At 35.6% G+C, this 72,089-nt stretch overlaps 1 protein-coding gene across 1 annotated transcript; it reads right to left on the bottom strand.

Annotated features, from left to right (window-relative positions):
• Positions 1-44,063: 44,063 nt before the first annotated feature.
• Positions 44,064-63,938, bottom strand: LOC120342916 (uncharacterized). Its single transcript, XM_078110470.1, has 24 exons — positions 63,909-63,938; positions 61,110-61,162; positions 60,870-60,898; positions 60,568-60,596; positions 59,845-59,879; positions 59,602-59,645; positions 59,286-59,314; positions 58,554-58,588; positions 58,311-58,354; positions 57,995-58,023; positions 57,196-57,225; positions 56,351-56,387; positions 55,775-55,800; positions 54,879-54,907; positions 54,301-54,422; positions 52,602-52,624; positions 52,052-52,083; positions 51,749-51,819; positions 50,976-50,998; positions 50,404-50,435; positions 49,824-49,894; positions 49,194-49,266; positions 45,195-45,361; positions 44,064-44,895 (listed from the first exon to the last, which is right to left on the bottom strand). Exons 1-24 carry the CDS (start codon positions 63,936-63,938, stop codon positions 44,765-44,767), a joined length of 1,224 nt encoding a protein of 407 aa, XP_077966596.1. The 3' UTR covers positions 44,064-44,764.
• Between the last annotated feature and the right edge of the window lie 8,151 nt (positions 63,939-72,089).

Genomic DNA, 72,089 nt, shown 5'->3' with positions numbered 1-72,089 from the left:
GAAGATTTAATATTTTTAAAATCAATGTTCAACTGAAATAGTTCAGATATTTAGACAAAAAATTTCGCAAACAAATTTGATTATTTCCTTCCTCGAATCTAAATCTGGAATTATTATTGATTCTCGAATATATTCCATATTGGGCCATGGGTTGAAAGAAACCATAATATTACACAAAATATATCGCATCTCTAGGTCTCTAAGCACTTATTGTATCGAACACTGTCGAATTGTGCCCTGTAGGGCATGTCCCACTGAACCCAGGTCCATTGTTCCCAAAGGAAACAAATATTTTCAGACCATCCCACGGCGAAATTCGGAAGGCACATCCACTCGTCAACGTTATGAATATTTTACAATGCACTATAGCTGAAAAATATCTGACGGTGGTTTGTCATGTTGGAAAGGCTAAAGTAAAAAAAAGAAAAAACTGGGATGATGAAATTTTAGTTTCAACCTGCCAAAACCACTTTCACCCCATAGCTTGCGCCGCTCTACCAGTACGTTGTCCGTTCGCGGGAACGTTGTAACTCACCGAAGGGCGGATTGAAACATCGAACCGTGGACAGGATTGCGGATATAGTATCAGTGTGAAAGCTGATTATCCACTGTGCCCCATGTCCCAACGTGCCCCACCTTCCCCTGCGCAATTTTTACGTTGAGGTAAGTGGGGAAGGTTAAGACACTTTTTTCATTTGCATTTTTTGAGCTGTTTATTTTGCACATTCATTACGAGGATTAATGCAAGGCAAGGAAGTTTTTATTCAGCGACTAAAAAATTCTCTTGCGACACACATCTTACCACCAAAATGCTTTGAAAACCGTATGTCAAGTGTCCCACTGTACCCCACTTGTGGGGTATATTCGGACAGACCCTGTAGCACAATAGGTCGTTCTGTTTAATTCAACGAAATATGCCCTTAAAAAAAAGCAAACAATATTCATCGAGAGTACGACAGACTTCAAATTTCGAAATTTAATATTTTTGAAGTCAATGTTTAATCAAAATATTTCAGATATTTCCCAAAAATACTCCGTAAACAATTTAAATTACTTTCATTTTCGAATCTGAAACGGAAAATATTATTAGAAAAAAGCTGGAAAGGTGTACTTTTAGTTTCAACCCCCAAAAACAATTCACGTCGTAGCTTGTGTTGCTCTACACAGTCGTTGTCTGTTTGCGGGACTTTGTAACACATCTAATTGGGGATTCAAACATCGAACCACAGGCTGGATATAGTACGAGTGTGAGTGCTGATTTTTCACTGTGCCCAATATCCCACTTTCTTCACAGCCTACAGCGTTATGCAAAACGATGTGGCGTCGCATGAACACCATATACGTAAATGTCGTAATCGGACTTTGCATTGTTTTGCAAACTTGGCGTCAAAATCATTTACATTGTTTTTTGTTCATAAGCCGCTGAAATCGCGAACATATATTCTGCAATGAAATATGTTATAACTTATACGTAAGGTAGGAAAGACGCTCGCACATATCTGGGAGATGTTTTTGTACAACCATCAAAATTATGCGACGTAACAAATAGGAAACTATTCAATTAAATCGTGCAACAACGTGTAACGTGCAACAACAATGTAAGAACATTGGGAATTACAATATATTGTTTGCTTATTTGTTGCTTTTTATTTGAGGCTTACTGCACTAAAGCACGTTTGATTTTACTGGAGAAAGACACACAGATGGGCCTAACTGTCCATATAGAACAATATCATCCATGGTTTTTCAGTCCACAGTTGTTTTAACAATAACAATATTACTCTTAACTCAGTTCACTGAAGTTTGCACTGGAGTCAAAAACACTATTGCTGGTTAAATCTACATTGAACAAATTAATTACTAATTACCATCGAAGATTTGTTAATTAGCCATCGAGATACTCATCGTGACTGAGATTGGGAGATACGGTAGGTAAACAACACAATAGTTGTATATGTTAACATCTCTGCTGCAAGGTTAACTTATATTGTAGCATAAGTGTCAGCATGTTGTTTTAATGCTGCTTTTAGTTAAGTGCTATAGACCTTATCGTGATTGAACTGGAATAAAAATAAATAGGCTCATGAGTACATGATTGGAAAAAAGTTGGATGGAAAGTACCATTGATCCAAGGCAGATCTTATCAGAAGTGATTGGAATGCAAATGGCATAAGCGTTTGCTGTGATTTGAGCTAGAAGCATCAATCATTTTTATCATTGCAACTAGCAACTTGAGCCGCCTAAATTCGAATTCCTAGCTAAAAAAGCAACGAGTAACACTCATACAAGCTCACTCTTTCAATTTCTTCCCTGCTCTGCGGGTTTTGAATGAAGTCAGCAATAGAGTCTTGTGTATTTTGTTTTTGGGTTTCCATCATAAAAGTAAAAAAATATAGAAAATATGTTTTAGATGTTGATGAATACGCAGTGCCACTGCATTTTGGAAATGCACAAGATTTAGCACAGCTCTCAATAAAAATGATACACTGATTAATTTAATAGATTATGGTCGACAACAAGTCGATGACCTGTCTGGAGTGGTCAATAGCATACGATCTTGGGGCAGATAATTTGTAGTATGGACAGATCACGGCAAAAATGTGGCCGACGATGCCTGAACCTGTCCCCGAGCATCGACTTCCTTGTTTACTTCGTGACATTGGCCAATTAGCAAGATGCAAAAAGTGACGTAACAATGCTCCTTTTTCGCATCTGCTCAGACACTTTTCTCACTCAGACAGATTTTCAAGCGTGGTCGTAAACATTACCTCGTTTTCGTGTTTTTGAACTCTATTCGTTAGTTTTCAGTTGTGTTTCGGAAACTTAAATATAAATCAGATAATTCAATGATCCCTCTGTCTTCCTAGGAGTTTTAATTTAATTGCAGTAATAAAAAATTATTGTAGAAATAGCTATGATAGACTATAGAAAAGACTAAAATTCTCAACCGGTACTTTTAAAAAACAGATTGTTGTATGCGATGAATCATATTGATGGTTTGAAACACATACCCCATTTTACAGGCGTCAACCCGCAAAAGCACTCTTAAAATAGAACGGAAAATTTTGCATTGGTAAAGCATTGGAAGAATTTTTCGGGGGTCAAAGGTTCATTGCCTTTAATCATCATCAAACAGATCAAGAATCAAATTAAATCACAAAAACAAACAGGAAAACAAAAGTATATAACACACATTCGAATCCTATCACACATTCCCTCCCTTAAAATTTCATGATCTCCTGGTCATACTGTACACGCAAAGTATCAAAACTGGAGGTATACTAAAGTAACACTATCACAAAAATGAATCTCAAAACGAAAAAATTGCTGGTAACCATATTTTGTATAAACGCCTCGAAATGTCTTCTGCAGTCTGACTTTATTAGCCAATACTGTAAGTATTCCAAAAAGAGTCAGTTACCACTAATAAGTAACTATTGTCGGAGCTCGCCACGGGTAAAGCACATACTACTTTAATCCAAATATTTTGCAGAAGCCGCTCGCTAGATGTAAGTGAAGGAGCTCTTGGATTTGTAGACGGAATTTTAGCTGATTCACAAACTTTACCACAATTATTATCAATACCCAAACGTTCGCCTTCGTGACAATTATCATGCGTCAAACGCACAATTTTATTTATCATTGATTCAGAAACCATCAACTGTAAATAAAACAAATCCAAAATTTCAGAATCACCCACTCTTCCATACATAACGCGATTTTTAACAACTAGGTTAATTTACCAAATTGGCCCAGCAAATGTTTTAAAGTTGGAATCGTATGATTAACCGTTTCAGAAGAAAGCCATTAACATGAAACAATCCAATGAAATACCACTGACAAATTTGGGTCAGTTTTTTGCATTGCACTCAGATTGCAAATCTGCTCAACCCAACTCTCGACAAAAATCTATGGAGTTTCTCGTTCCCCCTCGTATGTCAAAATCTATCCTCCACGGAATGTCCAAACGAGCACACGTTTCACAAGATGTCTTCGGAGGGGCTTGTTCAGGACAGTGATCATTTAGAACTATCCCACGCCAGACCCCTTGAGATGCCAGCGTTTTCTATTGATAATTTAAGATTTGATGTTGCCTAATTCTCTGGTTTGCCAGTTTGCTGGTTGAAATGCGTTTACCTTGAACTGAAAAACTGACAGCGATGACCCAATCCAATGAAACACACAGAACACAAGTTGTAGAAACGAAAACCAATGCAGCAATGTAATTTTCTTTGTAAAGATTGAAGATGGCAAACGGCAATGCAAAATTTAGATATCAGTAATTATAGCAAACGATTAACAACGTTCAGCGTACATAGAACAACAAAATCTGCAACAATATAAAGTCATACAACTATAAAGTTTGTCTAATGAAACCCATATAAGCCAGAAACCCACAAAGTTTAGCATTACTAACCCTAAACTGAGATAAGCGCACTTCACATCGAAAATCCTAGAAAGCAGCTGAGCAAAGCCCCGGATGTAGGACCATAATTCCAAGACCAAAATCAGTAGGCCATAAAAAAAGCGATATTAGGCTAGCGTGAACAGGGCTTTCGACTGGTTGCGACTGCATTTCCATGCTTCACAAAGCGGTGGTTGCTGTCTAAACATTTATTATTTGAAGTACTTCGAATTTTGCACATTGACGAACTTCACTGGGTCAGAGGCACTTCTAACGGCAACCGCCGCTCTTTCTTTCCCCTACAAGACAAAGTCTGCAATTTTTGTGCCGTGGAAAATTGTTCAATCGCGATTCAAAATATTTTCGCGGTTACACCTACCGAAACTATCTCCCATTCTATTGCAACACGGTCAATCTCTTTCAAAATGTCTAACATTAATTTCTCGATAAATTCATCGGCAGTTATGTATTGAATCGTTGGATCCCCGGGGCTCTCAAGTGCTTTTTTGCTTTGATCCAACCTCTCAAACCTCATTTTTATTTCATGACGCATGTGCATAATTTCGTTTAAAATGAAATATCTCTCCTCATTTAATTCGCAACTAGACTTTGCTGTTTTTGATACATGGATATAATTAATCGCAATCTCATCATTCGGATCACTGTCTCCGGTTGCCATAGATAGTCATATTCTAACGGCTTCATGAAAATCCATGCGCTTTCTTTTGCAGTTGTTTTCTGTATTATGTGAACAGTTGCCCTATTAGAAAATCTTCTCATTAAATAAGGTACAAAATCTGGTTTTCGATATCACTATAGCAATTAACCCCCAAATGTACCCCATTTCATGTTGAAATCATCAAAACAAAGTTAATTTTTCCCAAAATTTGAACAAAGACTTTCGTAGGAATCAAATTACACCAGTTTTAAGAACATAACATGTTCCACCCAGTCATTATCAAATTAGAATTTATATTCTCAAGAGCTTTGGCACTGATGGAAATAATTATATCCAAGTTCCCATCCATACGATGTATATAATTACCCTTATTGAGATAATAGGAGTTTCTGTTTATAACGTGAATCACGAGCTCGCGTTTTACAGTTTTTAATTAGATTTATGATCAACGTATAAATACGACTCGATATCTTTCATGTTAAGCTAGTCAGGATAAATGTTTTAAGATTTGTATTCTGTGTGTTGTGGAAATCTACGAATAAAAACATATAGAGATTTTTAACGCATCTTCATTCACGTGGGCATTGGAGCTGAATGGTGTACGGGCGACTTGCAAGTCAGAGACAATCTACGAAATAGCAATATACGGTGACATCATATCCATTTACCAATCATACATGCTATAAATGGAATCATATATGCTATATCATGATCGGACAGATTAAGATAAGCCAATATCTCTGATTCGGTTAATCAAAATATACTCTTGGCTGCTTTCATTCTCCTTCTGGATCTTATTAAACAGTTCGTGCCTCGACTTATGAAAACACGATGTCCCAGATGCACTCGACCTCAAATCTAAACAAATAATCTTCATATGCTTTCTCGACTCTGGTGACGCATCCACACCAGCGCAATAAGAATCGAATCCCCTCTTAAATTGCTCAAAATCTTCTTCTTAGTAACATTACACTAAGCGCATATCTCACGCCGTAGTGATATTTTTCAGCTCTTAAGCCGCGAAAATATTTAATTGCTATTGTAGAAAAATACTAAAGCTCATCTTTGTATGTCAGCTTTATTTCCTAGTGGAAGCTTTTCCTCCAAATTATGAAACTGTGTGAAACTCCCTGCGCGAACACTCCACTCGTGAATTTTGGGTCACAACATTGAAGCACAGAAATTTGCGTATTACATTTACCCTCGAAATTTGCCTGACTATGAGCACAAAATATGCAGTGATTACCTTGCATGAAATTATGGCAAGCAAAAGAAAATACATATTTCTGAAAAGGAATGGCGATATATATATCACGGTACGCGCACCGTTTGATCTGATGTGCCAGACAATGGGTATTTCTCTTGTTTTCAATGCATAGGAAGAAACGGAATCGGAAACAATTTTTAAACCTAGCGGATTAGGCCTTTTTTGACATTATATGCCGTTTAAGGCGAACACCACACTCGTTTTTAAACTGGTATTTAAAGACCGGCTAACATTATGCCGAACGTTCAAAAGTATCCGTTTTACATTGTTTATCTATGGAGCTGATGAAATAATTGACTTTCTCGCAAAAGTTTTGCTTTCTCTAGCTATAGGTTTGAACAGTTGCTACAAAAACATAGGATTTAAATGTTTTCTTGCCTAGTACTTTGTGAGGCTTCGTGAAATGTATCAAAACGTACGAGCACACATAAATAAAATATCGACCACTCGCCGTGTCCACTTGTTATGTTGTCTTCATATTGTAATTGTAGTGCATTCTGCGCATAAGGGTGCTAATAACTTTTCACTATTTGTGAGCAGGACATTTCTCTTGTTTTACGTGGGAAAATGTATATTTACCAGTTAAATATTCTAGCGTCACCACCATATCGTTGACAAAACTTGATTGTAATTTTGATAGTATCTAAGTAAGATTCACCTTGATCTTTTGGTGCAACCTCGTAAGCATGCGGATGTCATATTTTAAGTGCATGCAATTCTTTAACGATCCATTGCCGCTCTTATTTTTTAGATATTTTTATCTATCGTGCATGATTGCCAACAGATATATTCATGTCGAAGATAAATAAAACACAACCGGTGTATAGCAAAACGACATAATTTGCCGACTTTTCGACTTTCTATTCAGAAAAACTTCATCAAGGCATGATATGGAAAGCACAGTATCGTAAATATATATATATAGGACAGAAAAAAAAGGCCGGACTCGTGAAGTAAACTACAAATGTCGTGTTTTACAACATAGGGATAAAATGCGGGTCTTTCTCGACTGCTGACAGGTCGATTTTATCTGATTTTCTTCAAAACTGGATCAAAATAAAAACCTTTAGTATGTTTAGGACGGTTGAAATGAACGTTTAGAGCAGGGGTCGGCAACCTTTTGTCGCTCGCGGGCCAAAATTAGGGTTGCAAGTCATTGGCGGGCCGCACATATTTTTAGAAAGTTGATACATCTGTCGAATAGAATATAGATTTATTTCCTCATTACATCTCATAAAATCCCATTTGAATATTTTCAGCGCCATTAAACCATTTGCACTTAGCATCAACTTTTCTGCGTTTTGTTGCCATTTGCTTAGTTATAACTAAATTATATGCTCATTAAAAGAGTAATTGTGAATTATATAATTGTTAGGTTATAATATAATTTAGTCTAAAGAATATATTCGTTTAAACGGATGTTTTGTTACTATAATTTATTGAAGCGTCGAGGGCCGGGTTATAGTGCTCCGCGGGCCGTAGGTTGCTGACCCCTGGTTTAGAGTTTTACCACTGCACAAGCTATATATATTAGTAAACTTGCTACACTTCAAAGATCATTTCGTCTTGTCAGTATTATGTTTGATTTTATAGTTTATAAAATTCAGACAATGAAAGACTTGGGATTAAAAGATTAAAGACCACTGGTTCACCAAATTGTAGACTGCGAATCAAAGAGTGCAGTTAAATAATCAACCCAAAAGATTAGAATTGATTTATTCGGTCAAATCCAAGGAGGGAAGGTTTTAGAAATCGCATCCAAGCGAAATAAAGTATAACGTATTGTATTGATTTCATATCAGTGGGTACTACATAAATACTTGCAGTACACTGAGTTTTTCACTTTAATATTATTTGTTTTATTATTAATTTATGTTACAAATTCAATGAAAGTTCAGATGATGCTAACTGAGAAAACTGATATTATCACATATAAATTGGTAAACGTATATATATTGAGACTCCTTTAGAGGACCTAATCCCTAAAGCAACAAAATACAAATACGTAGTTGAATTTAATGTATATTTAATAAGATTTAGTAAGATAGACAGTTTTTAGTGGAGTAAGCAGTTTTCAATGCCATTCGTTGTATTCTGTTCCGTCTAACAACCCAATACCACGAAGTTGTAAGTTGTAAAATAATTTTTGCAAGTATATATATATATATACGTGACAAAATAATATTGCGAAAATCATAGTAAAACTGATTTGGGTTGAAGAAGTCAGTTCAGATTAATAATACACAATATATTTTCAAATTGGCTTTAATTATGGGAGATATTTGTATGTTAAATTAAAGTAACCACGACGTCATCAAATAGATGATAAATGACGTCATCACATTAGATATACAGATCATAACACACTCCCTTGATAAATTCGACTCCCATATTGATGTAGATATACCAAGTCTGAGGGTGAACTCGGATAAATCGACAAGTGATTGGTTTTGGGAACATGTTGATTACCTTGGTGTCTACGTCAGAATTTCCTGCAAATATCTGAAGAAAACATAGAGGTGAACTGGTTTCATAATATGAAATGTATTTATTAAAATGGTTTGCTCCTAGCATAAAAGGCTTAATCGACCTATTTGCACATTCTACGTTTCTTCATCGGGTCTCATATTGTTTCATTATGCCAGTGAAAGGACAAAACGCTAAATATCAATATTCATTTTGGAGAAAATTTAAATATATTTTTAATGACTCCACAGAAGACGAACAAAATCTGCGTGCAATACAAGCAGTTAAGAAAAAAATAATTGAATTAATAAATTTATCTCAGCTTCCAGTTTCTACAAACTGTCGTCTACCTTTCATATATTTTTGAAATACATTTTCGTGCGCTTCGGGTCAAAAAACAATTATCACATTTTCCCCAAAACGTTCGCAAAAATCACATCCTGGACGACGCAGGAACAAGGGTACAGCTACCTAACTTACCAGTACCGGTAGACTACCCTAGCTTTTCCAGGCCCAGTGGCGGTGATGATTTATGCATCTATTCTCATCGTGAACCGAAATATCGAATGATTCGAGTCACACTTGCAGTATCAAATCTTTTACAGTATCTGTAGCCTTGCGTACCTTATTATCTTACCGTCTACCTTCAGCTTATCCAAAGCTCTCGTTTTCGCTGACCAGGGGTTCGGTGACATACGATCGCGGAAATGCCACAAGTAAATTTTGATGACGTCACCATAATTTTTTTTTAAGTGAAAAACGAATCCCATAGAGCTCAAAGAAATTTATGAAATGAATGAAAGCAATAGCTTTCTAGCGATAACAACAATCTTTTACCGCAAAGAATTTTAAATTGGTCCGGTAGTTGAAGAGAAAAGCGATTTTTCACGACTACTTGAAAAATAATGCCAACAACAATATCATAATAACAAAACGATCAACCGTGTCCAATGAAAAGAACCACCGCAATAATGAGAATGTGAGGTGTCTTTAAAGTACCTTTTCTACCCCACTCTCTTGGATGGTAGCCAGAGAACTAGTGCTGAGACCACAAGATACTGTGAAAGACGCCACCCATTGTGCAACGGCATCTCTTCCTTGTGTAATGATTCCACCAACTAGTTCCGATCTTCCTTGAAGCCATTCGCCCTTTTGATCTGGCGGTAGAAATTCAAAAATGTACGTGATTTATTACATTCATATAAAGTTTATTTATTGTTTTATTTTCTATTACTAAAACTAACTTTTTTTGGCGACCATCTTCCAAAATCTTCTGTTTTAGCTCTGTTATCAAGCCTTCCATGATACGCCTGATGATATTCGTCGTATATTGATGAAACTGTAATAGCTGAGTCCGGTATATCTCTGCTCCTCATTCCCATATAACAGTATGTGTAGTGAATGTTAAATAATAACAAAAAATTAAAGTTCGAACACATATAAACTTAAAATGTCAATGGAAGATAAAATTCGACATTATCGATATTTAGACCATGCTTCTGTAACAGAGCGAAAATAACATAATGCAACAATTTTATATGATTGTATGTTTTATATGATTGTATTTTGAATAAAGTTCAATGAAAAAGAAATTTCCCAAATAATTCAAAAGACAAATGGCATTGGAATACTTACTTCTTGGCAAAGCGTCAATGATCTGATTTGTCTTTGTAAGTGAATCTTGAAAAAGTATGAATTCGTGACAGTCATAGATAGAATAGAATCAATAGATTATTATTTTTAAGCAAACCATTCGTTGTCGCTGGGTGATGCGCGTGAGCATGGGTCGGTTACGGAAAGCCATGCATTTGGAACAAGTAACTTGGTATAATTTCTTATTGGAGCAAAGATAATAAATAGATATATAATATAAGTCTATGTATGACCATGATAAGCCTTCACCTTCAAGTTCTCTAATTCTTTCTTCCAGATTCTCAGCAGTTCCCTGTTCGCCCTTTTGGCCCTTCGCCCCTGTCGGTCCTATTTCACCAGGACTGCCTTGACATTGGCTCGAATCACAAATCAGCTGACCTGCGTCTCCATTTGCCACAACATGCGAGCAGAATTCATACACTGTTGGCATGTGACAGCTGGCTAAGTGTAGGAAAATGAAAACGCAAAAAGCTAAAGTAATCTTCATATTCGCTTCGGAAAAAATTAAATGAAACGAATCGAATGTATTTCAAATATCAGCATTAGATATTAAAACTTTATACCAATAACGATTTATATACGCGGTGTGAGATTTATATCCAAGCTCCATAATTAGTCCTTTGTGAAAAAATGACTTCAAAAGAATTCTGCTAAGTTAATCCCACAATTGAACGAACGGACATGCGAACGTGAGCTGCTTTCGTAACTGCGCTAAACAAGACCCATAGATTCGAAAACTTCTCTAACACTCGGCCTATTAGTGATTTTTGTAAACTGCTTGTCAGAAGAAGTCTGATTTTGATCAGACGAAACGTTACAGAAATATATTTGTGTTAGTGTGCAGCAGGACTCTTGAATTGCACATTATGGCATTTTTATTCCTGCTACAGCAACCTTGCATTATACGCATACGGATCCACTGGCGCAAAGACATTGACAAAGATTTGGAGTTGGTCTCGCGCAACCTCTACTGATGGTTGTAATAAAAGGGTTGTGATATTAACATCTGGTTCCGTTATCTTTGTATCCGCGTACATGTGTACTAGTAAACTGCACCCAGGAATTTGCGTATGCATACTTTTCAACCCACGGACATTTGTGCGTAAAATAATTTGTACCTGTATGCCAGGTTTCATAAGGTCATAAGGCAAGGGTCGGGAACCCATGGCTCGCGAGCCATATATGATTACGGCATATGGCTCCCAGAAAAATCTGATATTCCAAGGCTAAAATTACAATTGTTACTACAAGTTTCAAACTATATAGTTATAGCCAAATTTGGGAGAACATTTGCCAATACGCTTGAGGACACGCGCTCAGCCCTTTTCTATGTTATGGTAAGAGAAGTGCCAGACAGGCATTGTGACAAAACTAGGGGATTCTGGAACATATTTTGTGATATCACGAAACGATAAAGTTGCGAAGCATAAAAGAAAAGCCTTCCGTCCGTTTGTACTGCTTATTTGTAATATTTGGATTATTTCAGGAACTAATGATTTGGTTTCTGCGAGACTAACTAGTAACTACTTATCCTTCTTCTACCCTTTTGTGCCGGCGGATCCGTTTGACTATCTCCATCTCGGCTAAAAAGGTTCTCGACCCCTGTCATAAGGTATAAGTGCCAGCTGGCCAAGTCAGCTGACCTGCGTCTCCATTTGCCAACATGTGAGCAGAATTCATACACTGTTGGCATGTGACAGCTGGCTAAGTGTAGGAAAATGAAATATTCGGAAAAACATAAAATGAAACAAATCGATTGTATTTCAAATATCAGTATTTGATATTTGAAAATTCTATACCAATACCGTTTCATAGACGAGGTGTGAGATTCATATCCAAGTTCCTCCTCCTTTGTAAAAAAAATGACTTCAACAAGATTCTACTAAGTTAATCCCCCAAGTGAACGAACGGACATGCTAACGTGAACTGCTTTCATTATCGCACTGAACAAGACCTAACACTGTGCCTTGCGACGAAAATACATTGCGATTTCATTTATGTACAATGGGTTTAGTATTAAGTCCAGTTAGTACTTCTGACATAAGCATTCATTTATACAATAACACCAGATGTGTCCGTGTTACTTCGTTTGTTTTTACTTACTCGAAACCTGTCAAAAAACGTTAATTCCATCATAAGCGTGTTTGCAAATTTCTGGCAATTAAGATAATTTGTTTAAAAGTACATGACGCCACACAACTCATGTTCGTGCCGATTGAGTTTAGTGACATATCAACAAATGTGAACATATATATAACCGTAGCATGTGTGCACCAAATAGTAGGCCTACAGCTACAGCTATTTGTCCAGCTTAATAAATGAAGTATCGGCAGTAAAACATTTTGATCTCCTAAAATTTGAGCGCGTCTTCAACAAGTTATTGGCATTGCCCCCAACAAAGAGGTATGTGTACCATCGCAGTCACAAGGTAATAAAATCGTTTCTAATACTGACTTCAATAAAATATTCTCAAATGTTGCCACAGCTGAAATTTTATTTCAGTACAAATATAGGTTTTATACCAGTCAGGTGGTGTCGGACTAATGCACGGACTTTTAATATACAATGTCCACAGTGGTGGGATTCAAATTTTTTTGTCAGCCGGTTCCATCCATACAAAAGTCATATTTTTCAGCCGGTTCTGTTACAAAAGTCATATCTTTTTCAGTAATGCTAACCGGTACGCTGATCTCATATAATTCCATAAGACGGTTCTATAGAACCGGCTGAATCCCACTACTGAATGTACATGATTATTGTTAAAAATGTCTTGGTTATATGTTAAGTTCTATACCCAAGCTATTATAGAATAAGGGTTCAACTGAATACGCTTACACTTCTTTACTACACCAGCATAACACACAACATGAGATGCTTACAGCAACAGAACAAACTAGGGAGTGATGCAACTGCGACACGTTAGACAGACTAGACTAGAACATCATTCGAAATCAGAGGGTTATCATTGTCATTGGCAACCGGAAGGTTGTTCGGCTTATAGTCAGACAAGAATGGAATATTTGGTTCCGATTTTTCGATACTACAACTTTCATCGAGACGGATATGAACTCGATTTCGTCTATATGTAACACTAGGGATGTAAGTTTCAGAATTTCGAATCGAAGCGATTCGAATCAACATCAATTCGAAGCAATTTGAGAAAAAACGGCTTAATTCTATTTAAAAAAAATATTAATTTATATAACACGAGGCGGTTGCACGACGCAGCAGCGTTGTCTCATCATCGAACAAAAACCCTACGCTTACAGAGTTCCCAAGTCGTAACACTCCGGGGGTTGTTATATTTCATATGGGTCACTGCCTCAGAGGAAGCAATGGTTTCGTTAAATTGTTTTTAGACTATTCAAAATGTTAGGAAGTTCTACAAATATGTTTTTATATGAATAGGTCTTTAAATTACTTAAGTTATATAATGTCATTATATCAACAACAATATTCCGCAATAAAACATAGGTCTGCGATGCTTTCCTCGTTATCATTTGCTTTTTTTACAATCACGACGCAAGCGGTGCTAACGCATATTTCACTGACGTTTATCATTAGGATGAATTTTAGAAGAAACCATCACTATACATCCGGTATTGTTTGCGAACATAAATTACTGTAATAAGTAAATATAACTGAGTGCAACTCTATATACATATTCTCTAATATATTATGTAGTTGAAGCATCAATTTAATGTTTTCTGCAAACTTTACTCATTCCTCAAATTCATTATTGTTATTTAATCACTCTTTATGCTATAGTTCTTTCAAATCTAAGAAGAGTTAACGATAATATGATGTTATACTAATCAGATTTGAAAATATTCGAATCGGAACATTCCGATTCGGAATTCGATTCGAAAATAAAATATTCGAAACTTACATCCCATAGTAACACCATTCTTCGATTTGACAATGTAAGATCCTGTAGCAATTCGTTTCACAGTAGTTTCTCTATTCCATCCCTTCCGTTCTGGATGTTGAAAATATACAGCTTCGCCCAAATTAAGTTCTGGCCTTGGTCTTGTAGATCTGTCATAACTCTTCTTCACGTTGTGCTTTCGGCGTAACGAATCATAATTTTTGTTTGGTTTCGTAATTGTAGGTATAATCGATCTGGTTGATCGACCAAACATAAGCTTTGAAGGACTGCTGGTCAAGTCTTGACGCGGCGTATTTCTTATTTCTAGAAGAGCTAGAAATTGATTGAGCGAATTTCAGATACCGCCGCCACCATGTTAATAATGTCTTGGTTATATGTTAAGTCCTATATCCAAGCTATTATAGAATTAGGGTTCAACTGAATACGCTTACATTTCTTTATTACACCAGCATAACACAGAACATAAGGTGCTTACAGCAACAGAACAAACGAGAATATCGGTCGGAGACCGAAGACTTATCGATCGAAACTGCGGTTTCGATTCATGACTTTATAGTGACACCAGGTGTCCCATCACTAATTAGTTAATAACTTGCTAATCATTCGACATAATTCATTCAAAATCAATAGGCTTCTGGTCCGAGATATGATGAATTCACATGCAAAATTTGGAGCAGATTTAACCACTTTCGTGAGATATCGCGTGCATCTAACAGACAGACAAACAGACAAATATCTATCAACATACTTATCGATCTTTAGCGAGTGACGCAACTGCGACACGTTTGCACTAGACAGATAGCACAATCAATCATTAGGGACGTTACTTGACAATGCATTATAAGCCATCACCAACAATTATTTTTATTTGTTTTTTTTTGTATATTTCATGTCTGTTGTCCTACTATAACGCAGCAGTCCTAAACTGCAGTTATACTTGTTGGGGTACATGTCGCACATTCGTGTCTTAGGCCTGTAAGGTCTTGGACATGTATCCCGTCTCTGTTATACCGTTTATTTATTATGCAGATACTGTTACATTTTTGTTCTGTCATATATGTGTATGTATGTGTATTGTACAAGAGTTTTATTTGTATATTTCACGTCTGTTGTTCTACTATAACGCAGCAGTCCTAAACTGCAGTTATACTTGTTGGGGTGCATGTCGCACATCCGTGTCTTAGGCCAGTAAGGTCTTGAACAAGTATCCCGTCTCTGTTATACCGTTTAATTATCATGCAGATACTGTTACATTTTTGTTCTGTCATATATGAATGGGGCGAAGATTTATGCTACATTTTAGTGACGATTGTAAACTTTCTTTTATTTAATCAATATTTATATAAGAACCATAAAATTCTTCTCATCGTTAATACTGGGAAAGCGACTTTGTTTGACTAGAACGGAAGATTACGCTGCACATTTCCTATTTATAAAATAGAATCTTTTGTAAACTTTATATTGGTAATATTGAAGGTCCTTTTTTTTCTGTATTTCTAGAAACCAATGTAGATCACAGGACAATAGGAGATTTTATCTGACAATTATTTTTAATTTAGCATTTCCTGAATTTGAAATAAATACTACTAAAGTAATATGATATTTCCTGTTGAAAAACAGGTTTGTATTGATTATAACGAATATGTGTGGTTTGGCATAGACCATTTTGGGGCATTTTCCTAGCTTTACTCATTCAATTAATTCCTGAACATGGTGATAGGAATTGACACGGTTTCGTAGTTTTGTGTTCTACTTGTTAGTCTTTTATATACTTGTATATATATGGAATCATATATGGAATTCAGGTGTAAATGAAATTACACAGCTGTCTTCGGAGTTTAATCTTAGCTGCAATCAATAGGATCGGTAACGTGCGAAACATATACAGCCAAAAACATGCAAATACCTCAATATACATATAGAGCCATCAGGTGATTATTACAAACATGGCCATTTCACATATACGTGCTCTATTTATATGTTGTATGCCATTGCCTCGACATATGATATGCACAGCCATACGTTTTGAAACGCGCAATTTAAGAAGTCACCAACATCAAATGATCGCTCATATATTGAGTGCGTTAAAAATACGCTTACACAAACTCTATAAAACGGCTATTCATTTAAATAGGAGAAAGGGTTTATAACAAGTGTAATAAATTGCTACGATATAAGCATCATATAGGCTAGTGTGTCCCAAACTTCTTTCTGCCAGCGCCCCCCTGGATGACGTTTTAACTAGTAAGCGCCCCCCTGACAAAAAGTCAAAGCAACTTTATTCTCCATTTATCTTTAGTATAATGTGAAGGTTGAGCCTGGTGAAATGCCACTAGTTTGATATATGGCTTCATTTCAGTCAAAAACAGTCTTGAGTCTCCTCGTCTGACACTGTCGAGGGAATCTCTCTTGATATGTAAAAGTGCGGTCACTGCACTAAATACACGCTCTACCAAGAATAAGCTGGCAAAAGCAATAAAAAAATATTTAATCCGATCTCACGCGTGAAGATATTTCAATTTGATTGCGTTTCCAAAAAGATGAAACACTGAAAGACTGGACATGGGTTTGGAAGTATAAACCCAATGGTAGTGGTGCATGTCCGCTTCTGAAAATTCGGGGTTATCTAGAAAATGGAAACCAAAAATTTCTTAACTAGCTTCAAAAAAATTATTTATTTGCGCTTGAACTTCTGTTTGCGTATGATATTCTCAGAAATTTCGCAAAATTTTCAACCACTCAGTTTTCTGCTGAAGCGCAGGGCATGGAAACGAAAGGGTTCAAACGGTGAATACAGAACATTACGTAGTTGTGCTAAGAAAAATCTGGACATCACTTGAGTAATCGATAGAGGACTCCCCCTACATGAAATCAGACGCTTGCTTTCTTGAGAGAAAAGTCAGAGCAATGACATCCAGTGGGCACCTCAATTGTCGGATTGAAACCTTTTGATATTTAGGGTGTTCGAGGGACCTTTGTATCGGGATATGGCCGAGAAAGAATTAGAGAACTGGAAAGTAAATAATTATCATAATCATCAATTACGTTTCATTGTTTTGTATATCTTCTATTGACTACACAAAAATACTATTTCAGTAACACCGCTCTACTTGTTGTTTTGATCGCGAATGTTTTTTTAATTTTCATATATATACATATCACAAATTTAACAGTAAATCCATTATCTACAAAGAACAAAAATCATCTAAGACTACCTTTTCTGTCCCATGTTCTTGTATAGTGGTATTCAGACCACAGGATATTGTGAATGGAGTAACCCATTGATAAACATTCTCTTTCCCTAGTTTAATCATTCCACTAACTAGTTCCGGTCTTCCGGAGTCAACTTGAAGTCATTCGGCCTTTTGATCTGTCGGCAGGCAAGTAAAGTTTAATATTATAAAACAAAAACTAGAGAGTGAATACTTTTATCAATTTATCAAAAATCAAGATTGTTTGAACTGTTACACCTTCTTTGCTACGTGTTTTATATGGTGACCGTACATTTGAACCCACGTACATTTGAACCCGTGCGTATATCCGCGGGTTCAATCTATATGCGGTGGCTAAAACCCATGGGTTAGGGTGAGTATGGGTTCAATTATCCGTAAAACAAAAAAATTTCCATATGTGCAATAGTATGCAGGTGCAATTGTCATGGGTTCAAATGTCCGTGGGTTCAAATGTAATGGAACCGTTATATATGTATGTATATGTTATTACGAACTATGTCTGGCAGCTCACATCCCCAATCTCCCCTTTTAGATCAATTATCAAGCATCCCGTCATACGCATTATGATTTACGTCGTATATCGATACAGCTTTATTAGCTGAGTCTGGTATCTCTACTTCTCATTCCCATTTAACAGTATAAGCCTATGCTTCAAATATGAACAAAGAAATATCCTTAAAATGTAGGAAAGGGTGGGCAGAATAATCTGCGTGTTTCTTCTCCGGTACTATTTAACATACTTTAGCGGAGTGAACCCCAGCTGACTTCTTCATAGGTCAATAAGCACACATTAGATTGTAATGCCGATGTTCGTATATTGTAAAGTCGTACGATCGATGTATAAATAGCAGATGAGGGAACACACGTAAATTCTTGACACGAATATATACGAGTAGTGATGGAACCAAAATTTATAACTATGCAAAAACGATAAAACAAAGACAAGCAACTCTCGGGCGAGGAAAAGTTTGTTGTTCGGACGGTTATTGTGAACCAATCACATGAGGTATTCTTCTATAGTACATCCACAGGTGTCGGTGATTTTTCCAAGCTTCTAAAGCAGTGGTTCCCAACTTTTATGACTCGTGACTCGCTTCCGGATGTTTTTAGCACTCATGACCCTCTGTTTATCATTCCAATGGAATTTATAGTATTGTTATGATTTGCAGATTCCAAATCCAATTATGTTCAAACAATTCATGCTCAACAAAATGAAAACGAGAATATTGGTCAGAGACCGAAGACTTATCGATCGAAAGTTAGGGGATCCCCAAAACAGCGCTCTTACTCCATAGTGACACCTTGTGTACCATCACTAATTGATTGATAACTCGCTAATTATACGACATAATTCGCCCAAAATCAATAGGCTTCTGGTCCGAGATAAGATTAATGCACATGCAAAATCTGGAGCAGATTCAATCTCCCTTTCGTACGATATCGCGTGCATCTAACAGACATACAGACAGACAAATACCTATCAACATACTTACCGATTAAAATCGATAAGTAACAACCTGTGAAATAACCTTATCAAGTGTAGCGTACCGGTATTCTAGGAAATAATTATCCAAGTTCAGAATATCTTCCAATATGATCTGACGTCAAGTTTCCTATCTATTTATTAATTATTAATCTTAGTACAACCAAATACTCCGATGAAAATCAACAAAACAGAAAGGGTACAACGATAAAAACAAAGATACACAACACTTGAACATCACTGACAATAACCAATTCCGTAGTACAACCTATAGCAAAACACCAAACCAACTGCAATTGCACTACACTCAAACAATAAAATCATCCTATTGACCAATATTAGAATATCCAAATTCATCATAAACAATAAAATCGAAAATAAACACCCTGGGTACCCTTCTCAAGAACTAACAATAATATAACAGACACAAGAAAAACCTAAAACACTAAAAATTCAACTAAAACAACCACAACTGCACTGCTGCAAACCACAGCATAGAAGGGTTGTCAACTCTATGTTAAACCATTCCGGGACACTCTTATGTCTAGAATTTGAAAATTGACGCAACAGAAGCTTGTGAAACACGAAAGACATCAGAGGCAACAGTGCGCGCTGGGCGTCAAAGAGAGATGATCGTGCATCGTTATTTTCACACTCACAACCTTGAGCCTGTAAATAATTTTATCATAATCAAAGAAACTTGTGAAATGTTGACTATTTGAGGCAGGAATGAAAAAAAAAACTAAAACACGGAAAATGTGCAATTTGTGCCAAAGTAGATTTAATTATTTAACAAAAACACAAAAAATCAGTCTTCATCGTGTTTGAATTTGTATTTTTCTTGTGATTTGTCGCTTCAAGAAGATCTTTGTTAGTTTTCACAAGTGAATTTTCATTTCATGTTCCTGCCAAAAGTTTATATTAAAATTCGTAATTCCTACGGGAATATAATAATCAATGAACTCTCGCTACGACAAAGAGCTGTCAGCATGACGTCCCAAAATATAAGGCTATTCGAGCCTGAAAACTGAGCGAATAATGAAAACCAACTCATAAAATGGACTCACACTAGCAATGCATTACTGCCTAAACTAAAAATAAGAAACGCAAAATATTGTTACACACCGCAACTTTAATAACTAAATTTTTCAACAAATCTCACTGGATTAAGTTTTTAAAGCATTGTCTTACTGTTCCTACTGTACTAAAAAAAGCAACATTTAAACTATTTTTAGTTTCACTTTTTTTTTAAATTAAATGAAGAGAGAGATTCCATCGTGAACAAATTTATGCAGGTGCGTCAAGAAATAAAAATGATGTTCGATAGTTTGGATCATTACAAAATATCAAATGTGAGCGCTCCGAGGATCCAACGATTCAATACTCAACTGCCGATGAATCTATCAAGAAGTTTTTTATGTAATAAGGAAGGACATTTTAAAAGAGACTGCCCGTGTTGCAATAAAATTGGAGATAGTTTCGGTAGGTGTAACCGCAAAAATATTTTGGATCGTGATGGAAACAATTTTCCACGGCACAAAAATTGTAAACTTTGTCGTGAAAAGCGGTGGGTTGCCGTTAGAAGCGCCTTCGCCCAGTAAAGCTCGTAAATGTGCAAAATTAGAAGTATTTCAAATTGTAAATGTTTAGACATCAACAACCACTTTGTGAAGCATGGAAATGCAGACGAAGTCAGTCGAAAGCCACTTCTAAGACATCTTGCGAAATGTGATGCTCGTTTGGACTTTTCATGGAAAATAGATTTTGACATATTAGCGGGAAGGGTGAACTCCATAGGATTCTGTTGAGATTTGGGGTATGCAGATGGCAATCTGAGTGCAATGCAAAAACAGACCCGAATTTGTCAGAGGTATTCCATTCGATTGTTGCAAGTTGGATTTGTTTTATTTACAATTGATGGTTCCTGACTCAATGATGAATAAAATTCTGCGTTTTACGTATGTTAATTTTCACGGAGGTGAACATTTGGGTATTGATAATACTTGTGGTAAAGATTGTGATTTAGCAAAAATGTTGTCTACAAATCCAAGTGCTCCATTAATTACATCTATATAGTGAGTTGCGGCATCTGCAATGAATTGGGATTAAAGTAGTCTGCGTTTTACGAGCACTGGCAATTGTTATTTATTAGGGGTAACTGACTCATTTCAACCCCACAAGTTGGGATGTTGCCCTATACCAGTGGTTCTTAAACTGGGGGGCGCGAGATGCTCACAGGGGGGCGCGAAAGGTCACAAGATGGAGTCGGAAATTTACATGTAACGGCTCCTGAAACGGTCTCCGCGTTCGTTAAAATACCGGCTTTTTTCGTGTTATAATAAATTTTTCTGTCTCGTAATAACTACAATAATTCAAAATGTCTCACTATTTTAATTCATTTGTGTTCAAGGTAACTCGCGGTTGCGGCGACTCACGACAAAATAGACTCATTACCTATCTAAAATACCACGCCAATCCGCGGACAAAATAAAGTGTGATCAACTGCCCGATTATATTTAGTTTTTATATATATTGCACTCATGCGAATTCGTTGTCGTCATTAGAAAGATCTGGTATAATATCCCAGAAAGTATATTTAATTTAGTACAATTAACATACATGTAAAGTATATTAGTAGATGAAAAATACATATTCATCGAAACGAAATCCCCGCGGTACGGTTTTTTGGTCAATCCTCGAGATTACGCCAGTCGTTAAAAGAGCAGACTTTTTCAACGGATATGTAATGGTTTTTCTGTGGAATGAAATGTTCAATTCATGATTGATATACTTATTTAAAATGGTTGCTTTATTCATTTAATTGTGATAAATTAAATCTGCGAATGCGTCGATAAAATAAAAGCACCAGTACTCCAAAATAACACGGTAATCCGCAACCATAAAAATGTCGTTTACATTTTGTTTTGATTTGTATTCTTGCCAATTTCACCAATATGAGCTGTCCCTGCAACTCTTACTCCGCTCTATCGCAATGCCGCTACTCGATTAGTTTCAAGATATCACCGTTACAGATATTCCTAAGTCAGCGATTCCACGGAGTAAAATTTATATCAAGTCTGTAGTTTTAGAACACTACTGGTGTGCCGCACGCACAAAAAATTTATGTGATTTTCAATGTCTAATAAAGTGTTTTTAGTCTGTCGCGGTCCATCCCAAAACAAAACTCATGGCGTTTTCCGTTTTATTTTTAGTATTTTATAATGCCACTGTTACAATAAAGAATTTTTTAGTTACGGATTCACTTCTTTATTCTATCTTTAGCATCTCGTCGCTGATGATTATAATAAAAACTAACTCGTTTCCCTCAGAGGTGTCATGGTCATGGTTCCATTCGAGAACAAAAAAAGTAATTATAATCGTCTTCGCGGCACAAGAATATGTCGAGGGAAATTTCGGATTTAGGAAAAATAAACACCGAAATCAAGATTTTTAGGGCTTAAATAACACGCCACGCTGACGTAAACAATGGAGATTTAAACAAAATGCATTAGCAAACGCCTTAGCGACAACAATTGATTGAAATTTTACGTGTCGTATGAAAATACATTAAAGCATAGGTTTATTGCTTGTTTAGTTTTGCTTAATAATTAGTTTGACTTTACCAAGTATTGGAAACTGAGCGGAAAAACGAGAATGTATGATGACCAACCACTATTTGGCTTTATACATACGACAGTGAATGGCGAAGTTGTACTCCGAAGCGTTTTATGCCTAAACAAACTGACGCTATGAGACCAACACTCAGTTATAGCGCCATCTCAATATATAGCAACCTGCCCATCACAAAAGCATTTTTTCAAAGCAAAAAGAGAGGGGGCGAGAAGTTTGTAAAATTTTTCAAAGGGGGGCGCGGCTCAAAAAGTTTAAGAACCACTGCCCTATACGAAAGATGTTTAACTGTTCATGGCAATACAGAATCGGTACATTTGGAACGAGAAAAAAATTTCGAAAGCAGAATCTCTGTCGATTTAGGTCGAAAAGGGGGATTCAATAAGACTGGCATTGCCCCATATCTTCCGGCCGGACATGGCGCGTTAAAAAATCGATCAAGGCTGTAATACGAATATTGCGAAACTACGTTAACAAAACCCCAAAACTGGGAATTTTGCGCTTCCGGTCGTTGTAGTAAAGTACAATGCCAGTGTCCGTGCTAGCACTGAGATGACTCCGCACTGTTTGTTAACTGTTAACTACTTGTGTATCCAAGTGGATCAATTGCATGATCATTCACGACGATCGAGTTTTGAGACCCTAGATCAGGGTTTTCCAACCTTTTTGGCAAAGGGCCACATTCAGTTTACGAATGATTGCGCGGGCCACTTGACATGGTTGTTATGTTCTAGCTTTCGCTACAATGACTACTGATTAATGAAAAAACAAACAAAAAACCCATCACACCAATATTATAAAAACAATGAAAATACGAAGATACAGTTAGGTCAAATTTTTTTACCACACATAGATATTTTAATGCCAAGTATGACACCGCCTTTATCCAGTAAGTTGTCAATATTCGGTGCGATGGACGATGCAGTCATGCATAGCGAATTTTTCATATGACTATCAGAAATTAGTGATCTCGCGGGGGATTTGACATGGTTCATCCGCAAAAAAACTTGCTCGTACAAATAACCGCTGTCAAATGTTAAGGTCATAAAAAATGCTTCTTCTAACTTCACAGAAAAAAAAGGAAAACAGATTGAAATACAAGGCAGACGATAAAAATAAATTCAAACATTTATTTCCAGCAATAAAGCTCACAAAGGGGCATAAATAAGAAATAAGCTTTCGATAGCTGGATGGCACTTCTCGAGCGTTTGAATGACCAGGAATAATTTTCTTATCAGAGTTTTCAATAATGGCCCATATTTGTGAAAGGCATTGTGATTCGGAGATAACCGCGCGGGCCACACGGAAACCTTCGGCGGGTCGCATGTGGCCCGCAGGCCACGGGTTGGACGACCCTGCCCTAGATGTTTATCTGCATCGCGAAATATCGTTTGTCACATCGATGGGATCGTATGAAATATAGATACCACAAAAGTTCGGTAACGCGTCAACATTGCGTTGGAGACCTAGTGCTTGTCCCCAGCTGTGCCACCCGGCGGAAACAGGAGCTTAAAATGCCATACACAAGTCTATACGTTGATATGCGCGTTTTATCTCGAGTGACGTATAGCATGTGCAGTGGTAAAACTATAAGCGTTCATTTCAAGTGTCTTTAACATACTAAAGGAAATTTTGATAGAACAACCGATGGTTGCAATGCATGCACAACCTACAGAATAGCCCAGAGCCAGAACTATTAGGATTTTATTTTGATTCGGTTTTAAAGAGAACTAGATAAAATCGTCCCGTCAGAAGTCGAGGAAGACCCGCATTTTATCCCGATGTTGTAAAGTACGATATTTGTAGTTTATTTAACTACCCGATAAGCCACAAACGTTCCGTTGTCAGCAGTCCTATAAATCGCGCCAAAATCCTAATATCAGATGAAAGAAAGCAAAAGCAAGAAATTAACAATATTAAAAAGATCTGAAGACAAAATGGATATTCAATGAAGATGTTTAGAAATCAGAGCAACTTTCAAGAAACGAATGAGAAAATGAAACCGATCGCGTCCACTACTATCACGTGTGTTAAAGGACTTGCGAGAAGATACGAAGAATCGAAGACGTCTTTCTAAGCGTTCTTGTGGTAAGACATGGTTCGCAAGGGAACTGCTTAGTCGCTGAATAAAAACTACATTTACCTCTCTCTTCATTGGTCCCGCAAAGTTAAATAAATATGAAAAAAGAACAGGTCCAATTATGCAAAGAAAAAGAAGGGTCCAAACCTTCCTCTAGTCTTGGTAATAGCTGCGTACTCTGTCGTTCGCAGATCAATTTTAGCTGTACCATGAGCTGTACCTTAGCATCAGCAGTGGTTATGAACTATATATTTAACAAATTTTGATCTAAAATACATGAAAATACTTAAAAAAAATACCTTTAATATATTGCATGCAGTAAAAATATATCTCCGCATGTTTAGGAGATTCCACCAAAAAATTAAGGCAAATCCTACTTAGATAGTATCAGAATTGCAAATAAGTTTTGTCAACTTCGTGATAGTGACGGTAGATTATTCACCTGATAAATATTTTACATTTTCCGACATAAATCAAGAAAACTGTCCTGCTTAGAAAATGTAAAGAGCTATTAGCACTCTTATGTGCGGAATATAATAACAATATGAAGATGAAATTTCGAGTGGACACGGCGACTGGTCAATATTTTAATTTATGTGTGCAGCGTACAACCTGTACGTTTTGTTAAATTTTACCAATATTCTCAGAGTGTGAGGCAAGAGAGCATTCAAATTCTATATTTTTTGTGGCCACTGTCCAAACCGCCAGCTGGAGAAAGCAAATCTTTCTCGAGAAAATCGATAATTTCATCAGCTTCATGGCATAGATAAACAGTGTGAAACAAATAATTTTAAATGTTCTGTATAATGTTTGCCGTTCTTTAAATATCAGTTTAAAAACAGGCGTGTTGTTAGTCTAAAACTGCATATAATGACTAGGGATGGCGGAATTGACTCCGGATTTTATTCCAGAATCGATTCTTTGTGGAATCGATTCCGGTGCATTGAAATCGATTCTTAGGGTTAAAACTTGGTTTGCAAACAAGTATTCATGTTCTGTGACAAGTTCTTCACAAATATGTATGTATAAACTAATCTATGGAGTTGCCACAACGCCGCAAACTTAACTATATTTTTACAATGTCCCTCTCACTCGTTTGCGCTGGTTGAGGGCACATGCCACTTTGGGCCATATTTGTATATTTCCTCTTATTTATTGCGTTCATTACTTCTATTTACTTAGAGCAAGGTGCATCAAGAAAAGTAAAAAGCTTGTTGCAGTTTATAGGAAGTTTTACACCTCGGAAAGGAAACAGTCTGCAGTCAAACAGACCGGAATAGCAAAATAACTCTTCCCTAGAAATAATGGAGCATGTATTGAAAATCTAATTAGAGATGGTATGGGTATCTCTGAAATGACTGGCGGTGACATTGGTGAATTGACCAGGGAGGTGGAGGATTGAGATGAAATATAAAAATATTTGAATGACAGAATTCTTGTCATATCTACGACCCACGAAGAATTGATGCAATGGTGGCAACAAAGCAACAACAAAAAACGTATCCAAACATCGCAGTTGCCGCCTAAAAGTACCGCTGTGTCCCAGCAACATCCGCTGCATCGGAAAAAGCATTTAGCTCAGAGTAGCTTTCCATATCCAAATTCCGATCGAGCTTACAGGAAGTCATGTGAACGAAGAACTTTTTACTATGACAGTAATTGTTTGACACAAAGTGGACATTATCGTTTTGTTATTTAGGTATTATATCTTTGTTAGAATTCATTTTTTTGTTTTTGTTATGAAAAATATCTTTTATCATTACCTACTGTACCAATTGCTGGAAAACTTTCAGTGTACATTTTTGTTTTTCAATTTGCCGCTAGAAGGCGATTACGTTTATTTATTTCAAGATTTTTTGTGGGCTCTAGGGGATTCGTTTTTTTTGTGTGCGATTTTGTCTACTGTGACGGATTGAAAACCCATACTACTTGGTTTAGGCTTTCGTGTTTGATTCGTTAGTATTGTTTAAGTAGGTATGTTTTCTTGATAAGCTACATCGAGGAATCGAGAATAGGAATCGAAAATTTAGGAATCGGATAAGAATCGAAGTACTCATACTTAGCATCCTTAATAATGACTAAAAAGTCCTAATCCGCTAGCATAAAAATTGTTTCCAATAATAAGCAAAACGGATTAAATACACTCATTGCAATGTCTTCCTATGCATATGAAACAACGAGAATAATCATTGGTTAGACTGGCACACCAGAATAGACGATGCGCGTACCGTGATATGTTTCTATCGCCATTTCTTTTCAGAATTATGTAATTACTTCCTGTTTGCCATTTTTTCATGCAATGTAATATCACTGCATATTGTGCGTTGATAGTCAGGCAAAGTTCGAGGCTAGATGTAATACGTAAATTTCTGTGCTTCAATGTTGTGGACCAAATAAGGAAACCGGCGTGGAATATACCCTTAGTTTAAGTACTGGTGCGATAGGGTTTTCCGTGTGTTTCCAGGGAGATGATCTTGAGGACTTTATGAGATATTCGATTCTCATTGCGCTTGTGTGGATGCCTCACCAGAGTTGGGGAAGCATGTGGTGATTATTTGTTGAGATAGTGAAACTAAATTGGACATCAAGGATGGTCGAGGAAATACTTACGACTTACAGCCGGGGTCAGCAATCTGTGGTTCGGATCCGGCCCGCGGAGTAATATAATTCTGCCCGCGACGCTTCACTGAATTATAGTAATAAAACGGCCGTTTTGACGATCATATTCTTTACGTAACAGAATTTATTGTGAGACACTTGTAGACTAAATTATATTATAGCCTAACTATTTAGTGAGCCACTCGTTTAATGAGCCTATAATTTAATTATGATTAGACAAATGGCAACAAAATGCAGAAAAGTTGATGATGAGTGCAAAGGGTTCAATGGCGCCCAAAATATTCAAATGGGATTTTTTGAGATGCAATGCAATGAGGAAATAAATATATTTTCTATTTGAGAGATGTATCACTGCTTGATTTTTAATATAAAAAGTATCATTCGTTCGGTTTTCAACTTCCTAAAAATATGTGCGGCCCGCCAATGACTTGCAGTTGCAACCCTTAATGTTGGCACGCGAGCGACAAAAAGTTGCCGACCCCGACCCCTGGCGACATAATCGAGCGAATACGGTCAAGCGAATCTGGGTCATTGCGTTTGCATATCAAGAACCATATTTTGTACCTACTTAAATGAGAATATTTTTTAATCGGACATCTGTTCGTATATTACTATAAACAACTGCGAAAGAAGGCGCATGATTTTTTATGAAGGCGCTAGATTAGAAGGCGCTACAATTTATAGAAACCGGGACAGTGATCCGAATGGTGAGATTGCGATCACCAATGCATCAAAAACAGGGAAGTCTAGTTGCGCATTAAATGAGGACAAATAATCTATCGTGAACAAAATTACGCAGATGCGACAAGTAATAAATATGAGGTTTGATAGGTTGAAGCATCGCGTAAGAGTACATGAGAGCGCCCCGAGGACCCAACAATGTAATAATCAAGTGCCGATGAATCGATTGAGACGCTTCTTATGTATTCATTTTAACAAAGACAGAAATAAAATGAGGAGAAGATCATACAAAATTCTCTTCCACACTCCAATTTGAACAGCACAAGTTTATATTTTGCATGCATAACATAAACACATATTTTTAAATATTAGCTTTACTAAGAATAAAAAAATCGCTTCAACTGAGTTGCGTGGTTCAAACATTGGACGAAATGATTGCTGGTATTTTGCAGTATGGAGTGCCCACTCGCCCTCAGAAGCCGCTACCTTGTAGTATATTTTAGGAAGTTCTGCTTGTGAAAAAGTCATCGTACTTTGGTTCCCCAAAATGCTTATTTCAAAATTCCCCTTTTTTTCCGCTCGCGCCATGATTCAGATTTTCCCCAAAAATACTAAAATAGCAACATGTCAACTATGAGTAAGTTTTATCGTGTCATTTGACATCAAGAGTCCGGTCCGACAAATTGTAAAAAGTGAAACCAATATTTTTTTCCCTGTTATTCCACTTCACCACGTTCATATTATATTCTATTGTGATAATTAAATTGTAAATTCAATAATTTCATTTAAGACGAAATAATCAAGTATCGGTCAGATCATCGTGGCCAAAGAAAGATTCGCAAAGCTAATTGCGCACTCACGTCGAATACTGGCTATGTTTGTCAGTACTTAAATTTGCGAGCAGTTTTTCAACTATGAAAGTTAGCAAGTCAGCCCTCCGCACACGACTAACGGTCAACATTTGTATGCTCTATTAGGACTAGCAAACCAAGGCAAAATAAGGTCAAACATCGAATCTCTTTCTCTTACGGCTGAAAAACGATGTCAAATATCCAACATACGTAAATAAATATGTTTCATGTCTCGTTTGTTCTAAGATTCAAGAGTAATTCCACTAAATACAGATTTTTCTTTTTTATGTATCAATTTTGTACTTAATTTGTTGGTTTGTGGCCCGCGTCGTCAATGAGGTTCAAAAAGTGGCCCATGACATATTTTAAGTTGGATACCCCTAGTCTAAATTATTGTTTAACCCTAAAACTGAGCAGCAAGTGCGTCACAGTAACCCTGCCTATAGGTGTACATTCATCGGATATGCATCTCGAATAATGACTTTTTAGTGATGATAAAACAGCGTACTAGTTTCTAGAATATTGCGTTTGAAACCTCATAGTAACTCTTTCCTGTTTTCCAGTAATTCCTCTTGTTATTCCCACGCTTTTTAATGACCCTAAAACTGAGCAGCAAGTGCGTCACAGTAACCCTGCATATAGGCGTACATACATCGGATATGCATCTCGAGTATTGACTTTTTAGTGGTGATAAAACAGCGTACTAGTTTCCAGAATATTGCGTTTGAAACCTCATATCAGCTCTTTCCTGTTTTCCAATAATTCCTCTTGTTATTCTCACGCTTGTAATGATATTTATCAGGGTGGTCCAAGGTTGCGAGGTTGATGGGCCGCAAAAACGCGTGAGGACGTCTCGCGGGCCGCAGTCGGAGACAACCCGGAAGTGATCAAAACATCGCAAGTTTACTCACTTTACATATATATATATATTTAGGAATAAGAGTTTATCGTTCTAATCAGTTTTTCAAGGAAACTATATAATGCCTTAGATATTTTAAAATTGCTTCTCGAGAAATACCATGGCCATTTCGGTATCATTTCTCGTGTTTGGTTTTGTAATGTCGCACAAAATTATATTCTTTCGTGACTGATATTACTTGAAAACACCTGAGACACTGTGGTTTAACGTTGGTATGGGTTAGGAAATACATTTCCTCTCAGTTTTCATCGCTCACCTTTTTTCTACACTCATTGTATGATGAATTGTTATATTTGGAGTCAGCAGGCCTAGTGCTGCCGTCAAAAAACAAGCAAGTCTGTTTTAGTTGGGACCTCGGACCCAGATATATATATATATATAAAAAAAACTTGATCGTGCGGGGCTAAGTCAGCTCTGCGGTTCGTCACTGCTGTCACATGGCCAACGCCTGAAAATAGAGGAGTGTTTGTACTAAAATAAAGGCACAAAACGCCTCTTCAAATGATGAGTTACCGTACTTGACGCGAGCTCATCCCATCGCCTTGGCCATGTCTGCACAAAACAATTTATTCTCCTTTTATCGGCCACAGGACGTTCATTCCCATATAGGCACAGTCTTGACGCTTATAGATACAACAATGAAATTCCGTGATTTTAACGAAAATCTAACCCGACATCGGGATTAGTGGAAGGACTATTTCCAGTTGGAATAGTTCAAAAATAAATCAAAATTGTTCTGTTGAAAAATACAAATATCTGCCAATGGTTTAGTAGTGTGCGGTAAAATTGCTCTGCGGGCCGCAGTTTGGACCACTTTGATATAGTCTATTCTATATGATTTTGTCATAGAAACTAAAATTAACATATGCATGTTTGTCTTTCCGTATTTCTCAAAGTATATTTACGCTTTAATACGTACATCGAACATGCACTTCGGGTAACCGATATGCTCAATTTATTTTATATCATGTCCTTTTATCGGTGATAAACTCGATTTTCTTTCAAACTGTGCTTGGCTGGTGTCTATCTAGATCAAGCTCGTGCGACTACCGGTACTTTGAACACTACATTTAAACCTCATCAAAAGTTTGCTTGTTTCAGATTAAATTGATTACCAACGTTTATCAAGTCTATTATAACAATTGTTATACCATTCTCGCTTTTTCTTAAGTGCTTACTTTTCTATTGCATAGGTGCGCTTAGCTAGTAATTTTATTGTATAGGGAGGGTGTCCCTGGCCTAGAGCCCTAATTTTTTTTTAATTGTGAGAGAATTCATCGATAAATATTGTTTTGGCCCTCACAGATGTATTAAATGAAGTAAAATACCTAAACCAGAGTGGTTCAAACCGCGGACGCATTCCGCGTGGCCCACAGAACAATTTTAGCGTGCATTAAAATCATAGGCATTTTTGAGTTATTTTTCCATCCAGCCCTTTTTCTAATCCCGATGTCGGGATTGACGTTTCCCGGAGTTTCAATGTTGTATCTGTAAACGTCAAGACAGTGCTATTATGGGAATGACGTCCTGCGATCTGTACAAGAAGAATAAATAGCCTAATTACCGCCGCGCGATCCAGTTTTTTTCAGCTGGCTCAGGAGTCTCAACTAAGACGGACTTGGCTAGCCCCAGGCCTGCTCACGCTACGAGTAATAAAATTACCCACATATACCAATTCATCATACAATGAGTGTAAAGAGGAGTGACCGAGGGAAACGTGAGCTATTTCCTTTCCCACAACATCGTTGAACCACAGTGTCTGGTGTGTTTTTAGGTAATATCTGTCACGAAAGAATATAATTTTAAGCGAAATATAAATCCAAATTCGAGAATATATACCGAAAATACCACGGTATTTCTTGCGGAGCAATTTTAAAATAATTAAAGGCTTATAAGAACGGTATTCACGATGTTTTGGTCACTTTTGGGTTTTACGACTGCGGCCGGCGAGATCTCACAAGTTTTTGCGACCCGCAAACAACGAAACTGGTTAATGTATATATATTGAGGACTGACTCTATAACAAAATTGAAAAGGGACTTTATGGACACCATGTATATATGAAAGCAAACTAAATGTGGCAAATATGATCTTTGGGTTGTAGCAAATTTCATATTGGTGGAACACCCAATACCAATAGGTATTCAATTATATTTAGACAATATGCATATAAATGATATAAAACCTCGGATGTAAATGTTAACTTGAGAACCCCTGAGCTGTATTGTCGGAACCCCGTTTGAAAACCACTGCAATTCAGCATATTATATCATTTTTGTAGTTTTGCTAGGAAGACGTCTTGTTATCCGGGAATATTGGCAACGTCTTGGTAGGTGTGGCGGGTGTCGATGCGTGGTTTAACCAACATTGTTTTTTTCGAGTCATGAAATGCCATTTTCATGTGTTTTTCTTAGTTTCTGTTTGCATCTAGTGTATTCCATTTTGATGAAAAATAAACTACTGACTGACTTTTCAGGTATTTCAAATACTTTTGTCAACGTTGACAATTTTTATCGTTATTGGACACGTAGTGGACATACTGATCGTTTCAAAATTTTGTTGTTATTGTTATTGGACACGTAGTTGACATAACGATCGTTTCAAAATTTTGTTGTTATTGGACACGTAGTGGACATAACGATCGTTTCAATATTATGTTGTTGTTGTTCTTGTTGTTCTTGTTGTTGTTCTTGTTCTTTGACACGTTTTTAAAAAGTCGCTTTTCTCTTCGAATACTGGACCAATTGCTTTGAAATTTTCAGTGGTTGAAGATAAAATTTTTCTCCAGAAGGCTATTACTTTTTTTTCGCTATGACGTCATCAAAATCATTGCCATTGGGTGGCGCTACGTGTCCATATATTTGAGCATAGCTCTCTTGTTGTTATTTTCATTATTATTTGTCTCCATCATTTTTAAAAAAATCGCTTTTCTCTTCGAATACTGGACCAATTGCTTTGAAATTTTCAGTGGTTGAAGATAAAAATTTACCCCAGAAGGCTATTACTTTTATTCATTTTAAATATTTCTGTGAGCTCTGTTTTTGTTTGCTATGACGTCATTAAACGTTCTGCGGACATCGGACGCCATTTTGTGCCCTACTGTACTGCTTCGCTTGGTTTGAATATATTTGTAGACTGTGATCTGACGTTACGGTAAACCGTACTGTACTGCGAACAGACGTGTCCATATATTTGGGCGTAGCTCTCTTGTTTTGGTATTGAGATGGGATGTGGATATCGGTCTTTCCTTGTGCATGTCACGGCGTAGATCAGGGTCGTCCAATCCGTGGCCCGCGGAAGCATTTTGAGTGGCCCGCGCTGTATCGAAATCAACTGGGAAGAAATATCGATAAATAAAGCTGCCATAGCCGCTTACAAACTTGTTTTTTTACCATTCTATTTGACGTTATCGCAAAACAATCGAAACCATTCTCAGATTATTAAGAATTAAGAATTCGTTAGGAGATGTAGGCTATATATATTATGTATTGTTCGGGTTGCCAATGTTTTACGTCCGGAAATAAAAGAGGTGTTTGCAAAAATAGCCTGTCAAGACAGACCATAACTCGTCATGTCGAAGAGCTTGAGCACTCTATAGCGGAAACCTTGATAGCAAAAGCGGGAACATTTCCATCGTATTCCTTGGCGCTCAACGAATGCACTATCATCAAGGTTACTGCTCAGTTGGCGATCTTCTTGCGGCTAGTTAATAGTGATTTAGAAATTACCGCAGAGCTTTTATTAACCTGTAGTCAGTGTAGCAAAACTAGAACATAAGATGGCCCGCGCAATTATTAGTAAACTACATGTGGCCCTTCGGCCAAAAAAGGTTGGACGACCCCGGCGTAGATGGTGGCACCAGTCAAATCGGAAAGGATCGTTCCAGACACATGGCAATATGCAGTTGGGTGTATAATTATATATATCTATTGTACATATCGTTGTTGTGCCGTACCTCTTCATCCCGTGTATTGTACTAGAGTTTTATTTGTCTATTTCATGTCTGTTGTCCTACTATAACGCAGCAGTCCTAAACTGCAGTTATACTTTTTGGGGTACATGTCGCATATCCGTGTCTTACGCCAGTAAGGTCTTGAACATGTATCATGTCTCCATTATACCGTTCAAATAGTATGCAGATAGTGTTACATTTTTGAGGAAAATAAACATACATACATACAATAAAAAGATGCCTGTAGCAGCGTTCATGTATGTGTTATTCAGATGTGTAGACTTGATGGTGTAGGCGCATCGCTTTTTAAAGTGCTCCGTACGGAACCTCGGGGATCCGTGAGAGAAAACCTAGGGAAACCGCGAGCTATTCGATTACTTGTCAAACTCCTGACTTGGCTATTCCGTATTTCTTCATAGAAGCAATAACAGTATTAATAAAATTTGACAACAGTAGCGTCGGAATATGGCAACGAGGCGTTAATTCAAATATGACATTATCTATAAGCAGAAGCGCAGCCAGGATTTTTAAAAGGGGGGAAGGGGGGGGTCTTCGAAATTGGAATTTCCCAGGCAACATTATTTGCGATTAGACCACTCGTTAAGAAAAGACTTTTTAAGTGGATAACTAGTTTTCTGTCGCGCAAAATATTCAATCCATGGCCGATGCGAGCATTTATAATGTCCTGTCATAATAATTTGATTGTTCATCGTTAATCGCCTTTGAGTGAGTTGAGTGAGATTGCTATTACTAAAATGAAAAATACTATTACTATTCTAAAATAACATAAAAACGTGGTAAATTGCCAACTATAAATAGATTGGAATCTTATATTTGCAAATTTGAGTCAATATTTAGGGTTAATTTAGATCACACTTTACTTTTTCGAAAATACAAAGTTATATGCGAAAATGATGCGTTTTGTTACATTTAAAATAAAACAATATTTATGGTTAATTTAGATCACATTTTACTTTTCACAGACATTCCGTTTCGAAAATACAAAGTTATATGGCAAAAATGCGTTTTGTTACATTGAAAATAAAACAATATTTACAGTTAATTTAAATCACATTTTACTTTCACAACATCCCGTTTCGAAAATACAAAGTTATATTGCGAAAATGCTAGATCCCATGTGTACTAGGTTAGGGTTAGGCCATAATTTTAGGTATAAATACTACGGGAGGCTCTTGGCTAGTCTTCGAACTGATAATAGGACTAAAATAAGGAAAATTGGAAAAAAATTATCGCCTAACCCTAACCTGTTACCCATGTTACGTTCCGATGTCTGCCATCTTGGTTCGCATACTTCGGGATCAACAATTGCAGTTTCCCCGGTATGGACTGTGTGTTTAAGATCGATAAGTAAATAGGCTAAAACCTCGGTATTCTGGATTCGATGATATTTATTTTTCAGTTGACGAACCCTTCAATAATAACGATTGCCGAAATCGCGAAAGAAATGACTATAAATTGTCGATTGTGATCGAATAACCGAGGGGGCACATATTCTTTTCTCTTTTCAAAGCAGATATAAATAAAACAAATACCATGTCGCCGAAAAGCCCTTACGTGTTGTCTTCCGATCTACCAATCAAAAATATTGGTACATATATATACAAGAGGTTTCTAAACTTTACAAACTCTGGACGTAATTAGTATTAAAAATACCAGTAATGATGTACGGAAACGAATTCGGTTTTATTAAAACACATAAATAAGATTTTACATTCCATGCACAAATAGCCGATGCTGTATGGGAGATTTGTGCACATGAACGATCATATATCACACTGAATGTCTGATATCTGAGAATACGAATCGTAATTCAGCGTTTCATGAGATCGAATTAAAAAAATTGGTTATCAAATGGATTGATATTTCGCCACACACTCCAAATTTTTGGAAACCAATATCATATAATTCGTTTATTTTTTATTTCATGTTTTTTTTTCGAGAATCATCGTCGTTGTGTTTCATGTACCTTCGCAAAAGAAAACTCTTTGGTGTCATCGTTCCTATTAGTGTAATTGTAATATATGAAAACGTCGCAAGTAACTTTGGAATGCGAACATTACATACTAGGTATGCAGCATTACAGAGAGTGCTATTCATGAATGCTGAACGTACATGGCATTCCTGAAAATTTTGCCATTATATGATGTTTTCTATTCGATTTAATCTATATCGCACGCAAACCAAGACACGCCACGCTAAGCTCTGAATTATGAAATTTGAATTATTTTATATATGTAAATGAGAAATTAGGTCAAGCTAGCTAGAAAACAGGGTCAATTTTCAAAGTGATATTGCATAATATTTCGGAGAAGGAAGGTTGAAATGAAAGTAGGTCAACCTATCTCCTAAAACAGGGGAGAATGTTGCGTAATATTTCGGAGGGAACATAGGTCAACCTATTTCTTAAAACAGCAGGTGGCGACTTTCAAAGTGCTTCAAAATAACAAATTAATAATTATCCCATTACGGTTAGGGATAAATTAAAAAGTTTATCTTCAGCGGAATCTCCATTCCTAACCCTAATTGGATAATTACTACTTTTATTTTGGGTGGTGGCGGGGATGTTCTTTTGCAGGGGTTTGTACAAATGATCCACCACATAACTAATATGGATTCCAGCTTTCATGTATCAATTGTTGTCTGTCAGATGGAAGGCGTAGCTCAAATGTGAAAGCCTTTGCTGTTCACGAGAGATAGCAACCAGAGGGTGATTGATTGCATGAACGTTTTGTATGCGACAGGTGATATTTCCTTGCGGATGAATTCGCATATTTTAAACAAGGATTTAAACAAACTCCCTTATCGGAAAGTCTCCTCTTTAAATCATAATATTAAGGGAAGGGAGCGCTTTTTCGAGCATCTATGCTGTTTTAAATGAGTTGAAAAAGAAGCTAGGGCACCTAACTTGTTAAAATTGGCAAAAGAGCTTTCGCAATTTTTTTTGTACTGCAAAGCACTTTCGCACTCATAATTTGCTTAGAGTTAACACTAGACTGTCCGGTATAATGTAATAATCCATTTCATGTATGGTCATGACCGAAAATGTGAGGTTTTTAAAGTTTACACGAGGAAAACGCTAGTTCTTCTCTGGAGCCCCATTTGCAATCCAATATTAGTAATGAACTAGCAGTAATATTCTCACTACAGCTAATTGAGTTTATACATTGCGCAACTAAAATAAAATTCATATCGATAGAACATATCGGTTAGAATCTATTCTGAGTAGAAGCGAACGTGGTCTGGCATTCGAAAAAGTTCCCCTTAATTTATTGAAGAACGAAAATGAAAACAACATGAAAAATTGAAAAGAAATTGTACATAAAAAACAATAGAAATGGAATTGAGAAAAGTATGAAGGGGTTTAACTGACTAACTAATACCCGACATGGAGTGGTAACTGGACGAGAGGAGGTGGTTCGCCATATAATTGTGCCGTCTGATCTGCCTTCTTTATCACCTGGTTATGTGGATTCTTGACTAATCCTATACCCGACATGGACTGGTAATTTTAACCGCACAAGATGCTGTGGTCCCCTTATGATTAAGCAGTCTTATAGTTTCTACCCCCCCTCCCCTGTGGAAAAAATGCACAAAAACAATTTAAATAAAATAAATAAAAACATACTAGAGTAACTGGCTAAATAATTCATACCCGACATGGAATGGTAACCAGACACGGGGCTGTGATATTCATATGATCAAGCCCTCTCATAGCTTTCTTTCCCCCAGGATAAATATTAAGATCTTACCTCATCCCATACCCGACATGGACTGGTAACAAGGCGAGCGCTTGTGTGTTGCCATATGAATAAGCCATCTTATGGGCTTTCCACTCCCCATGGATAATTACAGAATTGTTACAAAAATGGACTAAAAAAGTATAAAATAACCAATAAAAACACAATATATAAGTGGTTTGATAATAAATAAAGCACAAGCATGATATGATGAATCTGGCAAATTGGCAGATATTTGAACAATCGCAGTTAAGACAATCTAAGATAGTTTTATGAATTAATTTTACATTTGACATAATGGATTACCGGTGTTTATTTATTGTGTATTGTTTCATATTGATACTAGTTTCCCAAATGACATTTATTAATGCTCTATATTCTTTTCAAATTAATGCTGCCTGGCATGCTTCGTAATGATTTAAATTATTTTTACCTTGCTGTCAAATTCCTAGGTACATGAAGCCAACATGAAAACAACAAATCACCTGGGATAGACGAACTCAGTAAGGAATTTTACATAACTTTGTGAAACACTATAAAAATAAAATTCACACAAATGATCACTAATGTTTTTTCATTCGACCCTATTCCCAATTCCTCTGCAATAGCAAAAGTCAAGCTTTTATATATAAAAAAACTAAAAAATTAGGGACCCATTAGTACCCCTAATTAATATAAATTACGAAATCCTTTCAAAAATTATAGTCAAACGTCTAGAACCAGTCATGTCCAGTGCTCCTCAGAAATGCTATCTAACTCAAAGGATTATGACTAGAGCCAGTTTCAAGCCGATATTATCAAATTGGGGGGGTGTCTTTCTGAAATATGAGGTACAAAATATGGTACTCCCGAAGTATGAGTACTCGGTTACAGTTAGGCCATAATTTTATTCCGATTTTCCTTGTATTAGTTCTATTACGAACCGTGTTAGTCAAATAAATATCCCCCTGTTTATAGATTTCAGCCCCATTACACAAATTGATGTAAAATAAGGTGAATAAAATTAGTTACCTCTCAAGGAGTTCTTTACCAAGGTCCTCGAAACCCCCTCATGTCTCCAGATGAAATGCAAGATTCTGCAAGGGATCACTATTAGACAGGGGCGCAGCCAGGGGGTGTGTGTGTGTGTGGGGGGGGGGGGGGGGGGTTACGGTTGCGATTCACCTAAGGCTTTCTCTAACAGACAGAACCGATTAATGTGAAAATCTTCGTTTTATGGTATTTAACTCTTACTGCGCCAATCATATGTGATCAATTCCTAATTTTGCATGAAGCACATCAGCACAGTTTTTTTCAATTCTGAAATGTCACAGGTTATCTATGCGAACCTATTGATTTTTTAATTATAAGACGAGAATACAACAGACACGATAGGAATTTAAATGCTTAAAAAAGTCGATGATCAGCTTTATAAAAATTTTAATTCCGAGGTCAGTAATGATCATATTGTTTGCTTAAAACTGGTACCGTAATTAAAAAACTGTGATATTAAATATCAGAATAAAATTAATTTGTGTTGTGAATTCACTCCTTATATGATAGCTGCATTTAACATTTTTGCTGATGTGAACTCACAGTTCTGCCTGAAATATGAAAGCCAAACTTCGATGTCAGCCGTTGCGTAAAAATTGATACTTGTGTATTAAAAAGGTCCTTTATTGATACAGTTTATTACCATTAAGGTCGGCCCCCAAATAGATCACGATGACGGTGTAAAAAAATTCTGCGTTGTTACAGAGTTTTCAGATTTCAATAAATTTTCTAAAGGAGTTATCTACAATACTCGTTTTCCGATAATCGTTGAAAATATTTGAATATTAAAAAAAAAGATTTTGTTCATCACTAATCACATCATATAAAATCGACATAATTAACATTAAAATAAAAGTTCAAAAATAGTTTCACATCTCATGCCCATTTAATCGATGCTGCATGCGAGTACATTGTTTTTGTTCATATAAACTATTATAATGCCACTGACATCCGTATATTTGTATTTCTCTTTCAAAATTAAATTGAAGTTCGAAACTAGTTTGAGAACCACTGGCATATATCATTTGTTCAGTTTCTATATTGATGTCGTTTCTAAATTGTCTAGATTCCACGCAACAATCTGGAATTTACTCAACACAGATTCGCTGTGAACTGCACACAATTTTTAGTTTGTAAACACCTTGTGACATTGTTGGTACAAAAATCCTGGCTGCGCCCCTGCTATCAGATGACATCCTACAAGCTGACTAAGCCAAGTTCGCTACCCTCAAGACATGGTAGCTGTTTGAATAAGATTCTTAAAATACATATGCAATCAAATGCAGCCCACCTGACCTATACCTCGGAAATGCAGTGGCTGTAAAAGCAATGATCACAATTCATTAAACCAGCGGAGAAACTACAGTGCAGAGCATTCTGCAAAACAAGAGAGAAATGTAGCATGACGAATCACCTTGCAACAGTGTATCGACAGAAGGATCCCGCAGTGGAGTTAGCAGCATCTGCTAACCATTCTGAACAGAGAAACAACATAGCAGAGACCATAATAATCAATGCCACCATAACAGCCCATGATGGTTGTCTACGCCACAAACATATTTCTACATATACAGCAGTGGAGCCAACATATGTCTTACATCATTAGGCCTTCTAAATACATTCGGTCTACACCAATGTAATCCAACACCATGTAAGGAAGTTATGCAAACTGTCGAAAATTTTCGAATGGCCTGTCACGGCTCGGCTGTGGGGTGCATGAATACGCTCGCCACCGCACCTCTGATTACCATCTGTGAGTTCACAAGTTCGAATCCTCTACAGGATGGCTATGTGTGAGAGGAATGCTGGACTTCTCACCGCCGCAGGTTGGTTCATGTTATCGCTGGTCGGTTGTAGCTTCCTCCACCATCAAGTCCATGCTTCTGGAAACAAAATAACTGGCTAACTAATGCCATACCCAACATGGACTGGTAACCGGACGAGAGGCTATGGTTCACCATATGATCAAGCTGTCTTATCGGCTTTCCGGTCCCCCTGGATAAATATGTAAACCTGATCCGATATGCTTCCATGCCACCATGTAATTCTCTGGCAGCACGTTCACAGACAAAATTTGGTGCTGCGAAGCATGTGCACCAAGATGGCGCACAACCTGAACATAGTTAGGATTCAGGTTGTGCATCATCTTGGTGCACATACTTCTGGAGCACCTAAAATTGTATATTTGTTCCAATATTATGCCTGAACAAACATAACTGCATTGAACTCAACAACCTTCCAAATTTCGATGGATGCCATCTAATCACTATCATTAGGACATTGATAAAATCATCATTCAGGGTAAGATATAACAGCACTGTTCACAGCTGCATTAAGCAGCAAACACATCAAACCCCAACCCCCAGCCTGCTTACCTTAATAGTTATCTAAAAACAATCTATGCGCAAAACTAAGAACCTATAAAGGATTCTTAGCCAAAAGCACTTTTAGTAACACTGGTGCATTCCGTCATAGGATGAGGGAACAACTACCTAACCTATGAAGAAAATCCACCGGTGTTATTGAAAGTGCTTAGTTGTTCGTACAGACTGTTTTCAGGTAGCTAAAAAGGCAAGCATACTGGTTGTTCGGGGTAAGGGGTACGCTGTGTTTGCTGTCTAATACAGCTATGAACAGTGATGTTCTGTCCTACCTTGAATGATGATTTATCAATTTCCTGATGATAGTGATTGGCTGACATCCATTGGAATTGAGAAGGATGTTGAGTCCAATGCATGTATCTCTGCTCGGGTATAATTATGGGACAAATATACAGTTTCGTCTGTGAACTGGCCGACTTATCAAGAAATGTACGGTGGCATGGAAGTGATGGGCCAATCCAAAGTTTTTGACTGTTCGCACAACTTTCTTACATAGTGTTAGATTACATTGTTGTAGACCAAACATATAAAGAGGATAATTCTGCAAAATATATACTGGTTACACTGTCTGGATATGTAGAAATACATTTGTCTGGTAAGACGACCATCATGGCTGTGGTGACATTGATTATGATCTCTGTTATGTTGTTTTCCGTTCAGAATGATTAGCAGATGCTGTTAACTCCATTGCAGAATCCTTTTGCCAACACACTGTTGCAAGGTGATTCGTTATGCCACAATTCTCTCAGGTTCTGCAGAATGCTTTGCAATGTGGTTTTCTTCTGATCGAATGAACTGCGTTAATTGCTTCCACAGTCATAGCATTTTTGAGGCATAGGTTTGGTGAGCTGCCTTTGATTGCATCTCTGACCTCGAAACTGAAACTTTATTGTCAGAAAATGGGTTGAAAAGTTAGAAGACAATACATCAAAAAAAAAAATATGTAAAGATTGATGATCAATGCTAGAAAATAGTGTCCTGGACATAGTCAGCTTATAGATGAAAGTGAAACATGTGCCATATATAAAGTCCATCCACTTGTGGTTGATTTATCTTTGGCTAGGGATTATTTTAATTAGACTGTAGCACTGTGTGACACCTACATATGGTGGATGAAGTTACTCAATAGAGCACCGTAGCACAAAAAGACTTCAACAATCGTTGAAAAATTTACGGAGACCTGGATTTGCATATTTGAAAGGACCCAACCAAGTACATTCTGATCATTGTGAAGAACTCAATTCGGCAGGAACTAAGCGTTGTCGAAATGTTGGTATCAAAATTTTTTTTACTCCAGCATATATTTTTTAGAGCAATTGATTATGTTAGCGTTATAAAAGGCTTACTTCTGAAATTTGTCCTATTACAGTGAAAGATGAAAATGATTGAGAAACAGCACTTGCCCAGGAAGTTAGTACTAAAAATAGTCAATACTAAGGTTTCAGCCCTAACCTACTTGTTATTGGTAGAAACATCTGCTGACTACCATCTATTATTCATGGAAATTCTTTCAAAACGAATGACTACTAGAATGCATGTAGCAAAACATGTAATAGCATTATCCATATTGCTCGCAAAGCATTTATTGAGTCTGGGCTATTAATGAATAAAGCATTTCTGCTTGTAAAATATTTTTCAAGATTACATCACATATCAACCTCAACACCACTATTTGTACAAGTGGTTCCTAAATGAACTACGTACTTGCAGAATGAAACGACCTCTTACTGCAGCTATACAACCAGTATACAAGAGAACCACCAGAACTTCACCCAAGAATAACAGTTATTATGATAAAAGTGTTTTTCATGCCGATAGTGAATTTAAATTTTGTAACAGAAATGTATTTTTCCATAATTTTGACCTTATATCTGCCCACCCAGGATTTTCAAAAACGGGGGTTTCAAAACCAGAAATTCCCATTCCATTCGGAAACTATAACCATGATTATGCATTCGCTAAAAGAGACAACTTTTTTAGCATATACCGACTAAAATACCCTTTGTTGACATAAAAATATGAAAAAAAAATGCCCAATTATATTTAGTTTTGGTCTTTATATTTGCGATTATGCGATTCACTTCTACCATTTATTTATTTAGTTTCAAATACACAAAAGTATCATCAGAACATTCCCATGGACTAGCAGTGAAACTCTCAAGCGACATTTACAGAACAGCAATTACCAAAAATATCTTTACCGTTGATATAGACATCAACTGTAAGGGTCCAGAGTTGGATCAATATCCAATTATCATCATATGGCTATGTGTAAGCCATCCTATCTATGAGAATGACTGGCGCATTGCGACATGTTTTAAATATATATTTTTTTTATCTTACACTACGATAGAATAGGTCAATAAAGACCTGGACGCGGTTTCATCACTTTCAGTACCTGAATTTGACAGCCAAGGTAAAAAACTCATATAGAATTAGGTATTTTTGAAATTTAAAACTTTACAATCATGCCTTGTCGACAGATCACAGCATTGATTAATAAAAACAGCAGGATTTAAGAAAAACTTACCACTCTACAGGAAAATATTATTCTTTGAATTTTACCACATAGATACTTTGTGAGGATTAATTGTCATCTTGGAATTGAAAGACGTTGTTGTCTTTTTCATATCATGCAAGTGCTTTATTTATTATCAATACCATACAAAAATAATTTTAAATACATTCTGGTCTTTAGGGTGTAGATGTAATATATCTGCAAGAAAATATTATATTCATCAATGAAAAGTTGGAAAATAGTTGAAAATGAAATACTAAATCATACTTTAGTTCTGTCCAACAAAATTATGTTCATTTTCGCGACACACCCATTGGGAACCGCTGCTATAGACATTAACTGTAAATTTCCAAATATGGACCTTTCCCCCGACCCTTGACCCCCGGAATATTCTTCCTATACTTTATCATTGCAGAACTTTCAGGGCTATTCTAAGAGTGCTTATGCGAGTTGGCACCTGTGAAATGGGCTATGTGTTTTAAACCATCATTATGATTCATCGCATACAACAATCTGTTTTTTTAAATGTACCGGTAAAGAATTTTAGCCGACTCTATCACAGCTATTTCTACACTAATTTTTTATTATTGCAATTAAATTGAAACTCCTAGGAAGACAGAGTGATCATTGAATTATCTGATTTATATTTTTAAGTTTCTGAAACACAACTGAAAACTAACGAATAGAGCTCAAAAACGCAAAAACGAGGTAATGTTCGCAACCACGCTTGAAAATCTGTCTGAGTGAAAAAAGTGTCTGAGCGGATGCGAAAAGGGAGCATTGTTACGTCATTTTTTGTATCTTGCTGATTGGCCAATGTCACGAAGTAAACAAGGAAGTCTCGAGGAGAGGTCCATATGGCTCGGAGTTGGATCAATATCCAATCATCATGATATGGCTATGTGTTAGCCATCCTATCTATGATGACTGGCGCATTGTGACCTGTTCTAAATATATATCTTACACTATGATAGAATAGGTCAATAAATAGCTGGAAGTACTATCAACACTTCAAGTACCGGTACCTGAATTTGACAGCTAAGGTACAAAAACTCAAACTGGGTTGGATATATTTGAATTTTGAACCTTTACAAGCATGCCTTGTTGACAGATCACAGCATTGATTAATAAAAACAGCAGGATTTAAGAAAACTTACCACTCTACAGGAAAATTTAATTCTTTGAATTTTACCATAGATACTTTGTGGGGATTAAATGTCGTCTTGGAATTGGAAGACTTTGTTGTTTTTTTAATACTATGCAAGTGCTTAATTTATTCTCAATACCATAAAAAATAATAATATACTATACCTGGTTTGGTGTTTGGGTTTTTTCCTGATACAGTAGGTATCATCTGTGCGTCTGGAGTCATCACTGTCAGTGTGTAATATGTCGACAGCTGAATGAAATATATATATTCTATATAAGTTGCAATTATTTTATCTTTGGCAATGAAATTAAGCGCAGGTGTCAAACGTTTCGAGAGTTTTAGTGAAGTGAAAATTTGTAAATTTCAATAAGTCTCATGTTGACCGAAAATTCTCCATAGACAAATGAGGTTTTTTATTCTGGAGTCAAAATTTCCATCAACTCGAAATTTTTTTAGGAGAGTAGATTTTAAATGGTCCAGAATTTAGAGTTTTGAGTCGGGTACTCTGCTTGTAAAAAACAAAAATTTTTGCTATAAAACTGACTTACCGTTAGGTAAAGTGACAGTTGTCAACTCACTGACAGCTGATGACTCTGTGATAAATGATACCTCCCTGACAGATGACGACCCATTGATTGACGATAGGTCCGTGACAAACGGCACCTTAGTGACAATTGGCAACTTAGTGATGGTAGCAGATGGAGATAGATATTTTCTGCAAGAAATTATTATATTTATTGATGAAAAGATGGAAAATGGTTGAATATTTGACTTTATGATCAAAAATATTATTTGACTGCAGAATATCTAAAATGTTAAAAAGGAAAAATGCATAACTAGTACCACTATGAAAGCAAAAGAATGTCAATTAGTCAAAACATTCCATTTTGTCCCCAAATTTATGAATCTGCATTATTGAATATAAATCATTTGAGATGTATCCATACATGAGCAAACTTAGAAACCTTTTGGAACAATTGTAATCCTCTTTAATAACATAATATTTTGGCTAGTGGTCCCAACCTTCGTCTATTTTAGAACTTTTTTCCCATTTCTCACTGCATAAAAACTACTTTATTTATTATTGCAGCTTCATCGCTCTCTGACATTTGTAATGTTCACCGGTTGGGATTCATTTCAGACACTATATTATGTCAAAATCAACCCAATCAAAATACACATTAGTCCAGTGGTTCTTAACCTTTTTTGAATAATTTACCCCTTTATCAAACAAGGTTACAAGATTTACCCCCAATACATCTGATATTAAAAATTCGTCAGGTAAAATATAAATAGCTCTAAATTTAGATGCGAAGTCTCTCTCTCTCTCTCTTTCTTTTTTATACCCCGTCTTTGCCTCTGTATTGGGCTTCAGTTCGGTGTGAAAAATAAGAGAGTGGGGTTCGGTGGGAAAAGAGTGGTGTGGGAGGGGGAAAACGTATGCTGGGGGGATATTGAGGTGATAGAGAGTTGCGAAAATAGTTCGATTTTCCCACTCCGATCACAAAAAGCTTTCAAGATGATTTCTCCAATCGTATGTGCTTTTTGCACAGAACACTCTGGGGAATATAAAGACCATACTGAATAAGATACGTCAACTCAAAATATAAAAATTTGCTCTGATTAGGAGCGCAGCTAAGATTTAGACACAGAGTTAAAATCCAATCCCTTATGAGACAGTCGTCGCGGTTACGCGCTCGTTAAAAGACCCCACTTTTGCAGCCGACTTTCCTAATTTCCCTGACAATTATGAGAATCTAAAATATCTTTCTATAGTAATTTAAATGTGTTCAACGTAACTTGCAATTGTTTCTTCTTACGGCAAAAGAAAAACATTACTACTCTAAAGTCTAAATTACCAAGGTAATCTGTGAACATGAAAATATGAGATGAACTGCCCGATTATATTTAGCTTTGATTCTTTTTTTTCGATCTTGCGAACTCGCTATCGCCGTTAGAAAAGATCTGATCTAAATTCACATAAATTACAATTTAATTTAGGGCAATGAAAATACACATGAAATATATTAGTAAATCGAAAATACATATTCAACGCCTGGAAATCCTTTCCGGAAGGCTACTGAAGTTCCTTCGCCGCGAATACGCCAATTTCTCAGCAGGCACAATTGGCTGTATTTCATTCAATGTCATTGGCGCTATGGTTCCAACGCCGACTGAACATAATGTGTGCTACAGACACACGAATTTTCGCGATTCACAATGGATAAAGAGGCGTTTTTAATCGTCACCTGCCTCCTATGACGAAACTTCTATTGTTTTGGGTTTTATTCTTAGTGTTTTATATTGCCGCCTGTCAACCAATAAATTAGCGTTACTAATTAAATGATATACTTGAGCATATTCCCGCCGATGAACATAAGACATACTTATGTTGAAGGAAATATGTGATTTAGCGAGAATAAACACCGACGTTAAGGTGTCTACGACCAAAACAACAAGCCATGCTGACGAAAAATATCGGCGATTATAGTAAAATGCAATCGCACACGTTACTAACGATTTTTTAAGTCTTCCAAGTCTTTTAAAGGAGGGGGGTCAAAATTTAATGAAAAGAACTCGACTTATTTATGGGTGTTGGTTTTCAAATTCTTTGAAATAGGACCGCTATTAATAAATAATACGCTGACACTGATTTCTCGTAACAAAACAAGCAAATAGATATGTTTTGTGTTTGTTTAAAATATTTTTTACAATAACGAAATTTACCCCCAAGAATGAAGAAATTTACCCCCGGGGGTAAATTTTCCCCAGGTTAAGAAATGCTGCATTAGTCGGAACTAGTCAAAAAGGAAATCATTGTAAATGAACACACAGTAAAACCCAAAAAACATTTTTTTGAGAAACAAATATATTGATCTAAGACGCATCAACATTTGACAATTAAGCATAAATCTCAATCTCTTCATCATTAAATACTGTTTTTAGTATTTACCAACAAAACAAACAATTTTATAATGATTTAAAGTCTCAGTAGCTCAATCTCCTATATTTCTAAATGAGTGTCTGTGGCCTTAATTGAGAAATTTAAATCTTATAAATTTTCACTATTTCAGCTGCTATAATATTAGTATTTTTGTGGTATAATTGATATTAGTGCATTTTCAGCTCTTGGATTTTTTGCCAACAAAATTGGGAATTGTCCTAATGATCCCACTCTCATGTTTTTGTGTTAGTTTTATAAGGAATGAACATGAATGCTTACGATACTGTATTTTCAACCTAATAAGTCTTTTTTTTTTGTCTAATTTTTTTTGGGGGGGGCGTCTTGTTGGACGACTATTCTTACTTTCCTTCGATGGGTTCGGCTTATACTTCTCAAACATGATTTATGTGAGCTCAATATATGGGTTGATATATTTTATAACATATTCACGGAGGTCAAAGTTTCTGTCAATCAAGATTATTTAATTGACTTTGTAGCGCCAGCAGTTACTTATCTCATTCCTTTAAAAACATGGCATGCAGTAACTATCACACCATATCATGGGTTATTTCAGTTTATGTATTGTTCAAAATGATTAAAATTACCCCTTATTGGTAAAAATAATGCTGTGAATATTATTCTACCTGAAATAAACAAGACCTGGTTCCAACCATATAAAATTATTGATACATATTACTGACCCACTAAGACGAACTTTTTCTTCCCATCTTTTTGTCTTATTGGATGGCTATATGGAAAACCCTCTTTATCAGTGCTAAATTTAGGCTTAGCCTCTTAGATCTCTTTATTGGGAAATACGGTATTTGTTTTATGTGTGTCTTTTCCAATTTTATCAATCCCAAGAAATTCGAGAATTATATGGTGAAAATCACAGAAAATCTAGATTTTAAATCTGGCTCCGAAATAGCAACTCTGATATGAACACGAAGGCTAAAATGAAGTAGCAGAAGTATGCAATGTGCTCTAACACAGATTCCCACAAACTTTTGGGCCGTGAACCCTTGTTTGTAAATCTTGTTTTTGACGGACCCCCCATCTTATGCTGTATCATTGAACCTGAATCAATACATTCTAGGGCAATTCGATAGGATTATGATTAATTTGCCCCCGATATCTGGGATGTCGGTACTAATTGAACACTTAGAACGAATTTAATTCTGTATATTACTGGTGTAGTCTGACACAATTAACTTAATTTTTTTACTTCAATTGTTAAGGTTTTGTAACAATTATGATACGAGACTGTGTGAACTTATGTTTTATCTCGTTCATGAATGTCTATGTGACAGTGGATATACGTTAAAATGTATGTGTCAGATTTATAATATGTTGCGGACCCCTGTGCAGTTATCCCAGTCCGCAGACACTAGTTTGGGAATCCCTACTATAACATACATACAACTGATAGGAATTCTTCATAAATATTTCCGATTGTTTTGTATGAAAAAAGAAGTTAGGTAGTTCAACACCAATTCTCAAAGAATTATGTTTGACTAACGAGGTATCACTGTATACTAAAAACAACCCAATTACCAACTCATTACTGAAATCAGTGAAAAAACAAAGTAATATAAATGAATACCTGACATATGATGGCCAATCCACTCTGCAAACAAGTTCCAATTCGTCATTAATTTTTTTTCCTTGCAGTACCGCTGTGAAAAATTTAAAATTGAATAGGTTTTTGGTTTCAAAATTGTGGTTCACATTCAATTCCAAATAGTGTGAACTTCACTGTGTTATTTACACGATTTAGTCATAACTTTAGTAATGCAAATTTTCATAAATTATTACTGATAAACGAATATCAGAGTAAATGAACATATAGAGAAATATCATATTGAATGTATCCAATTTCAACCATATTTGAGGAATTGATTTATATTTGACATCACATGAGGGACAGCCTGGTCAAAAAGATTTCGAGGGTGCAATGGCAGTTAAAGTGTTGAATTTAACGACGTGGGAAAAAATTGGGTAGGTAATACAGAACCAGGAAGTTTGTGGTCTTTCAGAAAACAGTAGTCCCTCACACATTCTTAGATATCAGTGGATGCTTGCTCTGTGACCTTTATTTGTGATTACCAAAGGCTGAACTTTAGATTCGAGTTACACATATTTTTGTAATATTTGTGAGTTCAACTGGCAAAATGTTTTTCCTTTCACTTCATCAAATCGGTAAATTTTATGTCCTTATATTGAAAATACTTACGTTGAAAATTGGCTCGTTCCAACATTTGTCTCACGGTGGGTTTGTGAATTTTTGGTGCAGCTGCGCTGTTACTGCAAAGAAGCATTAGATAATAATGACTATACATTTTTAATCACCAAGGTGGAGTATTAAGTTTGCTAACTTGAATTCTGAAATTTGTTTCTCAGTTTTCAGTGCAAATGATCAAATAAAACATATTACTAATTAACTGAGGTGCATATCAGATGTATGTACTCAAGTATAGCTTGGTGGTTCTTATCAAGGATGATTAACTTATTAGCTAGTTTTGTTAGCACTGATAAAAATAGCTAGAGTGAAGTTCCATCTAACTAAAATACATTGTAATTATATTATTTGCTTTGGCCTTGCAAGATCACTTATAAACATTTGTCCTGCGATACTTGAAAACTTATGTGAACATCAGAAAGCAATTTTTTTTCAATAGAGTTTTCCAACTTTTCCCAAAGAAAAGTTTCCTACTTTTGTCTACTAGATGTTTTTGTCTCGTAAACCAAAAAAATATATATCTGAATCGCTTTTCCTTCCCAAATTTCTCTAAGAGGTTATATGAAATCTTTACCTTGAGTCATGCTGTATGAAACTGTTTTGCTTCTGAAAATCAAGTACAAATAAAATTTAACTACATACCAACAGATATGAAGCACAGCTGCAAATTTACTATTATGGTAATCTTCTTGAACAAAATTCCAATACTGAGTACTAAATGTGACCTGAATTTTTTCTTATCCAAACAAATTATTTAAATAAAAACTAAGCATCAACCAATACAAACAAATCCTAGACAGATATTCATATATAAATTTACTATTTAGTTCATTTAATTTTTCAAAAAACAGAGAACATGTAGAATCACCATTTACCTTAAAGACTAGTTTCTGGACTCATGCTTATTGCTCACAATGACAATTTCAGTAAATGTGAATGCACTGAAGTATCGGTTGAAACAACAATTTAACGTAGAAAATATGTAATATTTGTCTCATTGAAAAACTTGGGACTACATTTGGCACAAGTGGGCAGAGCAATAGGATAAACGTTGGGGTTCAAATCTTGCTAGAAATTTCAAGAGTTTTTTATATCTTCAAAATAGAAAATATCAATTTAGATGAATTAGATGTTTTATAAACTCACCGGTATAGATGTTTTCTTGTATCCTGTAAACAAATACCAAAACAGAGGAACAATGATTACTGTTATGCAGATAAACAATAGTGGAAAGTAATACCTATTCTGGTAGTTGAAGTTTTACATTCAACTGTTGAATTGAATCAAATATTATCACACATTCTATGTAAACGCCATTCTCCCTTTGGTTTTAAATATAAAATTCTTACTACCAATGTATATTTCAGTCTAATACTGGGAAACATTTTTGCTAATGGGCCATACAACCAACTTGAGACATCTAGCTGGGCCACACAAAATATTAATTTTCTCCATGCTCACAAGTCACAACGAATTGAAAAATTCTAAAAATGAAAAAGGCTATCACTTAGCCTTACAGTAATAAAGGCATCAGTCAAAACCACGAAAGATTTCACGTAGTGACAAGAGCAAATACTATTCTGTTTTCATACCAATGTGAGCTGAGCGTCTTTCTAAGCACAAACTGTCGAGCGTAGACAAGAGTCATACTATATGGCTTACCTCAACGCTCATTTCAATATGAGTGTTGAGTGGAAATTGATGCACAAACTTTATTTGTAATTACCATGAACTGAACTTCAGTTTAGAGTTAAACACACTTATATTTCGGGGGAAATCCAGCTGGGGGCGGGAGGATTTTGCGGTCTACGAGAGTCAACACACATATTTGTAATATTTGTGAGTTCAACTGGCAAAATGTTTTTCCTTTCACTTCATCAAATTGGTAAATTTTATGTCCTTATATTGAAAATACTTACGTTGAAAATTGGCTCGTTCCAACATTTGTCTCACGGTGGGTTGGTTGCTTTTTGGTGCAGCTGCCCTGTTACTGCAAAGAAGCATTAGATAATAATGACTATACATTTTTAATCACCAAGGTGGAGTATTAAGTTTGCTAACTTGAATTCTGAAATGTGTTTCTTAATTTTCAGTGTAAATGATAAAATAAAACATATCAGTCATACTAATTTACTGTCATAACTAATTTTAACCAAAAAAATATATATCTGAATCGCTTTTCCTTCCCAAATTTCTCTAAGAGGTTTTATGAAAAACTTTACCTTGAGTCATGCCGTATTGAACTGTTTTGCTTCTGAAAATCAAGTACAAATAAAATTTAACTACATACCAACAGATATGAAGCACAGCTGCAAAATTTACTATTATGGTAATCTTCTTGAACAAAATTCCAATACTGAGTACTAAATGTGACCTGAATTTTTTCTTATCCAAACAAATCATTTAAATAAAAACTAAGCATCATCCAATACAAACAAACCCTAGTCAGATATTCATATATAAATTTACTATTTTTCAAAAAACAGAGAACATGTAGAATCACCATTCACTAGTTTCTGGACTCATGCTTATTGCTCACAATGACAATTTCAGTAAATGTGAATGCACTGAAGTATCGGTTGAATCAACAATTTAACGTAGAAAATATGTAAAATTTGTCTCATTGAAAAACTTGGGACTACATTTGGCACAAGTGGGCAGAACAATAGGATAAACTTTGGGGTTCAAATCTTGCTAGAAATTTCAAGATTTTTTTATGTCTTCAGAATAGAAAATATCAATTTAGATGAATTAGATGTTTTATAAACTCACCGGTATAGATGTTTTCTTGTATTCTGTAACCAAATAGCAAATCAGAGGAACAATGATTACTGTTATGCAGATAAACAATTGTGAAAAGTAATACCTATACTGGTAGTTGAAGTTTTACATTCAACTGTTGAATTGAATCAAATAGTATCACACTTTCTATGTAAACACCATTCTCCCTTTGGTTTTAAATATAAAATTCTTACTACCAATGTATATTTCAGTCTAACACTGGGAAACATTTTTGCTGATGGGCCTACAACCAACTTGAGACATCTAGCTGGGCCACACAATATATTAATTTTTTCCATGCTCACAACAAATTGAAAAATTCTAAAAATGAAAAAGGCTATCACTTAGCCTTACAGTAATAAAGGCATCAGGCAAAACCACGAAAGATTTGACATAGTGACAAGAGCAAATACTATTCTGTTTTCATACTAATGTGAGCTGAGTGCCTTTCTAAACACAAACTGTCGTTTTAGAATGTTATGCTAAAATCTGAGTGTAGACAAGGGTCATACTATATGGCCTACTTCAACGCTTATTCCAATATAAGTGTTGAGTGGAAATTGATGCACAAACTTTATTTGTAATTACCATGAACTGAACTTCAGTTTAGAGTTACACACACTTACATTTCGGGGACCAGCCAGCTGGGGGTGGGAGGATTTTGCGGTCTACGAGGGTCAACACTGTTTTGAGAAAGTGAGACAGGTAAATAATTTATTCTATGAGAATTTCTCCAAAATTTCAAGCGAATATTATTTTGGTCATGTAGAAATACCAAAATTGATTTGTTTTAGTATCAGTATTATAACTCAATTTGAGTTGCATTATTAATCAATTATCAGTTTCATAAATATCCGCATCTGGTTATTGAATTGATAATAATGTTTCATTCAAATTAGGACCCTAATTTACAAACTGTGATATGGAAGGTCAAATCCTACGAGGAAGATAAAAATCAGAATACAATTAATTTGTGTTGTGAAATTCGAATTAGTGTTGGAAATATTCGAATTATTCTGTTGAAAAAAGTGAATTTTGCCCACCACTAATCACTGCGGGTGTCAAGACTTATTGAATGACAATCAAAATATCCACTTGATTCAGCATTAACTCTATCAATGATTTAACATTTGATCGATGCTACATGCGAGCTTGTTTTGTGCATATAAATTTAAGAAGATAAGTTTAAGAACCATTGGCATACATCATTCGTTTATTCTTTATATTCATTTTGTTTCTAGGTTGTCAAGATTCTACTAGGTTCTTGTTGTATTTCGTGTTCAATAATCACGTTTGTGCAAAACATCGATCGGTGTGTAAATATTTCACACTGGGCATATAGCGGTCGAGAGTGTGCGGCTACATATGTCTCTCTGACAAATAGTTAGTTTCCTCATAAAACGACGAAGAGCGGATGATTAGTGGATGTTTATCGAAGTCTGGCACAGGGCAGCCATCTGAACGTAAATCTTGAATTTTGCTGTAAATGACGCAAAATTTTTGGTTCTGTTAAATGCCATACAGCGTTGTTAATTGCACTTTTGGCGAACCGTTTCAAATTCTATGTAAACCCCCTTAAAAAAATCCTGGCTGCGCTCTTTGCACAATATTTGTGTGTTCAACTGGCAAAGAATTTTTCTTTTGGGATTGAAGTGGTAAAGTTACATGTCCCCTTATTGAAAATACTTACTTTTAGAATTTCTTTTGTTTGATTGATTTATAATGTCATTCCAAATTCTATTTTCATTAAGATTTGAGTGTTTGATATTCCTTTTCCGAACCATGACTCTTCGTGTTGGAGGTGGTCGAAAACTGCAAGGAAAATTATAACAATTAGAAAAATGCAAATGCATAAAAAATGGTGAACAAGAGCTGTTATTATAATGACTATATAATTTTACCCACCAAGATGAGATATTAATTTGGCTAATTAATTTTGGAATGTTGATCTTAATAAGTTTCAGTGAAATGATGAAATAAAATATATTAGTCATACTAATTAACTGAGGTGCATATCCGAGCACTCGAGTCTAGTAGTGTTATTTTAGAATTGACTGGATAGCCTGGTGGTTCTTATCTAGGATGAGTAGCTTGTTAACCAGTTTTGTTACATTTAAAATTTTTTTTACTATTACTTGATATTTTTGTCAAATAAACTATATATTTCAAACTCTGGTCTATCCAATATTTCTTTAAGTGCATATGCCTCTATCACTCTTGATATACAACATGGAATATTCTGATTTTAATTAAATAAAAATATTTCACCTTGAGTCATGGTTCGGATCGATTTGGTTCTGAAAAGTAAATACAAAGAAAATTTAACTACATACCAACAGGGATGAAGCACAGTTACAATGTACTATTAGAAGAACATTCTTGAATAAAATTCCAACACTAACCTGAAATTTATCTCTTTATACAAATAAACTAAGCCTACATACACACAAACTTTATATTGACCCGGGCTTAAAACATTGTATATAAGTCACTATTTAGTTCATTCAACTTTTAAAAACTGTAAAAAATAAAATAATTTCTGTATCTATTTCCATATCAGTTGCTGCTTCTATATGGCCACATTCGGGTAATGAATAGCTGAGATTTGAACATTTAGAACAGAGGTCGGCAACCTATGGCCCGGGGGCCGGATCCGGCCCGCACAGCAATATAATCCGGCCCGCGATGCTTCACTGAATTATAGTAACAGGACAGCTGTTTTGACAATTATATTCTTTACGTGACAAAATTTATTTTGGGACACGTGCAGACAAAATTATATTATTATAACCTAAAAAGTATATAATTCACAATTACGAGTTTAATGAGCCTATAATTTAAATATAATTAGCCAAATGGCAACAAAAGGCAGAAAAGTTTATGCTAAGTGCAAATGGTTTAATGGAGCAGAAAATATTCGAATTGTCAGTCTTCGCGCGCTGCTCAAAATTTAACTTCTCATCTGTGTGAAAAAGTGTGATTCATTGGGAATCTGTTCGGTTTTATACTTTCTAAAAATATGTGCGGCCCGCCAATGACTTGCAACCTCTAATTTGGCCCGCGAGCGATAAAAGGTTGCCGACCCCTGATTTAGAATATCGGAAAAAACTAGATAAGTGAAAAATAAGAAACAAAGTATTTTGCTATGTTATCTTGGTACTTACTTGGTATGTCCTTTTTGTTGCAGCACCTATCATGTCAAAAAAAGGTAATGAAGTTTTATGGTATCCTGATGTAAAATTCCCAAGTCTCAAGTCTTGACACAGATTGTATCTTTGTATGATAGGGTAGAACTTAGAAAGTTTCAATTTACAGTATTATAAAAAATGCTCTTATCATACTACTGCTACATTTCTGAAACCGCAATTTCCAAAACATACAAGGTGAATTCAGTCTAATGTTGAATGCTTAACCAATGATAAAATCTTCAACTTTGTAACTATGGTTGCAGAAGACTAACTAACACATATGCTTCCTCTATGCCTTTACACTGGTGGTCTATGTATGCCTATAATACAAGTACGACATGACAAAAATAAGGATATCATTTTATTTGACATCAACAAAAATACTGGGTTAGTGTGCGACAAGACTCTTAGGACACATAAAGTGGAAGCTATATTCTCAAATAGTCATAAATGCAATATCTGTCCAAAAACATACAATATGTTTTCAGGTGGTATATTTATTGATGCTTCCACAATCACAATAAAATTCATTAACACAAAACAAAAACTTACGTTTGGTATATTTCATTTCACTGCATTCAGATGACAGCTAAAATAAAAATAATAAAATACTTATCGTTATTGTATATAAATCTCATAACTGCACATCAAAAAATTGTGAGTGGTCAAATTGTGTCGGACTGATGAAGACACAATTTATCTTTTTTCACATTTAGATTGGGTTTCAAAGCACGATGAATAGGAAAATGTGAGACGATCCCCCTTCCTTCCCAAAAAAAAGTTTTAAAGACAGCATAACATTGGCACAAATCATCATTCAGATATAATCAAACACAAACAGAAATTAAATTGTTGTATAAGTTTTCTTTACTTGCACAGAAGTAATTAAATAATTGATGGGTTCTGTTTTATTGGGTCACCTGGTACTTAAATAAACATTAAACTAGATCAGGTACATTATTATGTTCTACATTATTTTGAATCACTGAAGTCGATTTTTCGAATCCAGATTTTTATAGATAAAGGTGTGAGTCAAAATTTGGAACGAAACTGAAAAACCATTTTATCAACATTTCAAAAATTTGCAACATATCGGTACTCTAATAAAAAGTTATCATTTATCAAATGTTAATCCGGTCAAAATTTAGTTATCTTGAAGTTAGGAGCTTGAGTCAGATTCTTTGAATCAAATTCTTATTTTTTGTTTAACCTGGGTCTGAGAGACACAGAAGCCTGGAATTAGTATTCACATGAAACCTTCTAATTCTACATGTAAATACTAAAGGTTAGAACATTCAGAACACACAATCATGAGTTAAAACTATTTTGTCATAAAAAAATGTTTTCAAATTTGGCTTCAAAATATTTTATTGACTTAAACCATTATGCAGACATACCTCATCAGCACGTCTCTTCACGCCTTGGTTCTGAAAATCAAGTACACACTCTGGTCAAATGTTAGGCTACTGATACATTTAGATATAATCATTCACAAACAGCAGTAAGAGTGTCGTTTAGGTTCTTCTTTTGTGCAGAAATAATCAGAAAATTGATGTGTTATATTTATTGCATCACCTGGGCAAATGATTCAAATTTATCAAGTGGGTTTCATGCAAGATTACTAAAACTAAAGCATATCAGTTGATACTGCTATAAAAGCATTGGGCTAAACTGTGTTGGTATCGCAACATCTCTGATGCAAGTCATATATACACCACCTCACCGGGGATGTAATAAATTGGGTAAAATAAGGAGCTTTTCGACATAGTGACTCCTTACATCAGTGGTTCTCAAACGGAGCGGTGCAAACAATTTTTAGGGGATGGGACGCTAATTAAATTAGAAAATATTTGTTAAATTTGATCTTGCGTGTCTTATATTGGATATTTACATTTATCTATTTTTTAGAGATCACATAAAGCTGTTGTGCTTGTCTTTTTATTATCCTTAGCGTGGGGCATGTTCCAGAGTTCAACTTCATGCTGTTAGTTCACAGATTCTGGAATAAACTTCGCATTTCTATCTGTTATTGGTAGCTCATAGTTAGCTGGTTATTTTTGAGGTGGGGCGCGAGACTTCACAAATTCTAAAAACTGGCACGACTTGATAAGTTTAAGAAGCACTGCCTTACATATTGTTAGATATCAGTGGCTACCTGTACATTCATGGTGAATGAGAGTCATAAAAAAAACTTACTGTTAAACTCATTCGTTCAAGACAGACAACTGAAAAACAATAAAAAATTTAAATATATTGTAATTTTACAAGCACTGATTTTTGCAATTGATCTTGATGAACTTAAAAAAATGACTTGACGAATAGCAGCATTTATGAACATGTATGATGAGTTCAATTGGTGATACTAATTATCACCACACTAAATCCATACAGCCATACGTAAATGAAATATATAATATGTCAGAATATTGTGTTTAATAATTCCACTAGCTACTGCTATGATATGCAAAAAATGGTTGAAGTCAAGTTTTTTTTAATAATAGTAAAAACATACCTGGTGACTTTAGAAGCTTTATATCAAATGTCCCTCCCTTTTTTCTAAAAAGAATACAAATTTTCAATGGAATTTTAAAATGGAAAGTTATTCAAATATTGCTCATTGATATTTCAGAATGGGTTACTGTTTCTTTTGAAAAATTGGGAGAGTGATTTGACTTGACATCTTCTCCTTATACCATCTGACAACATTTGTCTCATCATTCCCAAGCCAAGTAATCTATTCATTTACTCAATTTACCTCCTCATTCTATCTCCCTTCTCATCCTCTTTCACCTAAAATTGTTCAATATTTTAAAAACAATCAAAAATAGACATTTTTGCGATTCTAACTGCAGATAACTTATTAATCAGGTATTCCTATTCTCTTGAAAATGAAAAACTGTTACAGAACATCCTGGTCCTACAGTCGCTAAAATACATGGAAATTATATAATCAAATATTTTCAATATAGTCAATTCTTCATTCCACAAATAACCCAGTAGCCACTGAACTTCACCTGGGTTGCAATGAATTGGGTAAAATAATAATCTTTTCAAAACATAGTAACTCCTCACATCAGTGGTCTACAAAAGGTCGGGTGCAAACAATTTTCAGGGGGGTGACGCTAATTCAAATAGAAAATATTTGTTAAATTTGATCTGGACCGTCTTATATTGGATATTTACATTTCTCTATTTTTAGAGATTACATAAAGCTGTTGTGCTTGTTATTTTATTATCCTTAGTGTGGGGCATGTTTCAGAGTTCAACTTCATGCTGTTAGTTCCCAGATTCTAGAACAAACTTCACCTTACTATCTGTTATTGTTAGCTCATAGTTAGCTGGTTATTTTTGAGGTGGGGCGCAAGACTTAACAAATTGTAAAAACTGGCACGACTTGATAAGTTTAAGAAGCACTGTCTTACATATTGATAGATATCAGTGGCTACCTGTACATTCATGGTGATTGGGAGTCATAAAAAAAACTTACTGTTAAACTCATTCGTTCAAGAAGGACAACTGAAAAACAATAAAAATTTTAAATATATTGTAATTTTACAAGCACTGATTTCTGCAATTGATCTTTATGAACTTAAAAAAATGACTTGACGAATAGCAGCATTTATGAACATGTATGGTGAGTTCAATTGGTAACACTAATTATCACTACACTGAATCCATACAGCCATACGTAAATGAAATATATAATATGTCGGAATATTGTGTTTAATAATTCCACTAGCTACTGCTATGATATGCAAAAAATGGTTGAAGTCAAGTTTTTTTTGATAATAGTAAAAACATACCTGGTGACTTTAGAAGCTTTATATCAAATGTCCCTCCCTTTTTTCTAAAAAGAATACAAATTTTCAATGGAATTTTAAAATGAAAAGTTATTCAAATATTGTTCATTGATATTTCAGAATGGGTTACTGTTTCTTTTGAAAAATTGGGAGAGCGATTTGACTTGACATCTTCTCCTTATACCATCTGACAACATTTGTCTCATCATTCCCAAGCCAAGTAATTTATTTATTCAATCAATTTACCTCCTCATTCTATCTCCCTTCTCATCCTCCTTCACCTGAAAATGTTCAATATTTTAAAAACAATCAAAAATAGACATTTTTGCGATTCTAAGTGCAGATAACTCATTAATCAGGTATTTCTATTCTCTTGAAAATTAAAAACAGTTACAGAACATCCCGGTCCTACAGTCGCTAAAATACATGAAAATAATATAATCAAATATTTTCAATATAGTCAATTCTTCATTCCACAAATAACCCAGTAGCCACTGAACCTCACCTGGGTTGCAACGAATTGGGTAAAATAATGATCTTTTCAAAACATAGTAACTCCTCACATCAGTGGTTTTCAAAAGGTCGGGTGCAAACAATTTTTAGGGGGGGTGACGCTAATTGAAATAGAAAATATTTGTTAAATTTGATCTTGAATGCCTTATATTGGATATTTACATTTCTCTTTTTTTAGAGATTGCATAAAGCGGTTGTGCTTGTCTTTTTATTATCCTTAGCGTGGGGCATGTTTTAGAGTTTCATGCTGTTAGTTCACAGATTCTAGAACAAACTTGCCTTACTATATGTTATTGGTAGCTCATAGTTAGCTGGTTATTTTTGAGGTGGGGCACGAGACTTCACAAATTCCAAAAAATGACACAACATAGGTTTATGAAGCACTGTCTTACATATATTTAGATATCAGTGGCTACTGGTACATTTATGATAAATGCAAAAATAAAAAAAACTTACTGTCAAATTTATTCCCTCATGCACGACAGCTGAAAAACAATAGAAATTTTGAATATATTGTAATTTGACAAGCACTGATTTCTGCAATTGATCTTGATTAACCCAAAAAAATGACTTGACAAATAGCAGCATTTATGAACATGTAAAGAGTTTAATTGGTAACACCACACTGAATCCATACAGCCATACGTAAACGAAATATATAATATGTTGGAATATTGTGTTTAATAGTTCCAATAGCTACTGCTATAAAATGCAAAAAATGGTTGAAGTCAAGTTTGTATTTATAATAATAAACATACCTGGTGTTTTCAAAACATTCTTTCTTTCCCTAAGAAGAATACAAATTTTCAATGGAATTTCAAAATGGAAACATTCAAATATTCAAAGATTGTTCATCGATATTTCAGAATCAAATGGGATACCGTTTTTTGGGGGGAAATTGGGAGAGTGATTTGACTTGTCACCCTCTCCTTATACCATCTGACAACATTTGTCTCATCATTCCCAAGCCAAGTAATCTATTTATTTAATCAATTTACCTCCTCATTCTAACCCTCTTCTCTTCTTCCCTCCGCCTTCTCCTTTCCTTCACCTGAAAAAGTTTTATATTTCAAAATCATGCAAAATACACAAACATTGATGCGATTTCAAATGCAGATAAATAACTTATTATTCCTATTTCTTCAAAAATGAAAAATGATTAAGTGCGAATAACCCAGTAGCCACTGAACCATGATTGTGAAGTTTTACATTGTTTCACAGCAATGGAGTCAGAATCAATTTAGAAATTCAGATTTTTGAAAGGTTGTGAGTCAAAATTTTGAACAAAACTGAAAAGCCACTGCAGCACTAACAGACTAACCATTACCATTTTGCCATTTTAAAAATTTTCAAAGTAATCTAATGAAAAAAATTATTTATCTGTTTATCCAGTCGAAATTTGGTTATTTGGAATTAGGAGCTTGAGTCAGTCAGTCAGAATCCTGATTATTTATTTTTTTTTAACCTGGATCTGACAGCCAGAGTTCTGCAGTCGTTTTACTGAAAGACACAGGCAGATGTACTGGATGAAAACTTCTAATTTTACATGTAAATATTAAAGATCATCAGCCAAAACTGTTTTATCATACAATCAAAAAATATATAAATCAATGAAAACGAATAGCTAAAATCAGCTTTCAGATTAAAATTCCTGAGCAAGTTAAAAGTAATTTACCTAATTTAAATGCTGAACTTTTTTTAATAGGGTTAATACAAGTCGTACATAAATCTAAAGGTACTCCTGAAGTATGCGCACCAAAATGTCGCATAACCTGAACCCTAACCTGGTACACAACCTGAGTTCAGGTTGTGCGCCATCTTGGTGCGCATACTTCAGGAGGTCCAATCTAAATTTCAAACATAAATTATATATACTAAAGCTGTAAATTTGACACTTGACAAACATATTAATAAATAAGGGGTCGAATCATTTCCCTTTTGACATTTTTGGAAAACTTAAAAGGCCTCTAATAACGTGCGCGATTGCATTTTGTTACAATCGCCGATTTTTTTCGTCAGCATGGCGTGTTTTTGAACCTTTAAACATCTTTACGCCGGTGTTTATTATATATACATGTATTGTTACACAATGACGACGTTATTCGCTTTTTTGTTCTGGTGGGGGATTATGAATGTGAAAAACATGTTACCATATTATAGTCATCCGGACAAAATGCTAAAAATAATATTTGATAAAGAAGTAAATCCGCAACTCAAATTTCTTGATTGGAAAGCGGCATTCTAAAATATTAAAACTGAAACTTAAAATGCAAGATAACACGTTTGGTTTCAGCAGACTCATCTCAGATTGAAAACGCTTTTTTAGACATTGTAAATCACAAAACTTGGTGTTATGTTAGGTTTTCATCGTAGTAACTGCGAAATCGAAACACAGTCAATTGTGCGCGCGATGTACGTTTTTTCCCCATTACCGACGGAGTCGCACGCAATCAAGTGTGCGCGCGATCCGCGATATACCTTTTTTTCATTCTGAAACTACCGACGGAGCCGAATGCAATAAAATAAATTTCAATTGTTCGTATTTTGCCCAGACATTGTAATTTTTTAAACGGCGATATCTTGCTTAAAAATAATCTCAATTGCGAAAGAAGAAATCAAGTTTGACAAATCCCAAGATCGCAAAAATACGACTCCAATTTATTTATAGTTGGCAGTTTATCACATATTTTATGCTATTTTAGAATAGTATTCTTTCATTTTAGTAATCCTAATAGTAATCTCGAATCAAACGTGAGTAACGATGAGCACAATTACATTATAACGACGAGACAAGTTAAATGGTCGCATCGGTCATGGATTAAATACTCTACGCAACAGAAATCTCGTTATCCGTTTTTTCATTCGCGAAGAATGTTGCGGGAATTTCCGATTCCAATTTTGAACCACCTCACTTTTAAGAATCCTGGCTGCGCTCCTGCTTAATAATATAATGCCATTTTTTTTTTAATTCCGCTTCTTTTCCATATTTCGAGGCTATATTGTTGTCAGATTTTATCAAAGCCGTTATTGCTGCTTTGAACAGTTACAAAATTAGTCAGTATTTTGAAAAGTAATCGAATAGCTCGCAGAGCCCCTGGGTTTCTTTCGCGGAGCCCTGGGGCTCCGTACGGAGCACTTTGAGAACCTATGACATAGATCAGCGTTTCCCAAACTGTGTTCCGCGAGCGTCTTCGAAGTGTTCCGTGAAAAAAGAATGGTCGCCATGGCAATCTATGGAACGTGGAGTTGCCGCCCAACTGACCGGAAATATTGCGTCACCGTCGGTCTAAAGTGGACCAATTAGGGTGAGGTAGTGGAGTTTTTGATAACCGTCGCTATTCTTCCTTCATCTTTGACTGGTTTTACTTTACAATAATTTCTTATTTGGCCAAACTCTATTCAATACATAAATAAACTGCAGCAAGTACTTCTATCTCCATTAGAGGCAAACACTATGTAATAGAAAGTAAACGACATAGAATGGTAAAATGAATGAATTGATTTATATGCACAGTATTTAAATTAATCAACAATAAAACATTCATAAGAATCAATATGCAAAATATTCAGTCATTTTTTAGGTATGTTTAACACAATTCTGTTAGTTCTCGCGGCGCATTTGGCAACTCGCCACTAGATTAAGTAGCGGTTACATTACTGCATTACACCGTTTTTCTTCTATCAATTTTATCTTATCAACTAGTGTTCCGCGAGGCGAGATGAAAAGTGCAAGTGTTCCATGAACGAAAAAGTTTGGGAAACGCTGACATAGACTATACATGCGGACATACACATACCTCTTCCACAATTTCTCTGCCTCTCGCCATTATCTGATTATCCAATTTAGCTATTTATATAGTACGGTAGTATGATAAGCTATACAAAAAAAGTTCATACGAAATTAACAATTAAAAACTATCAACTATACAAATTGAAACCGGCAGTCCGACAGTCTGACATGGGTGAAATTTTTTCGAAAATCTAACAGAACCCAAGGATATTGGCACCATGGATTATATAGTACGGTAGTATGATAAACTATACAAAAAAAGTTCATACGAAATTAACAATTAAAAACTATCAACTATACAAATTGAAACCGGCAGTCCGACAGTCTGACATGGGTGAAATTTTTTCGAAAATCTAACAGAACCCAAGGATATTGGCACCATGGATTTATACAATTATACACCATACGGTACCTAAATTTCAGAAATACAAAACTGACAGACTAACAATTAGTCCAAGCTAAAACTAGCTGGTCTAAATGATCACCGCCATAACTGAAAACCACCCGACTGATTGAAAAGGATCGCCACGTGTCGAAGGTGGGGAAAAAAAAACGTTTCCCGGGGAAATAATGTTGTGTGGCGGGAAATTGTTTCATTGTTACGTCACAAAATAGCTTTAACCAAAATGCTGAGTGGAAACCGAGAGATATTTTTGCAACACAGTGTAATATCTGCGCGATGCTATCCAATTCCATTTTTGGTTGCTGAACTCACGTTTCCCCTTAAGTGCAAATGCTTGCCCTTTGGCCCGTTTTGTCTAAATTGAGGAAAGCGTGAATTATCTTCGACCTTGTCACTAACAGACTAACTACGACTAGTGGTTCTCAACCTTTTTTAGTTTTTTGACGGTTAAATTTCAGAATTCAATTTGCATAATGGTGAACATTCAAAATTAACTCAAAAGTTGATAAAATAAAAATATGTACTTACGGAATAATTACAACAAAAGTCTGGAAATAAAAATGCGACAATTCAATTAGATCGGGAATGCGCTACTGACTTTAAAACGCGGCCTAATGAAGTTTTTGCAGAGAGTGGACTAAAACACGATTTATCTGCTTTGTCCTGATATAACGATGAAAAGATTTTCACACATAATATTAAATCAAAAGTAATTTAATGGCTTTGGCACTGATCTCAGGACTAAGAACGCGGAGGTGGTACTTTTTCACTGTTAACAGCAATAGTTAAACCGAGCTGGAAGGATTTATTATCATACTTCCCAATCAAGTGTCTTTTTGCTTGTTTCAGCGTAGTCTGCATGTATCTCAAGCTATGTTGTAAATTTAAAGTATGAGTTTCTCCTTGTGTCCTGTTAACAACACGAACTTTCTGCGTGGATTCGCAGGTGTGAATCCCATGCAGGGATGGTTATGTACAAGAGGATTGCTGGACTCCTCGTCGCCTTGGGATGGTTCACGTAACCGCTGGTCGGTTACGACTCCTCCACCACCAAGTCAATGCTTCTGAAAACAAATACCTAACTAATCCCATACACGATGTGGAATGGTAACCGGACGAGAGGCCGTGGGTCGCCATATGGTTAAGCCGTATTATCGGCTTTCTTCTCCCCAGGGTAAATATGTAAATCCTATCGTATCCTAACTTGATTTTTACAGCTGGGTAAACCCTGCCGAAATTGAACGCAAATTAGTATGTCCCGTTGATGACGTATGGACTGAGATCTCGTTGGCGTAATTTTCCATTAGGTCAAAGGCAAATACTGAATTATAGAGTTCAGTGTACTTATTTTGGACCGTGTGCTAGTTATATTGGGCGGCGCATTTGGAAAACGCTGCAGGTAAATACATACCAATATTTAATAGCGATCGGAGACCGCCGACTTGATGATCGTTCGCAGCGACGTAAGTTAGGGGATCCCCCAAAACAGAAACTGCGGTTTCGATTCCTTCGCTCTGACTCAATAGCGACATTGCGTGTCCCATTACTAAATAATTTATAACTCGCTAATTATACGACATAATTCATCCAAAATCAATAGGCTTCTGGTCTAGGATATGATGCAAAATGCACATGCAAAATTTGGAGCAGATTTAACCTCACTTTCGTGAGATATCGCGTAACATACGAAAGTGTCTAAGAGACAAACAAACGGACAAATACCTTTCAACATACTTACCAATCGAGATCGATAAGTAATAATATCGCTGCATTATCAGAAATTGCGGTAAACTTAACGAATCGGAGTCAACATATACTGGCTCTCAATCTCTGTGCCGCATTTTTTTAACATTTTTTGCAGTGAAATAACGCATACCAAGCTATTTTTTGTCACAAATCATCTAGATTTTATAATTTAAGTGGGTTTATTCTGCTTTTCTAATTCTGTAACCAGTTCTTTTGTTATATTATCGATATATATAGACTTTATTAGAATTAGCATAAATGTGCTTCAAGCACTAGCGGATGTGCAATTGGTGGTGACTGCAGAGTTCACAGTAATGGGTCTGTTTAAAAGCAGGAAACGAGAAGAAATCTATAAATCAAATTTCCTGAACTACTTGTTCTGATGTCTCCATGAAACTATTGATGGGCCTACAATTCGGGGGTCGTTTCAGCCATAAGATTATGTTGAAGTCAATGCAGAAAATTACTGCCCACGGCCCGAAACAACAATACCTGGCGCAGTTTATCAAATAAAGTTTTTATTCAATGTTAACATTTTCTGATCACAAGTTTTCATATTTAGTTTATTCATGTTAATAAATGTTTTCTCATCGATGCCTCGTGTTATAGATACTGCTTTGTCATTTCAGACATTTCATTCCAAAAATAAAACAAGCCTTTGTATAAACATATCCATTGATATGCATGGGTCAACTTTATTTCTGAATGAACAATACTCTAATTCTGGAAATAGCACACGATAAAATTGGGAATCTCATCTTCTCTCTAGTCATACTCCAACACCGATCCAAATGATCAGCTCAAAGTGTACCATTGATGGCAGCTGGGCTGTGTTGTTGATAGCGTTGTGTCCTGGAACACAGAAAGTATACAAATTAAAATTGATGGAACTGGCATAAATGAGTTCAGGATAATATCACCAGGCGGATTGTTAATGTTCAGCATGCAACAGTGTCTTTTACCTAACTGATATGAAATGAATAGAAAACTAAATCATTACTGGGATTCCACGTTAACCTGATAGACTATTCACTCTCTCCGTAAATGTCACAATTTCTGAATTTATACTGCCCAGAAGCTCAAGTTGCAACTTGAACCATGTGCAACGTTGGTATATATAACAGCGTGACTTGATAACATCATATTTTGACCGAATATTACACCAAACAACCAAAAAACAAAATGAAGTAGTAAAAACTTACTCTTCTAGATGCTGACGTAGACTCTTCATGCAACTTCATCATGTAAACGTAAAGTATTCAGAACCGCGTAACGCTCAGACGTCCATAACGCATTGAAATGTTCAGTATTTAATTATTATTACGTAAATAAACGGCTTTTTCTCATTCTAGTTAGATAACATGCATACAGTACTGCAATGACAACGGGTTTGTTTATACTATGTTTACGCAAACGATCCTATTTATATCATATAGATTTTGCTGTAAAAAAATCACAAGCGAATGACCGTTATTTAAATTATTTGTTTGTACCAAAGTGCATATTTTAAATTTTATCATATTATTATTTATGGTATCAAGTTTTGTTTACTTTATTACCAATTCACAGCTATTCTTTCATATCCAGTTATCTTCAATACAAATATGTATTGCAAGAATAAACAATAGATTTTGAGTCCCGGACATTAGCCCAATGTGCACACTCGTTCTCGGAAATATAAATACCAAGGGATACGTCCCATGGGATGGGTCAGCACTCGTTTTTATTTCTCGTGGCCACTTCATTATGTCAGACCTATACTGTTTCATAACTTAAAATCATTTCAAATTTATTATTTGAAATTATTTGTGATGCTGAAGAGCATTCACTTGAAATCACAGTAACTGACTGCAGGCTATATAAGCCTGTCATCCCCATGCCAGTCAATAATATTTAAGATGCTATTTGGTGGTGAATAACCATTAATTATTGTTAAATAGAACATGTACAACTGCCAGCAGTTCGTGTTGAAGCAGTCAAAACTTAGGAAGTTTTATATCTTTCATAATTTTAGTTGAATTGTTTTATGTATTTCATATTAATAATATCATGGGAATCCCGTGGGATGGTATGAATCAAACTTGAATGAGCATGAGATGGAACGGAAGTTTTTACTGTACAAACACATTTGATCATTATTTATCATCAATTAATCTTTATATATAAACATTTTCGTTAATTTAAGATAATAGCTATGTTTCCTCCGCTATATATGACTTGTATTAGATTTCGGGCTCTTCATAACCGAGACACTGTTTTCGGAAGTGGAAGGACTGCAGAACATCGATAAAACTTGCAAGCATTGAGACTTACTATTGTTTTCCACAAACAATACTTCCTCTAATGTTATTCTATATATAATACCATAGTTAAAAATCGATTTGAATTCGTAATATTTTTCAAACTCATGTAAATTTCCAGACATACATAGCCTACAGCAAATTTTTTGTATTACTGTTCAAGTTAGATACAGCTACTTTCGGATAACAGATCTTTATTCAATATTTGGTTGTTTATGAAATTTGTTTTCCATACTGATTTATATCCTGCTTTCTTAAAATTACTGCAACTGCAACCAGATTTAAAACAATTTCGATAAAAAACTACGATCGAGTTTTCCGATTTATACTTATACTTACATTTTTCAAATATAATTGAAAATCAGTCCGAGTGCATAATGTGTCTAAATTTCAAATACATCATCACTGTTTACTTGTTGCATATTAGACATTGTCTCCGAAATAAACCAGGAACTCAAGACTCTATTACATTTATACGTACCCCATACCTTTGCGCTGGCAACGAAGCTCGAGCAAAAACATCGTTAGCATTGTCGTCGTGAAAAACTTCTTGCGTCGATTGGGGTTAATCTGCAAATGAATTGATGTTATCCACAAAAAACTCACGTTTCTATACAAAAAAGTAATCGAATAAATATAATTGCGAATTAGGGTTATTTCTAACTAATAACTGAATTAACTAACATGGTTGCTGATAACCATAGTAATAATACCTCACGCAAGATTATATCCAATCTCTTGAAATTGCACAGGATGGAGCTACTCAACCGATTTCATTATAGGTTAAAGCTCAGGAGGGTCAACCTCGTTGGTTTTCGAGGTCCACGTTGTGTTCTAGGCATTGTGTCAAGGGCCGCAAACAGTTTTTGATATATTTTAATAATATATATATACTTGGAGCATATTTTTAGATAGATTTAGTTTGTGACATATTTTGTGATGTAACTAAACGTTTTGTTAAAGCTTTGTTATTTTCTTAAATTTCAAATGTCAGTTACGTATTAATTTCTTTCATTTGACCATTATTGCAATTTTGTGTATTTATTACAAAAAATGATAAATTTTTATATACAACTACAGTATTCAAAACATTTTTGAACTAACTTTTGATAAGAAAAGAATAATACATGCACTAAAAATGGCTTATTCTTAATGTATAAACTTAAAATTTACAAAAATACAGAATAAACTTAATGTTTTTTACTTCATTTGTCCAGACATTTGGCATCTATTTCGGGCCACCAGATTACTAATAACAGGCTGAAATGATTTTACACTACCAACTCTAATTAATGAAGTCACGTGATTATCAGTTAATTATGAATCGTTGAGAATTTTTGATTATATTCAGAAAGAAAAACAGCTGTACACATTTATATGTGGTCTTTCAAATTTGCAGACATCCCATCAATTCTGGTAGCAACTGTATATATTGTCAACGATAAAAAAGTTCGCTTTATCTGGGCATAAAGTTTCAACTGTGAAACTGTGAAACAACTATGAAAGCTCCATCAGTATAAGGCTTTCTGAAAAATGCAATCATCTGACGAAGTTTGAAGCTAATTGTAACAGTGGCAACGTCACTTACAAATTTTTTGAAGCGAGTTTGCAGCTGATTTAGCTGTGCTTTTAACTGCAACCGTTTTATGGTTCGAAGTTGATCTTTACATTTGTGATATCGACGTCTTTGCTTGTTCTTATAACGTCTAATTATGTTGTATTTTTTCATTGTACTGATGGAAATGTGACAAAATAAACTAAGTCTTTCAGGATTTTGAGAAATGTATATATTTTGCATATCCCATTTTTCTTGAAAAATGCGACCTTCTTCATGTACTTCAAGTTTTTTTTTCAAGTATTCTTCTGCTAGCTTGAAGTGTATCTATGGATAAAAACCTTACAAAACATCATAACTATTGTTGAGCGTTTGAGGACCGCATTGGAAGTTCCCTGGTGCCGCGTGTTTGACAGTTGTAGTTGTCTAATTAGTTGTATCTTTCTGATGCAGCAATCATGGCGTTAGTTAGTAGTTCTTGTCGCGGCCTCACGGTCAATAAAAGGCCCTGACTAATAAACTAAGTTTCTTGATAGGGTGAGTTTCAACGTATAACCAAATCTTTATATCAGTGATTTTTTCCCTCGCAAGACTGACGACGTATTTGTTGCGATTGGTATACATACTTGGTTAATAGACGAACTCCGGCATATTTATCAGTATTAATTATACCTTATAGTCCATTTTAGTTTTCTTGCAGTAACAGCAATACCTTGAGAGTTCGGCATTGGTTGCGGCATTTCCTCCAGTTGCGACGCCACAAAGCCTCTAGAAATCAATTAAATAAAAAAAGTAAGCACTCATTCGAAGTATAGTTATTGAACGAAGACCTGAGACGCCCTACAATATCGCCAGACGCATTATGTCCTTTACATCAAATTCAATATTTTGCAACTAAATCATAATACTGTATCACTGCACTCATTAAAAAATGCAGCTCTCTGCCGACTTTATCGGGGACGATGCGTCCCGCAAGAAAAAACAATTGCCTGGTCCTGATGTAGATAAACATCTAAAGTAGGGGTCTCAAACTTGCGGCCCGCAGGATGATAGTTTGTGGCCCCCGCCTTGGTATTAAAGTTTAATGTTATTGCGGCCCGCAAGTCACTTAGCATGATTATTGCTTTTAATATAACAGGGTTTTCCAAACTGTGTTCCGCGGAACACAAATGTTCCGCGAGCATCTCCCGAGTGTTGCGTGGAAAAGGAATCAAAATACATCTAAATTGGTCGCCATGGCGATCTAAGAATCATTAAGTTGTTGCCCAACTGACCGTTAAAAATCGCGTCACCGTCGGCCTAAAGTGGGCTAACTAAGTTAGGGTATAGTGGCATTTTCGCTAACCGTCGGTTTAGCTTTTTAACTGTTAACTTTTGACTTTTGGTTTTGTAAAGACAAACAAGTAAGTCTAAAGAATAAATGCAAAAGGTCAACCGTTCTTCCTCCATCTCTACCTGATTTTACTTTGAAATGCTGAAAGTTTGTCGCTCATTTGCAACTCGCCACGACGAAACCAATGGGAACCGCTACGTTGCACCGTTTTTCTTTATCAATTTAACCCTTTCATTTTTTAGTGTTCCGCGAGGAGATATAAAAAGTGTAAATGTTCTGTGGCCGTAAAAGGGAACCTCTCACGTAGGGAAAAACAAAATATTTTATCACCTATCCCCTGAAAGGAATATGCGGTGCGGTAACCTACCAGTACCATACCTGTAGGCCTGATATTCGATCGCGGGACCGCCTGAAATAATTTAAAAACAGTGTTGCATAATTTTTGAAGTCACAATCACTAACGCTTAGATTTATCTTGATACATTGTAACCATGTTTCCCAGTGGCGAAACATCGCTGTCCATCGGCTAAATGCTTGATTGAAACATCAGCGCAACAGTTATTACAAGATAGAACTTTATAATTTTGCACATCCCTAAACGTGTCGTTGGAAGTGAAGTTTCAGTAAACAGAAAGGTTGGTGATGAGCATTACATGGTGTGCTAGCGATCGGTATGTCATTTTGCGGCATTTGCAGTGACACATAAATTTTTACGCCTTTTCCAACACCATTTTGCTCCACTCTTGAACGATTTACTGAAAACCGAACATTTCCTGGCTTTACCCTTGCTATCAATAATCCTTTCACCAAATGAACCATCCGATATATGTGAAATGCGCGCTTATATATTT

This window comes from Styela clava, chromosome 3 (genome assembly GCF_964204865.1).
Source record: "Styela clava chromosome 3, kaStyClav1.hap1.2, whole genome shotgun sequence".
Classification (NCBI taxonomy): Eukaryota; Metazoa; Chordata; class Ascidiacea; order Stolidobranchia; family Styelidae; genus Styela; species Styela clava.
This window is presented reverse-complemented; position numbering and strand designations above follow the sequence as displayed.

Coding starts and splice junctions, on each gene's coding strand:
- LOC120342916 (XM_078110470.1), bottom strand. CDS start 63,938: ATGGCGAGAGGCAGAGAAATTGTGGAAGAG. Junction 59,880..60,567: donor ATGAGGGAATAAATTTGACA/GTAAGTTTTTTT, acceptor GAACATTTTCAG/GTGAAGGAGGATGAGAAGGG. Junction 54,908..55,774: donor CAACAAAAAGGACATACCAA/GTAAGTACCAAG, acceptor TTTACTTTTCAG/AACCAAATCGATCCGAACCA.